Below are 61,505 nucleotides of genomic sequence, written 5' to 3' on the forward strand. Positions count from 1 at the left end.
TGCCTTCATGGCAATACAGGGGAAAAAAACCAACGACAACAACAACAACAACAACAACAACAACACACTTTTATTATCTTCTAAAGCAGGACGAGGCAGGTTTTACACACCGACACCCTGAAGCCGGTCAAATCCTCATATCAGTGCTGATTTTTATTGAAAAGAAACCACAATATATTGTTATATATTGTTCTCACTCGTTCTGTCCTCGGTTGTAGCTGTAGGACCTGCGTGACCACCCACTATCTTGCACATATGAGCAGAATGAAATGGCAGAGACAAGATTGTATGCGTAAGTGATGGAACGAGATGCGCGTTGATGCTCTCCAGGCAGGCATTAGCTACACGGTTGATGGGATCTCAGCAGTTGTACAGGTCTCTGACCTGTTCCCACCCCTCCAGCTATGGCCTTGACCTGTCTTTGCATTTAGCCAGCTGTGCCCACATACACACACGCGCGCGCGCACACACACACACACACACACACACACACACTCAAAATTATGTCCATAGTACTTCTAGAACTACTTCAGACAGCTGGTAAATACATCATCACATTCTCGTTTTCTTTGCAAATAATGTCCTGCATCCCTTGGTTCACCTACAGCTCACAAACATGGATTCATCTCGTATGACACCTGCCACTTGAAGCCAAATAATCCATTCACAAAAATACATTCATCAGATTTGTGAGGTTGACTATTACAAATTGATCAATGTTTGTGTGTTGGAGTAAAGGCCAGTGACATGTGCAGAGTTGTATTTGGATTACTGTGGCTTATTATTTATGCAGAAAGCAGAAAGTTGAGATCAAAATCTAATTTTATGGTTATGGAGGTCATATGACTGTAGATGTTGAGGAGAACTTTGTTATGAAATACATAAGGTAAATACAAGGTTAAAAATGATGGTGAGACAGAAAACAAAACCAACAAAAAACTGATGACTGAAAGATGCCTCAGTTTTGGTAACAGACAGAAGGCATCAGAAAGTTGGATTTAATCATGTTGTTGGAATGTTAGCACAAAGACCAGTCTTCCCTTCACATTCTGACACCTTATTTTTTACATGTGGTGTTTTTGTCAATCTGCCAAGTGCAATAGCAAACTAAACTTGAAAAATTAATAGGAAAAACTAGAGGCCGATTTTGAAGGTGCAACACAGTTTGTCAGGAACAGGTGGTGGTGATTGTCGCTTGACAAGAGCTTTGGCTATCATTGGTTATATAATACCCACTCTCAATAGTGCTAAGTCTTCAGGTTAGAGTAGAGGCTACAGTGAGTTGCTATTGGGAAGTGATGAGACAAGCTGGTTAGTGCTAGCATACTAACTTTATTAGAAGAAAAGACTTGATAGAGATAAGAGGTTAACATTGGTGGTACTTTCCACCATTGGAGTAATGTTTCTTCTAGACTGATAGGTAAACAGCTTTTAATGCTAAAGTTGGCTACGTAGCAATAGCAAAACTGATAAACAGCTCCTTTAAGGTCATTTTAAATCGATTTAGTTACGTTTTTCTTATCTTTTTATGACAATCGGGGCATTTGAGGACAAAGCAGTGAAAAAATAAAGTTCTGGTTGATTAATGATTCATCAGTCCAGATGCTTGAAGTGTGCATTACACCTGTCTGCAGATATCATCGAATTTATGATATCTGAAAGACAACCTGTGTTTTGCTGATGCATTTGTGACAAAGGCGAATGGAGATTGTGAGAGATGAAAGAGCAAAGTAATACTGTTATTTTTAAAAATGTCAACCTTCATGAGGACATTTTTACAAGACTTATGAAATACAAAGGCCACTCAAAAAGATATTGTTTCATTACACTGGACTGGTTATAGGCGATATCTATAAAAGCAAAATCACTTTTTTTCCTTCTTCCCCGCTGACTTTGGTCTGAGCTAAAGACAAAAAAAGGGCTTTTATTCCCTTTTCAGAGAAGCTATAGAGTTATTGTAATTGGAACATTGTTGGTGTTCATCATAATGTGTGACTACTGGCAGGTTAGCTCTTCAAGCTCATTGTGCTGTCATATAGTTTTAAAAGATTTCATGTCAGGAATCTTTTTCAGAATAGAATGTCTGGGTATTTCATTCATTTCAATATGAAAATAAAATATGTTCTTTTCAACTTGGAGAGGATCAGCAGCAATGTAATCACACTGGTGACTTATAAGTTGTGGTAGTTGCAGGAACAGTATTCATACACCCAAAACCTTGAGGCAAGAATTTGCATTAATATCTCACAGATCTGTCACTGGAGTGCATCTGCTGCCATTCATTTAAAGAGCTAACATGCAGCTTGACTGACACCACAGGTACCACACTTGCCCCATATTTTTGCTCTTTTTTACAGCATTGCTCTGATAAGGAGGTTATACTGCAATGAGACCCAGATCTAACACATGCAGATTTTGATGTCATTGTCCTGAGACTGTATGAATCCTATCAGCTCTGACAGCAGTGACACTGAATATTCTTGTTTGTTAAGAATAGGGCGGAAAAAAAGAGACTTGGGTATGCAGAGGTAGTACTGACAGGAATGACAGGAATAGTTCCCTCTTTGTTATGGGATTTAATGTAGATCTGCCAGGTTAATTCCTGAATAAAGAAACAAAATATATTATTTTTCATTATATTGGATTGGTTAACCTAATTGAGACTGGTGCAGGTTTGAGCACAGTTCACATCTGTTAGCGGATTATCTTGCTCTTCCTATCATACCTGTTAATTCTATGTTTTAAAATAATCTTTTTTTTTCTTTAGCTGTAGAAATAGATTTTTTTCTGGCCACTTGTGGGTATAAAATCAGATTATTCTTCTATTATGTCAAGAAAAAAGATTAACCAAAGTATGAACTATATGTTATATGATTATATGATATGTTTGTACTCTTGTATCATATCAATGATAAAGCAAACTTTTTAGGGTAAAGCATTGGACTGATTTGTTTCTTAATCGCAGCTTTGATCAGTTTCAGTAATGACTGATCATTTTTCATCCTCTTTCTCTTGTGGTATCCCACAAGGTTCTTCCTCTGATCAGATACTCCTCACCATTCCACACCCACAGTAAAAGTCCAAAGATAACTTTCACTGTCAAATCTGGTGTCATTTTAAATCCCTTCTTAAGACCAGTTGCAGACGGCCTGGGATATTTCCTTATGGCGTGACAGGTCATTTTGGCCAGCTGTGGACAGTCAACTTGACCAGACATAATGCAGCGAACAGGAATTTTACCTTGGCAGAGGGATGCATTCTACTGAGTGCCATTCTAGATTTCATATTCTGTGTTGTCCCAATTTCTTGTATTTTGTAATCTGCATAACTTCCCTCCCATTTAATCATAGCGGCCAAATTTATAAGTAGTCTGGTACCTGTTACATTGGTTAGCCTTCACAATTACCGGTCTGGTGGTTTGTTTGAACCTGTTGGCTGGGATGGAGTCAAATTCTCGGCCTAAATTATTGTTTCAGTCCACCCCTGCTTAAGATCCATATTTTTACAACTATATTGAGTATCCTTAATTATTACTATCAACTACATGATTACTTTAATTTGGTCTGTTAAAGTTAATAACCATTTTATGTAAGTTTTTTGATCAACACTTTTGCCCTATAAATATAATGAATTGGAGTGGCTTGAGTATTTACACATCAAGCAGACATGAGAAACATTGTCATAATTCATTTGGAGACATGTTTCTGGTCACCTGACAACTGTTACATCCAGTATTTACTGTCCTTTTAGCTTTGGTTTGGTCTCCACCAACTCCTGAGAAAAACTATCACTCTTAAATGCTCAGCTAATGCTCACCAGATAGTAAGCTAGTTGCTAACTTTGTTTGTCTGTTTGGTCTTTGGTGCTGAACAGAGAGTCATCAACTTAGCAAGGCCTTTTTAATACCAAGCTAAAAGCTAAAGCTGTGGGCCACATAATCAAAACAATTAGGTGAATGCTAGTAAATGCCCTGCACAGTGAGATGAACTGCAAAGTTTGAACTGATAATTCTCTGTGGGTTCGTCACTACATGTGACATCTTCAACATGACATGTAATCAGTTTATCCATTGTTAAAATATTGATTAGTGCAGCTTCAAAAAAAAAAAACTGTATTGGCTCATAGTCAGAACAAATGATTGGCAACTTGGATTCACATTTAAGCAGTTTATGGACAATTTGGCAATCTCGCAATCAGATGATACATTGACTATATACCGCAATTGTGACTACTGTATGTTGAACCTCCAGTAAGGTCAGAAAACATATAAAACAGGTCAACAATGCAGCCATCAGTGGAATCATACAGTATAAACTTAACTGTTTAGGATAAAAAAAGACAACCGAATTGCAAATACTGCAAACTTTAAAATGCCCAGAGAATTATGCATTAGGATGTTTGAAGATAATGTGCAACACATAAATATAAAATCCTCAAAACCATAAACAGACAATGTTGTTGTTATATGCAAAAATACGCCTTAACTAAATTCCAGTATCAGTTCTGTTTTAATGAGGATTTTAAACAAACTGATTCAAGCTTATTGACATCAATATTTATCACGTTCATCTATCTGGGATGAAAAGCGTTACATTAACTTTAGTTTTTGCAGGCATCTGAATCTCACCTGTCTGTGTTGTTTTGCAAACCCCTAAGAAGTGAAATCACATCCTGTGACATAGTCCGCATCCGACTGGTTCACCATCATCACAAGCACATAACTGAACGTGAGTACAACGAAAGCATTCCCACATACATCAATCTCAGCCTTTTTGTTTTGTCTTCAACACACTTCTTACTTATAGGTATGCACAGGAGTGAACTGGACAATAGCAGAACATCACATTATCAATCACTTGTGCTGCAAGTATATTCTCATCACTGGAAAATTTCTGCGCAAGGCAGACTGAAAAGTATCCCGTGAAAATGCATCCACCGACCACAGAACACAACAGTCACTCCTGCAAGTCTTGAGAACAGCGGCTGCCGTTTATCTCGGGGCAAACCAGGTTAAAAACCAACATTCATAACACCTGGAAAAAGCTTCATAGCAGCTGCACGGAACATTCATCCAAGTTGTCCTGTCATTCATTAGATTTTCCTGCTTGTCATCTGTGGCTTGGATGTGGACTGGAGCTGTGCATCATTTTCTTTCTTTTTTTTTTTCTTTTAGATGAAATTGTCAAAAACACCTCAGCCTCCACAGACGTATTTTAATTGAAGAAATGTGATTCTAAATCAAACCAGTTTATTCAGCTACTCCACCACTTCACATTCAAATTAAAACAATTTAATACCTCAGAGATAAACATGATAAAACACCTTTTTTTCTAGTTGACTGACAGAGCTTGTCTGAATATAAAACATGACCATTAATTTATATATTGAATATGTGTAGGAGCTAATTAAAGGAACATACCACTATTTTTGTACTGTCTTAATTCATTGCTATGCTAAACTCAATTTACAGACGAGAATCAACAAAGGTTTTATGTAATTTATCACACTGAATATAATGTCTGCTTTTATTATGCAAAATAAAGCAAAAATAAAAATAATTAATAAAAAAAAAACAAAAAAAAAAACATAGATATGAATGAAAACAAATGGACTAAATTTTAGTGAATAAGATTGCAAGTTCTCACTTATTGGTAGTAGATACTTTTTATGTGTATGTATATGTATGGACATTAAGAGATATTTTGGATTTTAATGCTATGACATATGTTAAACAAGACAACCATTTATCATAAAGTACTGGACCATTTATTTCTTACTTGCAGATCAACAGAAACAAACAATCAAATAAAAAACGATTAACCCCAACATGATTTGTGATAAGCTGTCACCTGTTTGGTTCCGCAAATCCAAACAAAAAGCCTCAATTGCATAAAAGTCCACTGCTCAACCGAGAAAACTTGAGGACCACTGTGGCTGCCTGAGAAACTCACTGTAAAGGCTGTATATTAAATATGAATGTACTTTTGCTGATTTTTGAGATAACTTGATAATTTACCATCAGGTTAAATTACACAAGTTGCAACTTTAAAGCAAGACTGTGAAAGCTAAAAATATCATCAGGTGTTTGAGGAATATGTAGTTACAAATTAAATTTAGTTTTCTAAATTAACAGCACTTAGGGGAAAATCAGTTCAGTGCCAAGTTGCTAATTAGACCACTCACTAACATGACCGTTATTGACACCATCAGTACTATTTGTTAAACAAGTTTTAATTTAATTGGTTACCGGAGAGAATGAAGTGGCACACTGACCGACACCTCTGTCCTAAATCATACTTAACATACATGTTTCGAGTCTGAAAATCTTATTTGAGATATGAGTATGAATATGCCATGAAGCTGCTATGACTAGGTGTTTCAGAAATGCCATTTTGATAAGTGTATGCATTTTGGAAAAAACAACTGCAGGAATTTTCTGTACACATTTGTACATTTTCTACACACACTACAGTAGAAATGAAAAAAAGAAAATTGGATGCACTATGATGTAGGACATTGCCTGAGAAATCATGGTGTACTATTTATTATTCTGAACTGTTTACCATGAATGATCTGTTATTCTGTTTTGCATACAACTGTAAAAATACAGTAAAATTCAACAATCACATTGCATTTTTTTTCCCTTTTTTTGTTGTTTACTTAAAAAAAGCTTAATGGTATTGTACAGATATTGAACAGGACGTGACACAATAATAATAATCTGAATGTACACTTCAATATTGGGCAATAAACAGTCAACTATCAACAGTTACATGTATTTTTTTCTTTTTCCCTTTCCACATACAAAAAGGTTTTGGGGAGACACAAACTCTGTAGTTCTACCATCATCAAATTAGTGCATGATTCAAATTTTCCCCTTCTTGGATTGATGCCTCTCACTGTTGGCGAGCCGACAGAGAACAGACTCTGCTGCAAAGCCAGAAAGAAAAACGAAAGATAACTAAAGGTGAACCACTGGCGCTCTTGGATTTCCATAGGACTAATAGTCTGTTCTTGCTGTTCAATGCTGAGAGAAGCTTGGAGGTTGTCACATTTCACATCAGAACTTCAGCAGGTGGAGTAAGGTTACAGTCAGCAGGAGACATACGGAGCAACGGGGTAACACCGCAGCCCCGTTCACATCATGCATCGCACCAGGACCTGGAGGAGAATAACAACACTTACTCCTATCATCAGGGTTAGCATGTCTCAACGTTTAAATCAGTGCTGGAGCCGCAGCCTTGTTTGAGAATGAACTGTGATTAACTGGAGCTCAGATGTTCACCTGGATTATTTCCTCAGTCAAAACAGGAGCTTTACATTGATGTTGCAATTGCCATGGAAACTAATGAATGGCAGAAATGAAAAGGTAAAGCACTGCATAACACAGAGTGGGTGACTTTTTTTTTTTTCTTTGCACTGCTGCTAGCATGCAAAGAGTAAATGCTTTCCATTTAAAAATTAAATTACAATAATTTCTAACACAATTGACCAACATTTTATTCTTACCATAAAGGATTATGCTGGCATTAGTCATTCCCATGGTGTTCATGGCAACACAAGTGTAGTTTCCATAGTCCTCTTCTGAGACGTTGAAAAAGACGAGCATTGACTGTTTACCTTGATTCTCTATCTTAACTCCGTTTAGTCCGTTGAAGAGCCTGGAAGAGAGAGGGGGGCAGGTTTCAAGGGTTCTGCTGGTGAGCAGGAAAGAAACTCTGCTTTTTTGTTAATCCTCTGGGAGGCCGTGTGTCTGTTTGCTTCGGCATTTTTGTCAAATCTCTAGCACGTGTACTTAAGACTTATATCTGCATGAAGTTAGAAACACATTAACACCTGCAGGCTGTGAAGAGCAAGCATTTTTCATAGTCGAGCCAAAAACTCTGAATTCAGCTCACTGCCTTATTGAAGTAACTGCACATGTGCGGACTTCATCCTTCAGTGCACGACAACCTTTGTTGTTTCGCTCATTGCTTTTCCTATTCCTCTGCTACTGTGTCGTTGCCTTATTTCATGTTTGTGGATGCCAGTCATTTATTTTATCAGCATCCTCCATCTTTTTGTTCTTGGGGACTGATTTTGTCTTTTGGGGACTGACAAGCGATGCTGCTGTCACCGTCAGGGACCATTTAACAGTGCAACATAGGCTGTGTTTATATCGGTTTACCAGCTCTGGGACTACTCATAAACATCTTTCCAGTTTCCAGGCTTCAGCTGGAAAAGCCTGCTTTATTCTATAATACTCTCTAAACCTTCAAGCCAAACACAACACTCACACAAACCGATTGCAGTGCTTTTGGTGACCATGTCTATTTTTCAACCCATTTCACTGATGTTTTTCCTCTTTATTTTTTTTTCTTTTGTTCATGATGTGATTAAATAGAGAGAATAAAATGCAATGCCAAGCATGAATTGGATTATCTCGTTACATCAAAAGCACAATCTAATCTGAAACAAGAATAATAATGTAAAAAGCCATCACTTATTAACAAAGATGATTCACTCTGGCTTACAGGATTTCAAATAAAGAAAGTCCACACCTTAAAGCAGCACAGATGTCTTTGTGTGTCTGTCATACTGACTACAAACAATTCCAAGCCTGTAGGAGTCACAGAGCTCAGAGGTGAGACTTGCCTGCGGTCTTCTTTGTACCACTCAAAATCTGCCCTCGGGACGGCAGAGGCTTCGCATTGCAGGACTCCTTTCTGTCCAACTGGAGTACCTGTACTCCGTGCCTTAGAAATGAAGGGAGGATCTGTGAGACAAAGTGAAATGTGGTGTTTAATAGCATCATATTGAAGACATATTCATGCTGCTTCACACTCCTATTCCTTTAATGTGAATTGACAAAATGATGAACAAGCAGTGGCCTAAATACAGACTGCGACTGAGTTTGTTACAGTATTTGGGATAGCATCCAGTTGAATCTTCACTAAACCATGACGAACTATTCATCCTTTGAAAGCGACAAAGCCTCATGGGTCTGTCTGTGTAAACCATTTTATCGTCCCAGTATAACTGCTACTCTAATGACTGAGAAAAAAAAAAGTACCCTCTGAAATTTTGATTCAGTTTCAGTATCATGTCGAGTAACTCTTTTTCATAATAAATCCAAAGAGTTCCCTTTCAGAAGTGGTTAGGATCAGGACTGTAATCAAAATGGTTTAAGAATAGTTCATTTTCAGTCAGGGTCTATCTGAGGATACTTTATATCCGAGAGACAGCAACTGGCTTTCTTTGCATACCCCATATGTCCTGATCGTTATGTCCCCCTGTGTAGTTAGACCATGAATGTGATAGTGTTGGGTCTTACAGTTGACGGTGACTTGCACTGTCCTGATGTCAGGGCTTGAGATGTCATTAGAAGCAATGCATTCGTATGATCCTGACTCCTCTTTGGTGACAGCTGTCAGTTCCAGATGTTCCCCCTCTGTCACAAATTTATGGGTGCCTGTGGAGAAGCAAAGAAAAAGAGGAAACATGCATGAGTAAATACTGTATGTCCTTGAATTGGTAAATAGGTGACCTGTACTGACCTTGATATGATTTATAGTTCCTATATGGGTGATACATATCACTGCTGCAGATATTGTACTGAATTACTGAAACTGACATGTGGAATCAAGATGCATCCTCACACACAATGTGTAGACCAGACCAGATGTCCCTGTCATGTGGTTTGTTTGGCTTAGTGACTTTGATGATCCTCTGGCCTGTCCTCTAGTGCCACCATGAAGTTTCACCACTTTGTTTTATGACCTGAGAAACTGATGGCATTCTCATTAGCCACAGCTGTACTTTATGTTTAGTGTTAATTAGAACATTCTTGCATGCTAACATGCTAAACTAAGATGATGAACACTGTAAACACTAATCATTAGCAAATTAACATTATCCCAATGAGCATGTTATTATTTAGCTAAAAGCACTGATGTGACCGTAGTATGTGCCATGGCTCTATTTTTGAGAACAGCACAGTACTGGTCACAGTCATGTGTGTCCCGCCCAGTGCACTCACGGTGTAGCCAAGCGCACCTTGGTATTTTTATGGCCAGGTGCACTTAGAAGCACGGTGGGATCAGGAATGAATACCATAATTGTATAGTATCATGGCCAATCACATTCCACTACTTTGGGAATCCTGTGGAAAGTTTTCCTCCGAGGAAACGTATTGCTTTCTGGGACATACAGACTTTGATAGTGAGCAACATCTCTCAAGTTACGGAAACCTGCTGCCTTCAGACAGCTGCGATGAGACTCGCTAGAGTAAAGGAAAGGCTTTCAGGATAGATGATGATGAATTCTTTGTTTGTGTTTGTGTGATTGTTAGTGTTTTAGTGAGGTCTGTGCAGATGGGATTTCCCCAAATAAAATGACCAAAATATTATGGAACAATTACACTGTGTTGATCTGATCTGATCCGAGCAGGCGGGCGGTGGACCACGCAAATGACACTCATTCTTAACTCCGAGATCGTAGTGCACCCCTGGATTGGCATCATCACACCCTCTGCCTCGTCTCCCACTTGGGAGTCACAAAAAAGACACCACAGGGAAAAACCAGTTCACCAGTGCAACAAAAGTCCATAGGCTTGTTATCCTATAAGCCTTCCTGCTGCCACTCTTACTGGTATTAAAGACAGAGCATACAGCCTCTTCACTTAACAAATGATTGTCTCTAAAGTCGTTGGTGTGGTTTGTCCCTAAAATGGGTCAAGCTCTAAAAACACTGGTTCCCACATTTCCCATAATGTAACCAGTCTTTGTTAGACCTTCCCTGCCTGGTTTGTATTTCAGGCTTTCTGTTAGCGATGTGTGATGTTTAAGCCCAATGTGAAATTAACGAAGTGGTGTCACTTGATTGATTGATTGATTGATTGATTGATTGGAAAGTAATATACTGACCATGTGCAGATATTGGTACTTTTGTTTAAGAAAAAAGAAAAGACTGAATAAGACATTATGAATACACTATTTGTTAAAGTACTGAGTTTGCGGAAACCAGTGCATGTACTTTATTTAGATAACATCATGGTAGAAACCCCTGGGCAGACCCAGAACATGCTAGAGGGATTATATATCTAATCTGGCCTGGGAATGCCTCAGGAGGAGCTGGAAAATGTTGCTGTGGGGAGGGATGTTTGGACTACCTTGTTTGGCCTGCTGACACCATGACCCAACACTGGATTAAGCGGTTGAAAATGATTGGATGGATGGATGGTAGGGTGGAGTGGAGTGTATGATGCTGTGTAAACTGAAGACGTTGTTGTGATTATCCTGGACAAAGATCTGAATTAGAAAAACAAAAAAAACAAAAAAAAACAAATTAAAATCAACAGACCAAAATAGTAGTCAATGAATTTGGGATTTGCTGTCCCCAGTTGTTTCTAGAAAGCAGACAGCTCAGGGCATAGACTCATTACACAAAGAAAATAAACTAATTGCATTGAAACAAGCCCACTTGAGAAACACCACAAATTACCCCTGACACCAGCAATGTTAAAAGCATGTTCTGGTGACAGAGAGACCTTAAGCTATTGCGGCGTGGGTGGGAAAATGGATAGAAGCACTCAGTAGAATCAGTAAAAATGTCAATCCAGCAATATCTCTACATTAGCATAATATCATTATGTTTTCCAAATCCTCTGTTGCAGCTGGCTGGGGAATCACTGTAAAGGTTGTGGGCTGGGGATAATCATATATAACCAGGGGACCTGCTAGCACAGGTAATTTGACATTTTCATCATGGCTAACTATATTAGGCAGAGTGTGGGTGATTTAATGCTGTTGAGTTACTAGCTGTTACTGTGTAACTGCTGTAATGATGGCCACGGGTGGAAGGAAGATTACTTTTAATTTAGAATCAAATTACTTCCTTGGCTACGCTGGATTATTGCATATCGCATATACACATTCATTTATTGTTTCATTTGGTATACTATGGTTTGGAATTTGACAGGAACATTTTACTTCTTATGTCAGTCTTAGTTAAAGGTATAGAAACAGTTTCTCATCTATTTCTGGGATCCGGCATATTACATTTGTTATGCAGAAGTGCAGCAGACAGACAGTTCACTTTATTCAAACTTTCTACAATTAGTGATATTTTGGAAATGATCCAGCCAAAAAAACAGCAGATGCTTAAAAAAAAGGTAATATGATACAGCTGTGTCATATTCTCAGATTTTCAGCCTGGGTGTCAAAGCAGCTGCCAAACAAAAACAAAAACAAAAACAAAAACAAAAACAAAAACAAAACAAAAAAATTTTTTTTTTAAATGTTTATCTCAGTTTTCCTGAGACAAATGCCTGTTTTTCTCATGAAACAGTTGTCTCTTATTTCCTATTCATAACTTTCAAAGCTGATTCAGAGTGAACTGACAGTCAAAAACTGTGTGTGGGTTTTATCAACTTTCTGTTGATTCCCACTTAATCCACTGTTTTGTGTGTGTGTGTGTGTGTGTGTGTGTGTGTGTGCGAGAGGGAGAGTGAGTGTGTGTGCTCGCATTGTTAACAGTAAAGTGTCAGCATTCGAGCTGTGAAGTGAACACAGTACAATAATATCCTCCATTGTTGATTCCCGTTGAGAAACTTTATCCCTCCACAGCCAGAACAGAACAAACAGCAGAGCTGACAAAATGTGAAGTTTACACAGAACATCAGATAATGACCGGACATGGCTCCAATCTAAGTATTATATTATAACACACATGTCAATCTAACTTGCCCAAATAAATGAATATAAGGAAGCCATGATCCTCACACATTGTTTTGGAAGAACGAATACAAACATCAGGACAACATCAGTGTCAGTATAGCATGACTGGATGACAGGTTTCAATTAAAAGTTTTTCTGAACACAAACAACAAACATCTCCTATTATGTTACTGTTACAGAGGAATCAGAAAACTGCTCAACACTGCTATTGTGTTCATAATAATTGTTCTATGTTATAGTTTCAATGGTTTTCTCAGGGTATATATATATATATATATATATATATATATATATATACATATATTTTAGCCACACTAGAAGCACATCTCTGGGAACGGCAGTGTTGATCTGTCGGTCTGTCAGTTATTCATTCAATTTGGTTCAAACTGATGTAGCGTTAACGCCATATTTTAGAATTTATTCTCGTTGAAATGGGGCACCAGTCTTCTGGGAGGACAACAATGAATTACTTCATTACCAAATTTATCAATCTCATATCGGAAGCCATGACTTCCCGATTCAATGGATCTCCAGTCTATACGTCAAAAGAATACAACAGGACAACAACTGGGTGTAAACCATACCATAGTGCAGCCACAACCCTGCAACCAAGCGTTGTCCTTATGTCTTAGTCCACCAACCAGGCTACGCTGCTGGAGCTGACAGTCCCACGGGTGGATCACTTGGAAGAGGCCTTTCCAAGTACTCTCCAAGTTCACAGGACCTGTCAGCAACTGTCGGCAGGCTGGATGGAGAGCGAGGTGCCTCCCACTGGATGGAGTTGGATGCAGGGGATTCGTAACCCGTTCTTCAGCCAGGCCCTTCAGTAATTTGGGCATCGAGGGAGAAAGTGAGGGGAGCTTTGAGAGCCACTGAGTCAGATATCATCATAGTATCATTATTATTAAAGCTTCCATGCAGTTTGCTTCTTAATGGCTAAGGAGTTAAATCTTTGAAAAGCTGTAGCTGGTTAGGAAAAAAAAAAAACATTACACCACTGCAGTGGTTCGGTAAAAATGTGATTATTCCAATATTTAATTAAAAACCAGCTAAAACATTGGCTGGCCCAAATGTTTATGCTGCTTACAGTAGCAACATGATGTTCTTTCCTGCACATTCAGTTTAAATTCACCACAAGTTACTGTGCCTCAGCCAGTGTATTGGGTAGTCTCTTAATTGCTTTATTATTCAGTGCTTTGCGTTACACATTTTTCTGTATTGAAGTAAAATTTGCCCAGTGATGCATTTGCAACACAGCAAGCAGAAACTCTGCTGCTGTTCAAGAGATATAATGGATCAGGAGAACTACAAGTCTGTGACTGTTTTCTTTGGCAAACACTGTGCGGTCCTGCTTTGGTTTCAAGATGAAAGTGAGGAATTAGATGGTTTTCACTACACTGATCAAGTAGCTTACACATCTTTTGTTCTTCAGCCTCTGAGATTCAGCTAAATCAATGTGAAATAAAATAATGGATATTACATTAAAGAGCCAAGTCTCAAAAGTCAAACAAAATTATCATATTGAATATTTTTGAGAGAATTCTGTTGCAGTCTTCGACCCAGGTTATTGACTCGTGTGATTGACTCGGCCGGTCAAAGATAGTCCATGTCTTCATCCTGCAATGTTCTTCAGTTGTTTTGGCTGCATCTTTGGGATTGTTGTCCTGCTGAGTGACAAAATGTCGTTTGATGCATTTGGCTGAATCAGAGCACAGGACTCCTCTGTATGCCTCTGCATTCACCCTGTTGCTTCCATTTGCAGTGAAATTATCAATAAATGTCAGTGGGTTCTATTGGCAGCCGTGCATGCCCGAGCCGTAACGGAACCAGCACCGTGTTTGTGGCAAATGAGGTGGTGGTTTGTTCTTCACACATTCGTCTTTTATTACCAGCTGTGACAGCAGGGCTGTTATTGAGTTTTTGTTTCATGCAAAGATAATATTCTGGTTTCATACAGTAGCATCTGCATGATGGGTTTGATGATGTTTGTGGTCCGATCCAGGAACGTCTGGTGTGGTAGCGTTCCACTGCAAGAAAGTCTCTAGTTCTGATAGGGGTTGAGTTTTGTTTCATCAGCTTGTTCCACAGCTCTGCTGGTCTCATTCTGTGTGTTTTTGTGAACTGCAGCCTGCTCTTTCTGTTTTTGAATCTCACCAGGGGGTTTGCATCTTGTGGTGAATCCTCTGAGGTTATGCTCATGAAGTCTTCTCTTGATCATGGACAGGGAAACATTTACGCCTACATCCTGGAGAGCAATCTTGAGTTGCTGTGCAGTCATGAAGGAGGGTTTTTTCTTCACCATGCAAATGATTTTCCGCTCATCCACAAGACTTGTGCTCCTCGGTGTACCAGCTCATTTGCCATTTTCTGCTCTTTTAGAATGTATCAAACTGTTGATTTCGGCAAACCAACTACCTTGGATATCTCTCTGAGAGGCTTGTTTTTCTCTCTTTGAGTCTCATTTTGAGTCTCATTATTTTCCTCCCTTGCACAATCTACTTTTTACTCCTCATATTGACAAAGAAAAAGGCTGTATCTCCCACACAGCTGTTTCTATATTGATGTAAACCCATCCAAATTAAAGCTGAGGCATGCCACTTTAATGTAGCGTCTGTTATTTAATTTCCTAATTTCTTTTTAAATTTTAACTGTCCAAATACTTACAGTCTGAACTATAAATCTGACGTGTCATTCCTGCACACGAAATTGTCCACACAGTTCAGTAGAAGGAAACAGAACCAGTGTGTATTTGTGTGAGGTGGTGCTTTTCACAGACCAGAGATGTGGGGCAGGAAGTCACTTGCCTCTAAAAGACACTTGAGGACACTTAATGTGAAGCAGTGTGTCTGCTCTGACAGCAGCCAGCAGGTAATTGTAGAGTTTCATGGTTTCTAACCATTGCAGAGCCCTGTGGTCATTCTCTAAACTGAATTCTGTATCCAGCAGAAGGTACTTGAAATCGTCTATGGTCCATTTGATGGCTAGACACTCCAGCTGCCCCGCTGAGCACGGTGTCTCCCCCAGGACTGGTTTCCTGCTGACACCAGCCACTGGCCTTTTTCTCTTCTCTCTCACCTTGCTGTCACATTCCACCAGTACCTCTGCCTGGGGCATCAGTCTGGGTGTTGAAGGGCACACTAAAGTTTAGCTGCATCTGCCATCGTCTTTATCTCTTTTGATGACCTTCTTGGACCACCTGGGAGTCCCTGGGAGTGATAACACTGCTACAATATGGAGGCTAGGGTGGCCATATTTGCTGGATCTGTTTGGACTCGAAGGAGGTGGCTGGGAACAAGCAATCATCACAGCCCCTTCCTCCTGCACCTGTACTGTAAGCACTTTCCCCAGATTACACAGTAGTTACACTTTTTTTTTTTTCTTTCCTAAAATGTCAGTGATCACAGCTTTTTTCACACCAAATGTAGAGATAAGCACAAGAATATTAATCACAGTTGCTGATGTGACAGTGTCAGGGGAAAAGACTTTTAGCTTTCAGCTTTATCGTACTTACAAAGATATACGTCTCAGGCGCTAAAGACCTTTGGTCAGCAACAAGAAAGCATTCAAAAATAGACTTTAAAAACGATTCAAAAATAACTTAAATGCAAAACACCCCTTTCCTCGTCCACTGACAGAGTCACGTAATTGGCATTATTGATCACATTGGATCTGAAGCTTGTGAGACAGTGGGTGTGATCAGTCCAGGAGGTGGCCCCTTATTTAAAAGGCAAGGTGGCTTAACTGGTACAGATGCTTTATGAAGCCTGTGCATCAGCTGAAAGTCATGTTTGTTTGTTATTGACAACTCCCACCTCTCCCTTATTCCCCTCCTTTTCATGTTGCACTGCAACGTGACTAATATAGGCTAGTGCATGGGCTACAGGACTAGGCACTACATCCCCGCCCATGTCCCATGAGGCACTGACAATTACCACACTGCCGCAGAGCTGCTGTGATAGCACTGGTCCCATGGGGCTGTGAACATTACTGCTGTAGTCACACTTTTCTGCTGTTTAATTGTTTCATACAGTCGCCGCAGGTGAATGTTCCTGCAAGGCTGCATTCTTGTGTAAATCAGGCTCTAAATCAAACTCACAAAAGTAAAACTACTTTTTCCTTTTGTCGCCAGTCGTGCTTTATTGGGACTTAAACACCTGCACACTTGAAAAGCTTTACGTAAATTCTGGAAGGAACGCTGGATGAGACCTTTGGTAAATGGGAGGATTTGTAAAGATCAGTGTTAACTGGCTGTTCAGTGGGGAACACCGCATTGTTCTAGTCTTGTCCTTCAGTGACGAGTAAAATACCAAGAACACAAAAAAAACTGAGCCTAGTTTAACAAAACAAGCGAACAGTATTAATCCCACAATTGACAGTTGCATCACAGTCAGGTTCAAGCTGACTGTGATGCAATCCCCACTGTTGTATATTTCAACTCTTGTTACTATGGTCTCCTCTGTCATTGTTTGCACCACAACATTGTTACAAACCACAAATTATGAACAATTTTTTGCTCCTTTTTTTTTGGTCCTTTGCTGCCACTGGCCTGATTGTTACCATGGAAACATGGTTCTACCCTGCAGAGAGCGTAACTTTTTTAAGATGAAAATGTCTTTCTACATGTGAAACTGTCTGACTTGTATTAGAATAATCTGAGAGCAAAGTGAGGACGGGCCCAACACTACAGACCAGTCGGAAATATCTGAACATGTAATTCCAAAGCATTTAACAATATTTATTAATAGAATCTAAATTAATATTCATAGTAGTATTTTTACTAACAAGATGTTAAATACTGTTTTATTTATGTTGACAAAACAATTTTATTTGTATTTGTATTCCATTTATTATTTTACTTTTTCTTTTTTTTTCTTTGTTTTAGGTTGGCATGCTAAACAGACTAGCAGTATGTAACAGTAAGGGTCTTTATGGAGTTGAGCAAATATTACATACTGCACCTAATTTATATTATGTGACAGTTGAATATTACAAACATTGCTTCTAAAATCATTGGTCTCTCAACCTCTCAACCTCTCGAGCCATTTTTCATTCTAATTTCTGTAAAAACTTTCTGAATGTTTAAATCACAAGTTATCAGACATACAATTGAAACAAAGATTAGGAGCAATCTCAGCTCCCAACCCTTCCCTGACATCTCGGGTACACTGTATCGTCAGTGAAAAACACTGATTTTAAATGTAAACTACTTTATTCAGTGTTTTTGCTGGTTATAATCACTTGGTCTGCTTGGTTTGGAGAGGAAGAGACCTCTGTGGATAATTCAGCTCCCGACTGAATTATCTGACACTGAAGGAATCCAAACTAGAAAAAGCTTACGGCAATGTTGGTGAAAACAACAACTCCCATGATCCGACGCTATTTCACAATGTCACCCAATGTGGTCTTTTGTTATTGTTTTGATTGAGAGACCCCTAAGGGCAGAGGTTATGTACTGTGGGTCATATAAGAAATGCTATTGCAAAGAATTTTAATTACGCACAACACAAATAGTTCAATTTAAAAACATTAAAATCTGAAAAATGACATGTTTTGAGCACTGTGAGAAAAAAATGAGCACCACCACTAAGCAATTATAAAATGTGAATATACTATGTAATATATATATATATATATATATATATATATATAAATAACCCTAACCCTTATGTTCAGAAAAAGATCTGCCATCAGTTTGAGTTTCTCTCTTGTGTGCTGCCCTAATTTGTGCCAATCTGTTCTTATTACATCCAAGAGCCTCTCATTTGGAAAGAAAACAATAGGAAAATGGAAAACAGGACGACAGTAATTAAAAGAAACAATGGTTACAAAATCTCTCCAGTTGTCTTAGTAACTGGTGGCAACCAACAGCAAGCAAAGATTCCACCTTGGACGAGTTGAAGGGGGTTGGGGGGTATAATAACAGCTGTCAAACCATCGGTGCTAAATAATCACTCATATCACAACTACAGGGGATAAACGGCAGGTGGAAGTTATTCAAGTGGAGGAAAATGGGAGAAACAGATGTAAAAATAGTTTTTAATGTGAGCACTATAAAAACAAAATACATACATACCACTGGAATTACCAGTAAAGTTCCTACCAGGTAAATGTTTGCCCTGTGAATTCTTACTTTAGAAAAGTCTGACATGCTGCTTCATGTGATAATTAACCTTGTCTTATGTGTCGATGCTTTGTGATAAATTTGAAGCTTGCAACTGGTCCTTTATACAGTACAGTGGTCCATCAGATTATTTGTTTTTCACTGAGACTTTATGCTGTCTTTTAATAAACTAGTTTTTATAGATGAGTATATATTTCATTTGGTAACATGAGCTGCAGATAGGCACAGATTGAGAATGTTTATTTTATAAACCATTAAAAGGGCCATTGAGCACTAACTGACCTGATGCCATCAATGAAACCAAACTCACCTATGAGTCAGCATCAGCACCGCTTCAACAAGCTAATACTTGTTTGTTTGAGATCGGGCTGAATTCTGCAGAACAAAGCAATTCCCAGAATCTCTGAAACAAATTTAACAGGGCACAATACACTCTTATAGCACAGAAGCCCTTGTCCTGTTATGCAGCTGCCCTATAGGACACAATGGAGCAATAACTTCTGTTCCTATCTTTGCTGCTCGACAGATATCTTAAATGACAAACTCGTCCTTGTTTCAGAATAAAATAAATCCTTGTATGCATGCGAAATGATGCTCAGTGCTTCCAATGAATTTAAAATCAGTTAATTGTCACATGTATAGCATAGAAAAGGGTGAAATTTGTAAAAGACTGTGAAAGCAATTAACATGTACAGTGTGTATCACCTGTACTGTAGCTGTCAGGGTGAATTTAACTTGTGTTTTAATGTTTTATGTAAATAAAAGCCAATGTAGGTAACTAATGAGTTCATGGTTTTGTGAGGAAAAACCATGGCCTCTACAGAAGTCAGTAAATTCTGTTTTTATGAATGCTAGTGATGATTGAACTACTGCAGTTCGCAGGTGTATGTGTTCACACTGGCTGCGTTGCTGCTACTGCCAGCTCTATCTCTGTACATAGAGTTTGCAGGTTATTTTCAATATAAAAGCATCACTAAAATGCCACTGCAATCCAAAAATTATATTTGAATTTTTTTCAAGTGTTACATACTGTATTCAGATTCAACATAGTCATTGACAACTATAGTGGAAGGTATTAGTTTTACATAATGTAGCTGGTATGATTTTCTCTGTTCTAGTTTTGCTGAGAGCTGCACGCGCCACACATGAAAAATGTGATCTCTAGATCAGGTGCCGCAGCCACGAGACATGAAGCATGTCACACAGGGATATTGGTCTAAAATGAAAACCAAGATGTTCAGTAGTCACCACGCACATGCCATGCAGCCAGTGTGCCTTACAGTTGTGTGGAAAGTGTAAAGTTATTAACACCTGAAGTCAGAATGGCCACAATTATCCAAAAAAAAAAAGATTAAGAAAAAACAGAATTTAATTATTTTAAAACCAAACCAAACATGGTCGAAAAATTTAATATTGCTCAGGTTGTTCACATCAGCCTGAGGTTTGTTTTGTGGAGTGGTCCTGCTGTCTGAGCCACAGATTGCATCTCCAGCTCACTTTGGTCAGTCTTACCCTGAACTTTTTTATAATATTACATTACAAAGTTATCCTGTTTTCATATTGAGCAGCAGCTGGCATCAGAATATTCATATTAGGCTGCATATGTCACGTTGAGCAGGCGGGAGAACAATGTGAGTTTTTATATGTAAGCAAAACCTGAGCATGTCCTTTTAAAACTATTTTGACATCCATCATAATAACTGAATTGAAATGTGTAACTGCATGTATTAACTACACTCTGTACCAGCTTGAGGAACTCCCACTGGGCAAACTAATAGTTAGCAATGTTGTCACCTCTCCACCAGTGCAATGTGCATCATAATATATTATGTAAAGGCTGTTTTGTCAGCTTAAAAGGTGAAGAAGATATCGGCCTTCTGTTCCTGCCAGCCTTTTAATTCCTGTATGACTGGTGCCATATGCCCTTTAAAGCTTGAGTGGTCGTTTAACATGCACCCTAAATATTAACCACCATGGCTTCACTTTATTACCATCTGTCTGTGTGGAAAGAGACTGGCTCAGTTTCACCTGACTTTAGAAACAAAAGTTATGTGATACACAGATGAGGCTTATTATCTTATTCAGACGTTTAAAGCTCTTGAGATTTATAAATGTAAACAAAATTTAATCTAACATTGTGGTTTTTTTTTTTCTTTTAATTATGCAAATGGTTTTTATATGGATTGATAATAAAAGAAAATACATTCAGAGAAACGCTAATAACAATAAGTTATAGTACTGAATTCAATTAGTGAATCAAAATGAAAAGTAATAATGAATCACTAAAAGCATCTTTTTAATTGCAAGTTTAAGCCGTTTAATTTACTTCAAATTACCTTTTTTTTTTTTAGACTAAGAGAAATTAACTTTGTTCCATTTTAAAGCTCCTCACGACCACAGACGAAACAGTAACACATACTGCTCCAATGAATATAGGCTAACAGTTACAAAAATACTGAAGATATAAAGTAATTACTGGTTGGAAATAGATTTCCTGAGAGGCTAAAAACAAATATTAATTTAATGGAATGGATCTGACTCGGCTGGTTTAAAATAGCCCAGCAAAACCTGCAGGAAACAATGAAAGTAGATGCTAAGGATGTGTGTAAGACTGCTGTGCCAGCATCATATGACACCTGAACTCTTGTCTCTATGTATTTAGACAGGTTTCTGTAATGCTGACCCCAACTGGTGTTTTGTTTTAGTCTAAGAAGTCTTAGTCTGTGGCCTCACCTGGCCGCAAATCTGTGAACTGGTGGTAAATGCAGCTAAAAATCCATGACACTTGACCACAGGGTGCACTGTCGCACACCTTCTCAGTTTGTTTCAGTTTCTCCCCCTCCTGTGTCTCCATCCATTTTGTGCTCATATTGCAGTGTAAGCTCTGCAAAGTAAACAGACCACTGCTGCTCCCCACTGAAGGATTTTTTTTCCACTTGTTTTTCTCTCCTTTTTCCTTTGTATTTCCCTGGTTTTCCCACTTGTCCTCATGTGCATTCACTCAATTCACATTTCCTCCAGACTGGTCTGTAAGACATGATCAGTTTTGCTGAGGCTGTACAGTAAAAACATATATTTTCAATATCAATATCTGTAAAGTCTCTAAGTAAATAATCAGAGTATTCAATGTGTGTAATGTTCATGTTTCACATGTATTCACGCTGACTTGCTGCTTGTAATCAGCAGTTTGAAGTAAAGTGTTGGATGCTGGATATGAGGTAAACTATAGAACTCAACTGGTAGACCAGTGAGGGCCATTGTCACTGCACTACTACACCTCTGTTTGCAAGGGGCACCTGCACCTGGGTTCTGGAAGGAAAAGTGTGAACTTCTGTCCATGTTACACCCTTTCAGTTAAGTTAATCACTGGTGGTGACACCATGTGTACCTCAGATATGACCCATAGGAGAGTACCAGTGGCAGGCAAACTGGACATTTGTCGTCATGGTAACAATAATATACACACTTAAGGTTAAGAAAATTGTCACATTTTGGTTAGATTAAGAAAAAATATTGTTTTGTGGTAAAAGAAGTACTAAGTTCTAAGTACTTATTTAAGGTTAGAAGATCCTCTGTTTCGATGGTTTTCTAAGGTTACCCCTTGGTTAAGGTTGTGCAATTGTCATGGTTAAAAGAAACAATGACAACTACCGGTTTCACACAGGAAACACACCGCAGCTTCCTGTGTCAAACTCCTGTACATCCATCCATCCATCAACCCCGACCTCCTCCCAACACAGACATTGTGGCTCTATATACTGCATCACTTGACTGCAGATGACTTCCTCCTTTGATCCTGTCATAATTACTTTAGGTCACCTAACAATAAAATGTTACTATGGGTCATAATAAGCAGCCACCGTAATAATACAGACGACCGTATCTCCAAAATAAGCTGCAATGAGGACCACAGGGAATTACCCATTTCAAATTAAGAAGAGAAAAAACGACTAATCCTCATCTTATAAAACTTCCCTAAAAAACAATATAAAAATGACATGAATAACGGCTATAGTTATATTGTTGACAACATCAGAAAGCTTAGATCTATTTTGCTGCTCATACCTATCATGTTCTTACTAATCATTTGTGTTGTTTTCTGACAAATTATGAAGGTAGTGACTTAAATACGCTGCTCAAAAAAAATTAAGGGAACACTTAATCATCAAACTATAACACCAGGTCAGTTAAACTTCAGGGATATCAATCTGTCCATTGAGGAAGCACAGGTGATTGTGAATCAATTTAACCTGCTTTGGTGCAAATGAATGTGACAACAGGTGCAATGGAGAGGCAAAAGCAAGACAACCCCCAATAAGTTAATAGTTTTGCATGTGGTGGCCACAGACAATTGCTCTCTCCTTATCCTTCCTGACCTCTAGTTTTTTGTTTTGCTAGTGTCCTTGTCACTACTGGTAGCATGAAGCAGTACCTGCAGCCCAATCAGGTTGCACAGGTAGTCCAGCTCCTCCAGGATGGCACATCCATACGTGCGGTCACAGGAAGGTTTGCTGAGTCTCCCAGCACAGTCTCGAGAGCATGGAGGAGATACCGGGTGACAGGCGTGAAAGAGTCTGGAGACGCCGTGGTGAACGTTATGCTGCCTGTAACATCATTCAGTATGACCAGTTTGGCGGTGGGTCAGTGATGGTCTGCGGAAGCATATCCATGGAGCGTCGCACAGACCTCCACTTCATAGCCAACGGTACACCTGACTGCTATTAAGTACAGGATGAAATCCTCAGAGCCATTGTAAGACCTTATGCTAGTGCAGTGGGCCCTGGGTTCCTCCTGGTGAAGGACAATGCCCGGCCTCATGTAGCCAGAGTGTGTAGGCAGTTCCTGGATGACGAAGGCATTGGTGTCATTGACTGGCCCTAACGTTCCCTTGACCTAAATCCAATTGAGCAGCTATGGGACGTTATTTATCGGTGCATCCGATGTACCGCCACAGACTGTCCAGGAGCTCATCCCCCAGGACACCATCCGCTGACTCATCAGGAGCATGCCCAGACGTTGTCGGGAGTGCATGCAGGCACAAGGGGGTCATACACACTACTGAGTCACATTATGAATTGCCGTGATGAAATTCACGCAAGTTGGATCAGGCTGTGATTTAAATTTTTTTACTTATTTTCGGTGTGATTGTGAATCCAGCCCTCAATGGGTTGATGATTTTGGTTTCCATCGGACATTATTATAACAAATTAAGCAATGTACATCAGTAAAGATTTTCAACTTGAATAAATTGTTCATCAAGATCTGATGTGTTACTTGAGTGTTCCCCTAATTTTGTTTGAGCAGCGTACATTAAACTTTACATTAGTAGCCAGGACCTTTATTTACATCGACGACAGAGAGAATGAGGTCTTTATTTGTAGACTTACATTAGAGGGGGCTTAATTTCTGATTCACCCCCTTTTTCATATATTTATATTATTATATTTATATTATCTTATTTATATTCATATATCATCTTTTAATAAGAAGCTTCTGATATCTGATCTGCTCCTGCTTATATATATTCCATAACCAAACTCAACTCTATTGTCTTAATAAGAAAGTGTTGAGTATCATTAACAATAACTCCTTCCTGTTTGTGTTTTTTTTTTGTTTGGTTTTTTTTTTTGGCATTAAATTGTTTTGCCTGTTTCCACTACCTCACACATCCCCACAGGTTATTGTTAATTAATCCTGAAATGATATACAGTATCATTTGAGCAATTATTACATTCCCTGGTGCAAATGATTTTACAATAAAGCAATGACCATCATTGTTGGCAGCACCTCTAATTGCAATATGACATCATCCTTGGACGAGATGCGCAGAACGGGCTTTCCTTAGACAATTGTGTGTCTCTGTAAGCTAGAGACTAATTAAGAGACTGCTGACATTTGATAAGAAACATGCTATAGTGAAAATAATGGGGGGGGGGGGGGGGGGGTGCTGCTCTTATGTGCAGCAGAAGAACTTAACATCCTCATTGCTGGATAGAAGCTAAAGCCAAATTCATTAATAATCTTTACACATTTGCAAACCACCATACCAATCAAGATATGATCTGTTTGCATCAGAATGTTAAATATTAAATAAAAATTTAATATTTAATCAAAACACACACCAACCTTTCATTCATATTTAACCATCTTTTAATGTTGTAAGTCACCATAACACTTAATGATTATAAAATTAAATCCAAGTGCTTTAACTTTCCCATATATGTAATGGTATATGAATCTTCAACTAAACCCTGTGTGTAACAGCTTTGGCTGCTTTTAGGAGAGAACGACTCATTGTGGAAAATTCTGTTTAATCATATTTTATAGTAATTATATTGCTATAATAAACCACATTTTCTACATTAAGTTAAAGATTTTCTGCAGTATCTAATGAGCTCATCTTCTTGTATGGGGGCCATAGGGTAAACAGGAAGTTCCTATCATTTATTGTACTGAGTTACCATGTACAGACCATTATAAAACTTAAAGCTACAGCATGCAACTTTTTATAGAGGACTGAAACTGCCAAAATCTAAATAAATAAATTAATAAATAAATAACCTAATAAATAAAATGTATATGCCATTAAATGCACCAAGACTAACATTACATTAAATACAAGCATTAATTATGTATTGAAAGAAAAGTCAGATTCATGGAACAGCCTGGCAGCAGGACAGACCTAAAGTTTTTGACTCACGCCTCTAACCAATCAGAGAAGGCCAAAATCAGAGGTGGGAGCTAATAGCTGTCAGTCAACACATGAACGTCCTTCTGGTCAACTACTCCTCCCATATTACGGTTTCAAGGTATTATTTGCTGCTGGGAGATGTCGCTATGGTTGACTCGCAGGCTAGCAGGCACTTGATGCATTAGCTGAGACAGCAAAGACGATGAGGATGTCGGTGGAGGGCTGGGCGGAGCAGGAAAAAGGAGCGGTGGAGGGAACGGAGAAGTTGGCTTTTAAATTTTTATAACTTGTAGCTTTACATATTCAACTGCCATATATGATGTTGCTGAGTGAGTCAATCAATGGAAAGTGATATGCTGAATGACTGCAGTCATGACTCTGTGTGTGTGCATGTGTGTGTGTGTGTGTGTGTGTTTGTGTCAACGGACCTTCCCTGCAAAAAGAGCAGTTTGCACATTGTTGTTTTGAAGCATTAGAGCATTAGCAACCTAGCACCAGGAGCAGTACACATATAATGCAACATAAAAGAACAGTTTTGTAATTGATTTTCCCAACAACCAGGGGGCACCATTCAATATGAGTGCCATCAGTAACACTTCTAAGCCAACACTGTAGCCTCAACAGCCTGTGTGCAGGGGAAATGTTAGTACAGATTTTGCATAATCCCACAGCACATTTATGGCAGTCTCATATATCCCTCTCTGATCAGTTTGTATGTGTGTGTCTGTGTGTGTGCGTGTGTGTGTGTGTGTGTGTGTGTGTGTGTGTGTGTGTGTGTGTGTGTGTCTGTTTGTGTGTGAAAGAGAAATTAGCTCTGTGACTCACCATCAGCTGCCTAAGGAAAACAATACCAGTGGGCTACTTAACTTGCTAGTTAGCATTAGCAACAGAGCCATTAGAGAGCATAGCTTACAGCAAATGGCATGAATTCATAGTGATACTGCTAACAATGTTTACCACACAGTGCCACAGTATGTGATTTTATAATTATCTCCATCTCAGAAGCATCAATACAAAAGAGAATAGCAGAATGTTAACACTGCACACAACAAACCAAACAGCACACACTAATCCATTTACACATTTATCCATGTGTTCTGAGCAAATAGATACTAATCGCACTATATCTTTATTTATCATACTGGGAACACTTCGCATTTTAATCTGTTTGCTAATTATTTACCAAATAGGCTACCAAAGCAGTTTCTGTGTCGGACGAACACACTGTGAAGTGTTTGATGTGTATTGTTAAGGAGACTCTGATATTCAGACATGCCAGTCATCCCACTCTGTAACACATTTAGTGATTCCAGATTAGTTGACCTTCTTTTATCAGCCCCTGCACTCTGTTATCATTGTGTATTCACTTGTTTAACTTTCAGCAAATATGGGAAAATGCTTGTCGACATCTGTAAAATCCACAAGAACATGAATCAAAAACCATCGTGTCACAGGCGTTAAATATCTTAACAGGTATGAAAAGTGGAGCATTAAAATACCATCCAGTGCAAACAACATCGCTACTTATTTATTTTTTAAATTATATCAAGCAATCCTGACTGTTCTCAGCTCTTCACTTGTTCTCACATATTTTCTCTTCACGCTCTTCTCATGCAGGTTTGTTATTCAACAATGTCTTCTAGAAATTATGTCCATACACACACTAATCGCTTTGGTCAATGTGTTTTGGGAGAAATGTTATACCAGGTAAATCACTTTGTTTATAAGCAAGGTAAACATTTATTGTTGAACATACTGTATGTGGCAAACCTTTACTGTCAATGTTTTCATTCGTTTTTTTCCCAGTAATGTTTGGTCCTTGAACAAGTGATGCTTTTATGATTAAGGTCAAGGAAAGTCTGTGAAATACTGAAAAGTCTAACATCGACTTGAACCATGAGACTGGATGTGGACCTATGCTTTTATGCAAAGCGCTTTACAAATTGCTTTTTATTCATCCATGCCTACACAGTCACACCCAGGGGGTTATTTGGGACATTGACACATGGAATGGAGAAGCTATATGAATTGAGCCACCAATTTTTTAATTAAGAGATGACTGGGTCTGCCACCTGCGGGGAGCACAATCTAGGCACCATGGCTAGGACTTTCCATTCAGACAACACATACAGTATGAGCCAAAGCAAATTAGTTGTCCCTCAATAATTTGAAGACATGAGCTTCTCTTTCTGTCAGCCTTTGATAATGGTTGACATGCGTTTTATCAGAGGTCTTGAAAGTGGAGACGGTCCTCATCAGGGGGGCTCCAAACAGTTTCAGGGGAGGCTCAGTGAATGGAATGGAATATGGAATACATATATATATATATATATATATATATATATATATATATATATATATATGACAAGTCAAAGTCTCAGATTTCTAGTTCATATTGTTTTATGCCTTATTGTTCTTACAGATTCTATTGCCTCTCTACAATATTACCAGACACTTTTACATAATGTTTGATAATAGGTTTTATTTATAGTTTTCTACTCTTAATTAATTTTGTTGTCTTCACTTCTACTATGCTCAGGCTCTTCTGGCATTTCTCTTTTAACTGGTTTTATTTTATGTGAAACACTTTATAACTTCGTTAAGAAAAGTGCCACAGTATATAAATAAAGTTATCATTATTATTATTTATTTATTCTATCTATTTATTTTTTATGTTATAGATCTTCTAGATTGATCTGAGAAGGGAAACGTGTTTTCTAGTTTCTAAAAATGTTCTAAAAATATTTCCCGGACCACTTGTTGTGAAGGTAAATGAGGTTCTGAAGGAAATTCACTTAAACATAATTCTGCATATTTAACTGTAAGTTATGCTATATATTATAAATACAAACCTGACAAATCCGACATGTTGTAAACTGCATAAAAAAGGTGTTTTACACTAATTGAGGCTTCGCTCTTAAACTCACATTAAAGCTAAAATAAAGCATTGACATAATTTCTACTTTAGACTTGCTGAGACACCTGTTAATACACAATCATTTCTTAATGTACAAGGATCTTAACTGGTGATGCTGAAGAAGGTGTGGATGTATTTCAGCCAGTGAATCAGGAGAAACTCCAGAAAATGACAATCAAATCACAGAGATGGTTTGGAATATAGAGACACTATTGAGCTGATCTACTATATTTAAGGTGATGTCTTGGATCGTAATGCTGTCAAAAACCCTCCTACCCTTATCAAATGCTAGCACAGAGTGCTAAAATCTCCAGAAATCCAGTGTGAAATTCCCAAGCCTGTGTTACATCAGCCTGATAATTCCACCTGATGATAATTAATAACGATCCACCAGTGAGGCATTCATGCACACCATCTCAGCTGCACCCCTGTGGCATTTGACAAAGCCGGTGTGGAGACAGCGGTTACACATGTGAGATGAAAAGAAACATGACGTGAACTGGGAATTCGCATTGCATTCAAGCTTCATCAGGTGTGCGACTGGCTTTATAATATGTAAAAAAGAGACTGACTATGCGCAAAATGCGGCTACGGGTGGGTCGGTAATGATCTGATATGAAGGCTTTAGTTGAGATGGTTTTAGGGAGCTCTCTCGGGAGATCACAAGTCATTAGCCGTTGCTTTAGGGACCAAAGAGCCTAAGTCTATTGAACAATTCATTAATGTTTTTTTGCTCCTTTGAAACCTACAAGAAGAGTAGCGGAAATATGCCCTGGGGCATTTCTGTGCAGGTGGGTTGGATTAGAAAGGAGATTGGGGCTAAAATTGAGCAAGACAAGTGAGAGGGCTGCAGGATGGAAAGAAAGCTCCCATTACTTTAGATATTTATTTATTATGCAAGCTGCAGAAGATTGGATGATGAATTGCTCTCAGGACACTGCACCAGTGTTCACTCTGAACCAAAGATTAACCTCTTTGTCAAGGCATTGATGTCACACAGCTTTAATGATGATAGGCAACTCTAGGCTTCACTTGTCACAATTTCAATTATATTTCCCTGGACATAGACTGTTTGCTTTGTGATAACCATTATAGGTTAGTTAAACATGGCTTAATCAAAGAGAAATCATTGGGATGGAGTGGAATCCTGCTGCCTCACGATAACCAAGAGGCAGCAGGAGTCAACTCCTAAGGCCCGTGGAGGAGCAACTTCGCTTAATCACTTAGCCTCTGAACTGAGCTTCTGACAACCATGTCCACCTACGTGGATAAGTGACTGTCATCTGCTCTCTCGCAACCCAACGTGCGACAGCCACTTAGCATGTAGCATTTCTCACCTCTCTACCAGATGCCCTGTCAACCCCGTTAGGTTGGAACAGCCATACCTGTCTGAGGGTCTGTCACTCAGCTTCAGCTCAGCAGTGACAGGTCTGTGGCGTTAAAACACAGGGGTGCAGGCATATAACTGAGTTGAAAAAAATCGCAAATGGTCCTTAAAAATGCTAGTATATAAACATAATTTCCAGCAGGTAAGACTGTATTTGTAAATGATGTAATCATAGGAGGCTTATTTCAGTGGATCCCATCCTTAAGTGTGGCTTCACACTTGCTGTGCTCCTCATACTGCATCATTTCATTAGTATGTAATCAAGGTAAAATGTAAGTAAATATCTGCCTAATGTAGATGTAGGAGGAGGAAAACTGTGATTTATAAAGTTGTCATTTATCCACTGGTGTAATTTAAGCATCAATTAAAGTAACTGGTGTGATGCGTTTCTGTCTATTTCTGCTTTGATTACCTGTAAACTGGAGATAAAACCACCAGACACTGCTTTTGTCTTTATCCACCAGCTTTTCATCATGTTAGAGGAGAAAAATTAGCATCACCAACCGCAACAGCGTGACATTGATCTCTATCACCAGTCTGACATGGCTCTTTCCTCTGCTCCTCAGGCATTGTATGGTGTGTTAGGTGTACAGTATATTCCACCTTGAGAGACTTTCAGATCAACATGCAACAGATAAGCCAAACAAAGTTATCTACTCATTATAATTCCTATATAGTTTCAAGTATCCCAACATTAAATTGCTTCTATAAAATAATCATTTGCTGGTAAGAATTTCTAACACATGACCTTACACTACTGCAGATGCCCTCAACGGAAGGCAGGGCAGTCTTTTTCCCAGGAAATTCAAACTTGCACAATGAGTATGCCCAAATTACCACTTAGTTCGATTCAGTTGAAATGTATCAAAAATGCCCAACTCTAGAACAAATGAGAGAGATTAATCATATCACTTAATTTCAATGCCTCTAATTTAAAGTCATGTAGATGGGCTCTCACTTTCCTCCCCAAGCAAAAGAAAAGAAAAGAAAAGAAAAAAAAAATCCATTCACAGCCAAGAAACTACTTCCACTTCCTTGGCTTGGTTTCTCACATCTTGACAGAATGGGGACAGTGTAATTTGATATATGGTGATAAATTTTTTTTTTGCTTTCTCAGCAGAGCATAACAAATTATATATTGAAAAATGGTTACACTTTATTTCACAATGCCCTAATTATGGCGAGATAACGGCTTAATTATGAAAAAAATGACTGCACTTTGCCAGTATGTAGGTCGTCCAAACGTTTGACAAATAATGAAGGGAGGGAAAATAAAAGTTTTGAGGAAGGTGAAGGTACCCGGAGCTCCCCATAAATACACTTCCACACATCCAAAGGAATGTGAATACGCTTTGCGTTTTTATGCCATCCAGCAGTGTGGAGTGTGACATGCTTCCATATTATTGGACATATGCGGGAAAAAAAAGTATTGCATAATTGCATATGACTCAGCAACCCACTGAACTGCAGGATTTTATGACTAAAATACACCTCTAGTGGAAGGAACATGAAAATAAAGTTTCTCCAGATTATGTATATCATAAATGTGACTGCCGATTTACAAAGCAGGCAGCTCATACCTGTAAATCAATACCTGACTGACGTGAGGCAGCCTAATGAGTGCTATCATTATCATATTTATGAGTGACCGTGGGTCGGCTGTATACGATAGAGAATGCCATATTTCAAAAGTGTATCCTTGCAATAATTGCGGGTGTCTCACCGCCTCCTCCATTTCTTATTTTAACAAAAGGTTTGCTCTCGCCACCGCTGGTCTGCAGCAACATAATATCCTTTCATACTCTTCCCATGTTTGACTTTTTCTGACACCTCCAATAAGTTGCTTGAAAAATTACAAGTCTTCCATGTGTTGGCGTGAGCACCAGCGTGATCTGTGCAAATTGTAAAAAGCAGCTAGGCCCTCGCTGCACCCCTCTGTGTACCTTTGTGCGCAAGCTTTTGTTTGTTCTATGTACTCTGTGTGTGTCTGAGTGTGTGTGTGTGTGTGTGAGAGTTTGTTTGTCTGTTTTCTCGATCTGCGCTATTAAGCGAGGTACAACAGCAGCCTGGAGTCATGATGCCCTCCCTTTCTCCCTCCATGCCGCACCGGCTCCTCTGACAGCAGAATCATTTTCCCTCTTCCCTCCCTGTGCTCACGTTAACTCCCCTGAATGCACCGTTTAGGCCACTTGAATCCCCCCCACCCCCATCCAACACCGCCTCCCGCTGCATCATAATTTAATTGCTGAGCACCCACACACCCGTTTGTCTCATTCATTTTAAATGCATGACCTTTCTTGAGAACAATGATCAATCAATAGGTGTTTTCCCCAAATTAAAACCACAGAGTGAATTAAAAGCCTTTCAGCGCTGAAGTTATGAAGTGCAAGTGCTGTAACTCAGGTTGGGAAAAGGCCAATCATCAGAGGCCTTTATAGTTTTGTAGTTTTGTTAACCTGATGATTCAGATAAGCTTCAAATAATTCATTTGCATTGATTAAACATTGTAGGTGGGTGAGCTATTATATGCACCGTAGACAACCACTGGCCTTGTGTTGTAGAGGCTTTCTACAGAAAGAAGTGCAAAGAGTTTATGTTGAGGTATAGTATCCATAATTTTTCCCAAACTTACATTCACTAGCAAACACTGGGAGACATCTTCCAGCTGGGCTCAGAGAAGGATCCTCCAAGGAACTGCTGCATTATTGATTAGATCTGTTGGAAACAGCTGCCTCTGCATCTGCACCGGCTAAAGTTCCCACAAGGTGTGGTTAAAGTCTACTGAGTGTTCAACCTTGCCTTCTGCAACCAGGCATCTGTAGTCCATTACCAGAACAATATGTGCAAACAAGTGTCCTGCCAAATTACCCAGTTTCACAACTTTGAAACTCTACTTTCTGACTGTGAACCATGTTTCCCTACATTTGATCAACAGCTCTTTTTTGAGCTGTGTAGACTGAGACTCTGTTGGATTTAATAGAGTTATGTTTCTCTATGTGTCATATTCCTTTTTTGTTAGACAAATAATATTAATACAAATACTAATGTCCCTACTTTGTTTGTCTACTACTACTAAAGCTACTACTACAGTTAATTCACCTGCCAGAGACAGTATACTGTATACAGGGGCGTCGCACCTGTGGGTGTTGTGGGTTTTGTGATGAAATAAAAACCTATTGGTCAAATTAGATTGATTGAATGACCATCCAGCCAATCACAGCCATTTGACCAACCCACCGGGCCAGGGAAGAGTAAACAGATGAAGTATGGTAAAGTAACATGCGTGTATGCAGAAATGGGGCTCCTGTTGTCGCTCACTGCTGTCATACTGCAGGAGTATGAAACGGCTTGTAGACTAGTTAGTATTGTAGAATTTTCTTTAGCAACTTTGTCTTGTTATGAGATGTATCAGCAAATGTCAATGAACATAACTAATATTAAATCATTCCAGCTGCAAGCCAGGTAGCAAACAAACTTAATACAAGCTAATGGTAGCTGTTATTACTAGATAGAGAAGTAAGAAAAAACGTATTTTTCTCACATCATCTCATCCGTTTTATTGCTGTGTTCTGCACATTTAGGATAGGAAATCACATCAGGCCCCAGTGTTAATGAGGATGAAGGTAACGCTGCACAGGAGAGCAGGCAAAAAAAAAAAAAAGTGTTATAAGGTTTGCCCTCATCTTATCAGAGTCAGAAATACTTTGATTGAAGAGGGGGAATTGTGTTGGTTAAAGTTGTTCCAGCAAAAATAGAAACAGAGAATAAGAAAAATAATATATGTAAAATATGTAACTCTACCTTATATAACTCAGTGTGAATAACATTTGAATAAAATACAACAGTTTCATAATTGCAAAGAAAATTTTGAAGATTGAAATGTTGCACCAAATATTGTACTGTTAAGTTAGTATTACACCGTTTAATCATTGTGCTGTTAAGTCAGTCACCATTTTGTATTATATATGATGTTAATGAAGGAGTAGGGAGGGTCCAAAGAAGAGCAGGCAGGAGGAGAAGAGGGTTTGGGCCCAGGAGATGGACTGGGAGATGGTGAGGGTGAGGAAAGTATGCTGCAAAAATACTATAGGCAATAAGAAATAACAAAATTCAAATTGTCCTGACACTGGTTTTGAGTAATGTTTTTGTTATGTGAAACCTGCTGTATTCTTGCCCGTCACCCAGTGACACTGGTTTTTAGTAATGGGTTTAGTTGAGTTGGACAATGTACTGTAGCTCAGATTTCATTTTGTGTCTCATAGATGAAATAAGAAAAGAGTGCTCATGTCCCACCCTTAGAACCCCCACACTTTTTAAATCGCTGATCAACCCCCGACTGTATATACAGAGGTTAAATAGAGCTGAGCTCCGTCTCCTTCAATATTGTATCATTATATCAAGATTGTATCTTTTTAAATGTCCCAGTAAACGTAATGGATGAGTAATTCTCTAGACAGCAAAGAGAGATAATTGAGGTGATTTTATACCAAACCAATGTTAACAGTGAGCTTTATAGGTCATTAAATGCATCAGGTGTGTACAGTCTCTAAGGGCAACTATAGTTAAATGCTTTTGCTATGTGGTAAGTTTTCAGAAGTTAATTTCTGAGTTAGCCATCATCTTATGTGTATTTACTCAGCTGCGTTGCCTTGGTGAACTCGAAATTCTCTTGCCATTCCTTTGTGGTATCTGTCCAGTTCAGTTCAAAGAGATAAAAACTTTAGGATAAGCACAGAACATTGTGTAACTTTAGAATTGTTGATGCATTTCATGGAGAAATATCCACTTTGATTTGCGCACGCATCGCCAGAGACAGACAAAGCATTAGTGATGTGAAACAAGACGCTGTTTGAGGGGAGAGCAGGGCACAAAAGGCTGGATATCCTCTGAATTCTAAGCATTGGAGAATCCAACAACGACTGATTAAAATCACACCTCGGGCACTACAACAGGTTTACGTTTCATGAAGAATCTTCTGTCCTTCATGCCCAAATTACTTGTTATCTCCACCTGTGTACAGTTCAGTGAGCAGCAGAGGAAAACCTCCAGTGGTTCTTGGTGTATATCGATGGCGGAAGATTTCCCGGTGGAGGATTAAAATATTGGCAGGTCACTACTGTGGAGGCAGATATTGAAGGAGACATGTTCCCAGCAAAATGCCCAGTCGTTTTCTTTACATTCATGTTGAAACCAACTGCTTGTTTAAAATGTGTCATTGTCCTTGTTTCACATACCGAATAATTTGTGTGAGATTCTGTAGAATATCTCTCTCTGTTTTTTTCTTGAAACTCTGTTTTTTTCTCAAATTTTTTTTATGAGAGAATAAAAACGTGCCTTAAATTTAATTAATAATGCATGAGCTTTAACGAGCAAACTGCTAAGCTTCTCAATGAAAAGGTCTTCAAACAACTAAGCATCTCTTTCAAAAGAATTTAAGCAGATCCTGCTGAATAAAAGCCCTCTGCAACAGGTAGCTCAACGACTCATTATGCTGATATATAGCAATTAATTAGGAAACATTATTCCTCGTAACCCACGGTCAAAAGATAAGACGATGCGAACCAGCCCCTCCCGTCTACCACTCTGAAAAGGGAAACAGGTGTGAGTGCAATTGTCCACCTACTATGTGTTATTAATGATTTTGTTTGGAGGGGGAATTACTCGCATTGGTTTGGTGATTAATGATGGAGGACAGGAGAGCAGGAGTCATTGCCTTGGAACAGTAGGCACCTTTCGTAAGTTTTCTGATGGCTTTTACCTGCGAAATGCTCCGGATAAGACACAGCTAAGAGCAAATTGGGAGCTCCGTGGTGCACTAATCTTTCCTTTAGCCCCCTGTGCCCCTCTGTTCCTCCTCAACTTTCTTTTTTTTTTTTCTCTCCATCTCTGGCTCACTCATGGACTTGCTGCACTCAGACCCTGTCCCTTTTTTTTGCTAACACTCACCCATACTTTTTTTTCTGAATGCTTGGCTCTTTTTTCTCACAGCCTTTTGCGCCATGTGTGGGTGGTAGGGTGAAACTGAAAGTTTGAGTGAGCCCTCCAGGTCCCCTGCAAAGCACACACACACACACACACACACACACACACGCACACACTCACACCTACATCAGCACCACGTACTCTCACTACTTTGCCACCTCTAACAGCTAAACAACACCCCACACTCCCACACTGTGATTTTAGAAGTGCATTTGGCCAATAAATTTGAAAAGAAAGCTTACTTGGAGACTTCCCAAAAGTACACAGGCCACAGAACAGGTTATTGGGAAATGCTTCTTTTAATGTTATATGATTTATTTTCACTAGTCAGCGCTGTGTTTCGGCCTTACTGGCTGACAATCAGCATCTCCCACAGCTAGACCCTGTCTGATTTATAGAAATTGCCTTTCAGTACCAAAGCGACCCCTCTACAGACATGCTTTAAGTGTTGAGTCTGAAAATGATTAACAATCAGCTAATGTTACTGCCGACTGCTGTAGAAGAGGAGTTAAAGGGAAATTCATCTCCACAAGGCAGGGGCTTGGTTTTCACTCCTCTTGGCCTCTAAGACATGCTGTATACATATTAATGCTCAGGATGCTGTCTGCCACAGAGGCACTGCTGTCTAAACTAAAGGCTGGATTTGAGAAAAACATTCCCACAGCACTCAGAAGGGGTCACGAACCATATTGTTTTGGAACACTCAATCCCAGGTGCTGAGGGATAGTAACACACACTGTGATCCCTACATAGTGCAAATGTGCAAAGCTATATATAAAAGATAAAATAAGACTTTCTACACTGGTCACTGACCACTTTATTAGTTAACACCTGCACATCTGCTTATTAATGCCAATATCCAATCAGCAAATCAGTAATGTAATACATAAAATCCTGCAGAAACAGTTCAGGAGCTTCATTTAATGTTCATAACAAATATCAGAATGAGGAGAAAAAAATGTGATCTCAGTGACTTTGACCGTGGCATAATTGCTGGTGCCAGACAGACTGGGTTGGGTATTTCTGCAATGGCTCATCTCCAGGGATTTTCATTCATGACTCTAGAGTTTTTACTCAGAAGGGAGCCAGAAATAAAAACATGGACTGAGCAGCAGTTTTGTGGATGGAAAGATCCTGTTGATGGTTGGAACTGACAGAAAGGTTTACGGTAACTCAGATAACCACTCGTTGCAATGTGGTGAGCAGCTATTCAACATTTTAAATTCAATAGTAACAATAGTTAATGCTAATCTATCTTGCATTAGTCCACAGTTGCAGCTGCACAGGTAAGACAAACAAGAGAGGGATGCACTGCAAACTGGCACCTAATGTTAGTCTACTTCAAGAGAACAAGTTTACCTGATTGCTGTTCCTGCAATTCACTCTTATGCTTTTTTTTTCTCTTTTTGTGACCAGAAGGATAGTTCCACTTCATCCTCTCATCAGAGTTAAATAAATAAATACTGACACCCACTTTAATATGAGGGGGAAGCAGGAACTCAACTTTTATATATATATATTATATATATAGTGTGGGTTCTTCTATGGGGGAGTGGGTTCTTCGATGGGATGCAATGCAGACTAAAAGAGGTGACATCAGTTTTGGGCGATGTTTAAGGTTCTTCTCACAGTTTTCAGATCACTTCATGGCGTTTCTCCAGACATCATTGATCTCTGTGAGAAGGTAACAGTATTCTCACCAGAACTGTTCCATGACTGAAAAAGTGCATTGATGCTGTATTTCATTCATAAACCCCTAGACTCTGCAACGGCCTCCTTCCAAAACTGTGTCCTAAAAGAAATCCTACAACACATCTTTTTTTGTTAATTTCCTTTTATCTAGGTCGTACTATATAAAATCCTAATTATTGTTGTCTTCTTTTCTACTATAAAAGCGCATTGTAATGCATACATATATGAAACGTACCATAAGATTAAAGTTTATTGTTATTATTTATCATTTTAGTCAACATCACCTAGTCATTTGGGCTAAAACTTTTAAAATGCTACAGAGTCCAGCTTTTAAAATGAAACAAGAAAAAAAGGACTCATGAATATGCATGGCAGATAAATTTTTAAATCATTACAAGACTGATATAGCTCTGTTGTGTGAAGCACAGTTGAGTCTCTGCACCAGTGAATTCTTTATTGGTTGGCAATCAGGCACCAATTAGTTTGACCCAGTTTTAAGTGAGAGAAGCTCAAGTAGCTGCATTTTTCAACAGTTATTTTATTTTACTTCTATTTTTTTTTTATTAAAGCAGTGTATTGTGGTGCACAAGGTTCATACTTTTAAAGAAAGACATTTGCATCTGAATGTCATGTTGTCTTGGCCTTCGGTGTAAATGGACCAAACACTTTTTTCAGAACTGAGTAGAGTGGAAACTCATAGAAGTGTAACATTGTTTAAATGCAACAACTAATTCAAACTGGAATGAACAAACAGCAATGAGCCTGCAAGGCTGCTATATCTGTGACATGGGCACACTTTGTAAGGACAAAGATCACACTTTAGATTGGATGCAGGCAATCAATAATGCTGATATCATTATATTGATAAGCAAAGGGCTTGAACTGAAACAGAAACTGTTTCAACTTGGGATCTTGCTGGTAGAATTGTTCTGATACCAATACCAGTATCAGAAATGCCTTCGATACTGCCTAAAATACTGGATCAGGTACACAAGTCTATGTAACGATCTGATACCACGTAATTTATTAATGAGGTTTATAGTTTCCACCCGAAAGAAACAGCAGTTCTCAGGAAATCAGTTCTTCTTTGCTTCTCTAAAACAGTACACAGGAAGCTGTGCTGTGCAGCCACTGGCAACTACTGTTTTAGAGCTGTGGCATTCATTTACTTTTTCATGTTTTACATGGGGTTGGGTTTTACCTGATCCATTCCATACCAAAATGATGGCAATCATATCACATTCATACAGGGTAAGTAGTTTACAGAATAAAAAAAAAAAAAAAATTGAACACAATGGTATCAGACTAGTACTCGGTAACAGCCAATACACAAGTTCAGGTATCAGAATCCTTATTGAGAAGAAAGAAATGGTATCAGAATATCTTTACTTTCTGGCCTTCACAATACCTGCAGACATTTGGTGTAATGAATTCAAGAAAATTTGTGCCACGGTACAGAGGTCTTAATCCTTTGAGATTGCCTTCACAGCAGCAGGATGCATGATGATGGATGGAAGGAGCTTGGAAGTAGTGCTGAGGCTTGACAGAATGCCACGCCAGATTCTTCCAGGTGGCCCTGATTGAGATTTTCAATGGTCAATCAACAAGCATCAACTCAAGGCCATAGTTGACTCAGTGAAGAGGAACATTTCCATTCATCCATCCAGGACTTAAAATACCCAAATGAAACATTTTGTTCAAATCCAGTTTAAAAAAAGTATAATATATGACTCAGATTACTAAAAAAAACTAAACTGCAATTGTAAGGCTACAAAAAACACAAATAAATAATAATGATTAAATAACAAATGACACTGGAATGATTACATTTTCAGAGACACCAAACACAAGCCCAGAATGTATTTACAACCCAAACAATGTCATTCCCTTTACCAAGGACTGCACTAGTTCTATTGTAGCATCATGTACCTTTTATCAGGTTTCATTATTCTTTAGTCTGTCCTTACCTTTTCTCTTTCCAGCACTAAACAGGGGTTTATATGTATTTTTATCTTTTGTTCTTTCGACTTGGATCTATGTTTCTGAAAAACCCCACAGACGCTTTTGTTATGAAGTGACTCTTTGGCGAAGTCAACCATCATGAGATTTAAAGTGTTTGCTCCATGGGGAACAAACACATAAGGGTTTTTCCTCCAGCATCCTGCCTGGCATGGCTTTATTTTTGCCTTTCATCTTTGCTCTCTTATTTTATGATTGTCCCTAAAGGGTACGTCAAACTTCCCCAGCCTCTTATAGATAATGGTGGGCAACTCGGTAGCTGCTGACAGCTTGGTTGATGCACAAAAGCACAGAAAAAATACTTGGCTCTGTTTTGTTTGGAATTCCTTTATAAGATACTATGTTGTTCTGTAAAGATTTGTCATAATTTGAAAGCTGTAAATCAAGCCAAAACATCTGCTTGGATTTAGTATTCTCTTGATAACAGTGGCTTTCCTCTACACAGTGGCAGAGCCCAGTAATTCCACATGTTCCTTATATTCAAACAGCTGGTTGCTTACACCTCCAATACAGTCAACCTCCAACAAAGCATTGCATATATCACCAACGTTCACCAGGGTCAACACTGCTGAAATGCTGAAGCAGGGAACAACAGTACGAACTGATTGTTTGGTCATAATGTTGGACTCATTTACAGAGGGACATGCTTTTAAGCTGTTATTTGCACAATCTGAAGAAGTCACTTGTCAGGATTTTAATCAGGTTCTGGGCCATTATCAGGTAATTACCACTTCTGACCACAGATAATGATAAGTTGAATTTAGATAGTTTGTGTATGTGTAAGTATGTGTAGTTTCATGGTGACAAAACAGGGTTGTGGGTCCAATTCAATAGGTTCTCAAATAATGATGGTCATAAGCTGCCTGTTCATGGTTATATTATCTTCAGCTTTCTATAGTGATCGCCCAGTGGAGGTCTGCATATACAGTACATCTATAGAAAAAGTTTTAAGATTGAGATTTTCTCCGGTGCTGGAAGTTCATTTCATATTGTGATTAAATTGTCTAGTGGGGGATTCTCACAGTTGTCATAAATTGCTTAGTGTCCTTCCTATAAAGCAGCAACTGGTTCAATGTCAAAGTAAAGAGACTAACTAAATCCAGTTACGTATGTTTCGGATGGAGGAACTGGAAAATTAGACCATCTGCTTTATTGAAAAATATTGTTTTACTATCACAGCCCTAAATAAATTTGACTTTAACTAATTATGTTATAATTATAGACCATACGTCTGTAGTAAAGTGCCTGCAGAATACATTGTTTGCCCATACATGAATGAGATGTATAATTAATGGTTCTATTTCACACAGGCTTTTACCCTTTTATAGGGCTGTACAGAGTTGACAACTCACTGTAATTTGTATGAATATACTCCAACCAATTAGGATGAGACTGTTCATGTCTGTGTGTCTGCCACATTCTCACAAGTTGGCAAATTTATTGTTGGGATGGTTGCTAGTAAAAGTCATGCAATAGATGCTGTGTATAGCAAGGTCATGTGGATGCATGGGTACTATAGGTCACCCCATGTATGTCCTCATTTGGGTAAATAGCTGTGCATGGACAGTAAGCATAGGGAGCTAAGCATTAGTGCCATAACAACTAGGGACGTCCAAGTCAAGTCCTTTGGGTATCTGCTGATCCTCCAACCTGACCAAGCATCACATTGCTTGTCCCTACCCTCTGATATGGCCCATAGGAGTGTTTCCTAAATACGGCAACAGGACTACTGGACATTGGTTCTCATGTTTACAATAATAAAAATGTGAGTAAGCTTACGTCACAGTCACAGCTTGTTTATGTTTAGGAAAAGATCGTGGTTTGGGTTAAAATAAGTACTTCTTAAACATTAGAGGACCTTTGTTCTCATTGTTGCAGTATAAACATGCAGTTAAGGTTGTGGAACAGTTAAAGGTCCCATATTGCATAAATTGAAATTTCCCTGTCTTTTTTTTTATTATAAAGCAGGTCTAGACTCTATATTTATACTGTGAAAGTATCAAAGTGTTCAGTCTGCAGAGAAATGCACACAGCCTGTATTCAGAAATTGACCCGTAAAATGAGCCGTCAAGACTTCTGTAACCTTGTGATATTACAACAAAGCAGTCACCGATCTCAGCCATGCCCAAGGTCCGGCCCACCCAGACCAACCATCTAACCTTGCAGGATATGGTGCAGGAGTGATTACCTGAATTCTGCTATATTTTTATTCAATCGCTCAGAAAACAGTCAGCCAATCAAAGGAGAGGCTCTGAGCCGCTCATCCTCAAATACTGTACATCTTCTTATGGATCAACACTTAAAAGAAACAACAACTGCAGGTTTCAAATGGAAAATGAACAGCGGTGTCTTGTGTCAAGGTCCTGCGATTTGTTAACGCATCCATCCACCCTGACCTCCTAACATAGACTTTATTGCTCCTCATACTACGTCACCTGACTTCCTCCTCTTTTCCCGTCATAATTAATATGGCCACTAGATGTCGCCTAACAATAAAACGTAATAACGGTGGTAATAAACTGCTGCACAGACGACCTATGAGTTTGTCTTTTACAGGAGGACCGTCCCGCTGATCCTATAGTATTTGCCTGAATTTTAATGATACATTGAAATGCAGCTGTTGGTGCTAATTCTGACACATTATTTTTTCAAAACTATGACTTTGATGAGGATAAATTCATTGATGTGATATAAATGAAAGTTTGAATGGAGAATTGTGCCTTCTGAAGTTGATGTGATGTGATCAGACAGAGAGAAAATGTATCACACTGTTGAATTTGTTCAAACAGACACTATCAGTGCACTGTGATTGTGTAGTGGTGTTAGAGAGTGGGGCTCTTCCCTCACAAACAATCTCTGGTCATTACTGGCGTTCAGAGACCACTTCAACTGCAAGCGACACTCACAACTTTAATTTCGTTCAGTCATCACATTACTCAGGAAATGAAAATTAATTAGTGACAATTAGTGACCCATAGTTTGTGCCTCTCCTCTCTCTCTCTCTCTCTCTGTCTTCATTCTGCAGGTACCTCTGGCTGCAGAGATGCAGGATCCAGATCTGAAAGTACAGCACTTTATTAACACATTATTATTATTATTATTATTATTATTATTATTATTATTGATTTGATTGGAGCTTACACCTATGGGTATTGCTATTATTATTTTCATTATAACAATCTGTCTTTCTGTGCTTGAATATAATAGTACATACAGCTGTCCATGGTCTCTCCCTCTTCCTTCTCTCCCCCATGTCTCTCCTTTCTCTCCCAGTTGAGGCAGATGGTCGCCAACCCCGAGTCTGGTTCTGTTCGAGGTTCGTTCCTTGTAGAAGTTTTTCCTCTACACTCTCACCATGTGCTGCTCATGGTGGAACTGTTGGGTGTTTCTCGATAATGTTAGGTTTTGACCCGACTCTGTAAAGTGCCTTCAGATAGTGTCAGTTATGATTATGCACTATATAAAAGAATTTTACATTTGAATTGAATTAAAATGACAGCTGGTATGACACTGCTTGTCAATTTGACTGTTAAAAGTTGGGGTCAAAATGACTTTATTGTTCACTGGTGCTGATGAGAGAGAAGAGAGATAACAGATTTCTTAGTGTTGGAGTTCAGTGAATTCATGTACTTCGCCAACCTCGGAGTCAGAACTCAGTTGCATCAGTCGGCACAATTCATTTTTTCACATTCGACATTCAACAACTTTTACTTGGATATGCAGTGAGATGCTCACACCGTGGGTCTGGCTGTAGTAAAGCAGAGCAGCACTGCAACATAGGCAGGCTGAGGTATACACAGTACAGGAAAAAAAAAAAAGATCTAATTATAATCAGCTTTATTTTAGCCGATACCTATCTATTTAAATATGCCCGGACTGCCGTGATACCAATCCTTAGGATCCACTCTGGACATTTCTAATATAGAATATAAATCTGGATCCAGCACATTACTCAATACTCCAAGCAACATTACCCATCAAATGAAATGGAATGATGAATGGTCATCTTTTCATCTGGAAGCACACATGTGCATGTGTCAGAAATGGTCAGAGACATTCAATATTTCTTATGCACATTGTGCCCCATATAGACTGTGCCTATTGTTTTTTATCAAACTCTTTATTACTATGTTTTGGGTCTTGTCATTGTAATGAACTGTTTGGTAGGTAAACCATGCAGAGAAATTAGTCTATTTTCTTCTAAAAACTGTTTCTGTCTGCTCCAGTACTCTTATTAGAGGCCTGTATTTATGCATTGATATTTGGATATTAAAGCTGTGTCTTTGAAAAAGACTAAAAAAAATCACTACTCCTAATATTTTGATGAATATTGGAACTCACAATCAAAAGGGCTTTTTCTTCTATCCCTCAGCTAAAACGACAGACTTACACGTGAGGCTTACCTTGTGTGGGAGGCAATGTCATGCAATGTAATTTTTTCTAAGGATCCTTCATCTTCTATTTTTTTTATTTTTTGAGAGAAACACCTGCACACACACTTTATCTTACGCTGGCGATAACGGTTTCACCAGTGTCAGAAGGCAACGCTGGCGTACTGTTCTTTCTGGAGGGCAACATCACTGCAAATAGCATGTCATTCATTTCTGCTGTGTAACACCATGAATGGCACTCATCAGGAGACTAATCACAAGATGACAACATCTGTCTTTGCTGCCGTGGTTCTGTCAGTCAGCCCCGACACTGGCAATTTATCAAAACATGGGCCGTCAGATCTTTTTGCCTCAAAAAGTATTTGACACGACTCAAATTGTGAAACTCTGAAAAAATATTAATCAACAGAAAATACAATTAAAGCCAGCTCTGTGGTGATAAAACAAACAAACAAACAAAAAAACATATTTGTTTTAAACTTGAAAATCAAATGGAGGCTGTCGTGGTGGATGGTGGATGATGGGTGGTGGGCATACTAGGCTCAGGGCTTTGATAATAGAGGGTTCATATCGTGAGGCCGTTGTGTGGTTAGGTTTTGGCAAAAAGAGCAACATCGTGGTTTTGGTTAAATGTTCATAAACACATCCAATGTCCTGCTTCAAGTCGCTGTGGAGTTTTGCAAAATTGGACCAAGATGACATTTTGTGGTTACATTCAGTATGAAGATTTTGAAGTATGTCTGATAATTCGATTGACATGGTGTCACAGAGCTATACTTAAAGCAGCTCAATAGCAGATCAATATTTATACAAAAAATGTGACAAAATGAAAACAATGTGACAGTGTGAAAGGGGTCGCTCATAGTGATGAACCTAGAGAGAATTAGCAGCTCAGTCTGCAGCTCCCCTCTGCTGTATAGAGCCATATAGTGAGTTTCACAACCACAGCTTTACTGCTCTAGGTCACTCTCACGGATGTCAAAGTGTGGTTTTCGGGCCGCAGCAGCCAGCTGTTTTCCAACAGAAAAGCTCTAAAACACCGCTACCACTACCTGCTCAGCAACAAACAGCAGACACACGCAGCTAGAGAGCAGCTGGTGAACGTGGGGGAACATTTAACAGATAGAGACAGTTATTTCCCTCAGGAGTTGGTAGAGACCAAAAACAGAGCTAAAAGAAAGGAAATGTTTGACTTAACAATGAAAGCCACATTCACCCATTCACACATCTCTTACATATAGCCATTCTCTGTCATACACACACTCAAACACCGATGATACGTGGGGGCCAATATGGGATTCGGTATCCGATTAATGGCCCACTCTTCCTCCTAAGCCACAGCTGCCCCCACTGCTAGGCTAGACGTGTAAATAACTCTTTCCTAAGAAACAATTAAATATTAATTTATTTCAATAATTCAGTTTTCCATGTTTTATATGTGTGTGTCCTTATTTCCTCTAACATTATTTCAGTTGTTTGTACAGTTACACTGTGTCCTCCTTAGATGCTTTCTGCTGACTGCTGCACATTGTGTTTGTTTGAACCTGTTACATTAAATTTGTATGTGCAAATGAATAAATAATAGCATATCAAGTAGTTCACATACACATAAGCAGTATACTGTATATATATATATATATATATATATATAGATCCATATATATATTACCATCCTCGTCATCCATTTTAGTTTAGCTTGTTAGCACGTTCATAAACACTGATGGGATTCGCCATAAACTACAGTATTAGACAAGTTAAAATTTTGATCTGAGAAAAAGTTAAGGGACCACATTAGTAGAATTTATTTTAAGGGGGGACATGAATGTGTGCACTAAATTTCATTGCAATCCATCCAAGATATATTAATTGGGGGACTGACAGAAAGATCAAAATTGCCATCCCCAGAGCAACACCTACACCAGTGTGGCTTTAAAAAGACATATAATCCTGGTGGAATTCTGTAAATTAATTTGCTGTTGTAAATTTCTTATTATACAACAGTTAATTACGACCAAGTAATTTGATTGAATGAGAGGCATTCCATACAGAGCACAGCACCGGGACTTTTAACTACATGTATCACTCTGCCGTAATAGAACTCTCTGTTCTATTACTGTTACAGTTAATTAGCGCTTCATAAACTCATTATCTATCTTAGATTGTAACAAACTTTGCTAAAAATCATGATATTTCCAGAAATAAAAATTTGAATGAAATCATGTATGGTCATCAGAAGAGGATAAAGGGAAGGAAAGAAGCCTTGATGCTTTGGTGCGCTCATATCAGCTGACCTCGACAAATTTGAGAAGAACAAAAATGAAGCCACCACTGAAAGGCAGACAACGTGGGCTTCAAACTGCTTTCAGACTTGGCTAAGCATTAAGAATATAAACATCAATGGTCATTGAAGAAGCGAGCTGAATACAGTGTTGAGGGAGTTTTATGGATCCACCTGGGCAACTAAAGCGGATTTCTACAACAGCACAGCTACCTTGGACGTCAGGCTGGTTTAAACTGCTAAATCAATGAGCCTCCGGTTAGACATTCATTGAATTTAATGCAAGGCCCGGAATTCATATCAGTTAATAATGTTTTCAAAGGTAGTTGTAAAAGAGATTAGAAGAGCAGGGACAGACAAAACAACAAACCACCTCCTGATTTTGCTTGAAGACAAGCCCATCCTAATATATTCTGCAACACTAAATCCAGACAGTCCAAGACGTTTGGCACAATATTCAGTTGGACTTTGGACACACGGGCAAAGAAGGGAATCGAGATCTAAACCCCTAAAAAAATGTGACGAGAATGGAACCAAGTATTTCACCATGACATTCAATGAAGAAACAAAAAACCATAAAGACATTCTGGAGAGAGACAGAGAAAATTGGAGGGTCACTATGTTTTAGGATTGAGGAAATCCCCTCTGCCCGGTAGCATCTCTCGAAAAAATACCTGAGCAAAATTCCACCAGGTGCAAAAGCCCTCCATCTGCAGCCCAGGAGGGTAACAGTGGTGACAGACAGCTTCTGGTGTTCCGCCGTTCCTCTGAGAGTAAACCAGCTGTCACAAATGCTGCCCAGGGTGTGCAAAGAGGCAGGGACACACACATCTTTACACCAACCACAGTGTGAGAGCCACCACCATACAGAAACTGTCTGATGTGGGGCTCGAGGTGAGCGAGATCATGGCAGTGAGTGAGCATAGGTGAGATGCTTTATATAAACATACAGAGACTACAATGTGAATTGTGATTCATAATGAGTTGTGGAACATAGAAAATGTAAATAAAAAACATGTTTGTCTTGTAGGTACTGTCTGATCCAGTTGTTAACCCATTGTTTCACTGGTTGCACAATAAATGGAAACATACATAAAAAAAAGTAGCTGTCCCGACGTAACGTGTAGACAAAGTAGCAAGCTAGTGTGCAGGTCAGGGAAATGCTTATGTGTTGCTCAGCAACAGTCCAGGACCAGTCCAGTGTTGGACTTTGTGTTGGCATAGCAAAATAAACGATGAAATAAACACACAATTCATAACCTTCTACCTACGACCCAATCTCAGCTGTGCCGATATTCAGTACATCACTCCCTTTTGTGTGATATTTCTTAAATAAACGAACATAGTGTCTAGAGTATGGGGTTAAAAGAAGAGAGTGTATTGCTTTAACATGATATTATTAAACTCAGTAAACTGAAGGTGCATGGTTGTTACAATGCAACAGTATTTGTTGTTCCTGTTGTGACACTATGTATAAGAAGGATTCACTGTAACTTACAGCCAATACCAATAACAGCTCAGTCAGAACACTGCTAAAGGACAACACATATTACAGCCACCGTCCAGTCATAATTTGAAAAGGAAAGGCACAAAGTGACATCTAAGAGAGTGTACATTCACAACCTGTCCACTTTAATGAGTCTTAATGGGCTGAATGGATCCATATTGCATTGTCCCCTGAACAAACTGTTTTCCCCACCTATATATCCTCTAATCCTTTTAGTGGCCAGCATCCAGGGATTCAGTGGACACTGCTGAATAATTTATGTAGACCCCACTGAGTTGAAATGGGGACTGCAGTGTACAAAATAAAGGTGAGGCTTAAATTGACACAGTACATATATTAAGTAAACGACCTCAGAGGCAGCACATTTATGGGCTACTACTCTCTGCACAACTCTTACTTATGTCAGCATTTCTATTGGAGGATTGACTGGCATTGGGGCTTCAGCGTCTCCCTTCAGTCAATGATGAGATCATATTCACCAGTGAGAATAGGTTGAAATTAGCCAGTGCAACTTTAATATTGTTCTCATATTTACATATTTTGTCCGAGCCAATTTTCTCATGTCACTTTTCATAGTAAAAGGTGAGGCATGTTTCTGCATCATCAGCTACTACACAGTACATTTGCTCATGTCCCTGACACCTGTGCCAGTGTGGAAATTTTAAATGATATTGCCACAAAAAAAAAAAAAAAAAAAAAAGAACTATCAAATGGCAAAGGCAGACCACATTGCTGTTTTGAAATTTTTCTAGAAATGCGGTTTAACTCTGGGAGAAGGCTGCTCACTTCACTGCTGTACTAACAGACACAAACACTATCCTCTGAGGGAAAAGTCCATTATCGCTGGTGACAAACATGAAAAGCAAACGGTGAGGGGCCAGTCAGGAAAATGCCACTCTGCAGGAAAAACATTTAAGACTCTGACTCCCAGTGAGAATTTCTTTGCTGCCCAAACATCTCCCCCTTTTCATTAGTGCAACTCAGAGCAGTGTCAAGTAAGATAACCCATTATCTTTCCTGCTGACAATAACACACACACACACACACACACACACACAAATGCAGCATATCAGGCGCTTTGGCGATGGATGCCTGTATATAACTTTGCTGTAGTGTGATTCTATTGCTTTATTTGCCACTACGCTTTCTGACGACTACCGGGGCAGTTTTAAACCACATGGCATATTTACTGTGATTTTCTATGATTTTCTATGATTTTCTATGTTGACAGTGTCTATAATATAATCATTCATTGTGTTTGTTTCTCTTCTTTTATTGTCAGATCCTCTGTCCTCAAGTTTGCCTTCTCCTTTTATTTGTGATTTTGTGAATAGAGGGTGCGGACAAAAGGATCTCAGCATTAAAGATACATTTTTTAATGTGACTTTTATCAGCCTCTATTGTAAACCCAGTAATTGCAACGTCGACGGCTCTCTAGTACAGTTTGCAGTTGCTTGTATCGGACAGAAATATAACAATAGAGGTAATATTAGCTTTTAAGTGTCAAATTCTGTGTATATAAAAACCATGAAATTGGGTGCAGACCCAGGAGGGGTGTTACAGACAGTGTGAATGGCACCATCTGGCTGGTGGTGGTTGAAGTTATTTTTGAATGTAATTACAATGCACTTCAAAGAAATGGTTTGTGAGGAGATCATGATATTGGGAGTAAATATTGAAGAACCAGTAAATGAAGAGATGGCTGAGGTGGCAGAGGGCATCTGTGCTGTGAGAACCAGATTCTGCAGGCTCCAGATAATGTGGAGGGAGGAAGGACCAGCTGTGCTGTAAGCATTCATGTCATGTTGGAGGCTGAACATCTGATCCTATAGAGAAGCAAGTGCATGACTCACACCGCTGAACGTTCAGCAGGAAGCGCAGTGCCGACACAATTAGAACACAGAACACACATGCAAGCGCACACATGCAGGCGTGCAGAGCTTCTTGGCTCTCCTTCAGGCTGCGAGGTGCCAACACAACAGAACAAACCGAACCAGCTGTGGCCTCCAGCCAAATCACGGTTGATTGGAGTTGGGTCCTGTCAGGCCACAGGTTGTACAGCTTCAACCCCTCAAATCCACCGAGTTGAGAAGAAAACAAGGCCTTAGTCAATAGATTAAAGCCTGGCATTATTCAACATGCATCATCTGGTGCCGACGTGAGCACAAAAGCCACAGATTCACATCCTGCTGGAGGTAAACGGCTATTCTGCGCGTAGGCGAATATTCATGTGAAGCAAATGTTGGAGGTGTGTGTTGTGTGGGATTGTCAACATAAGGCAACATGTGTAGGAGGGGTGGTTCAGTTACCTTTACACTGAGGTAATGCTGTTGCAGCTTTGCCTGACACATTTATTTTATGAATTACCTTTGACAGTGGAGCGAAATGGTGAAAACTTTCTGAAATGTCCACAATACAGAGCTCAAGAAAGGATTTTAGACAGATGGCATGAAATCTGTTAGGAATCTCCATACAAATCATATCATTTAAAATGGTCTAACTGAACCTTACCCACAACAACTCATTCAATTGTTAATGTAGTCTATGTGTGGTTCCAAACAGTGAGTAAAGATTGTTCTTATATACCAAGAGGTCCTGTTTACTGTAATTAACTGCACATGGAAATCTCCGGTCTATAAATGTATTCAATTTTTGTCTTAATCGTTTATATACTTTATGTGAGGGGAATAAAATATTTTAAATTTTATTTTTTAGTTTACATTTATTTGTCATAAAGTTTTTGACATGTCCACTCTGGTGGACAGCATGCCGTTAACTTTAAATGTTAATAGATATGCAATAACAGTGTAATAAATAAAATAGTGTATTTTGTGAAAACTGTGAACATTAAATTTCAATTTGTGACAATTAAAAAAAAAATAAATAAATAAATATATATATATATATATATATATTATACAATTATTCAACTATCTGATAATCCATTAATCATTTAAGTCTATTTTTTGGCAGGTTGCAGCCTCTCAGGTTAGATGATTTGATACTTTCTTTGTTGTATCTGATAGTAAACTGAATATCTTTGAGTTTTGGATGCTGCAAGAAAAAAGCCATTTTTAACATGTTACATTTGCCTGGGGGAACTTCAGGAAATACAAAATGATGATCAATTGCCAGTAAAACAATAGACTTGATTAGAACAAAATACTGTCTTGTGTCATACACCCTGCAAATTATATAATTCTAATAGATATGGACTTTACTGAGGTAATTTTTCTATTGATAAAATTTAAACACATTTGTTTTATTACAACGTGAACATGTCCTCTTTAGTTGACACATTATTGATTGTAATTTTCTGCTTGTACAAAATCAATATTCCAGAGATCTAACAATAATACTGTTCCCTAGAAGTTACTTGTTATCACCATATTGATTTTTTTTACCTGTAAGAATCTTCTAAAGAGGAAATGGACAAATATTCCTGATGTGCTGAGCATACCTGATGTTTCGTCAGCCATCTTGGATGTTGGGGTTTGTAGCTGCACTAACATGTGGTTGCAACTAGGTGGAAGCCTATGGGGTTTTCAAGGACTGTTCACTGTTGTGACTGATATGCAACTTCACCATCCAAATCCAGGCATATACGAGACATTGGCTTTTGAACAGCTGTCCGCTGTAGTGACCTCTATACGGGAAAGGGTTTTAAATAAAATAAAACTTACCTCTTGGTGAATGATGCTTCCATATGATGTTGGCCTCAGGTCGACCGACCGCCAGGCACATTAGATCAACGTTGCTGCCCTCGTTCACTGTGATGTCCTTTGATATGTTAGTGATCCTGGCGGGCACTGAGGGGGGAGAAAGAAAATTATGATTGATCTTTTTAGCTTAATTAATGACACGTGAGCAAAGGGCTCACTATTCCACGTGATTGGAGCAGTGATGAGGTTAAAAATAACCCCCGGGTTGGGGACTCAATTAGCATGAAATTAGCTGACAAATTTGACAATTCTCTGGCTCGCTGTGGTGTTATACATGATTGATTTTCTTCTTCATCTTAGACTTTGCCAAACTGCTCATTAGACGAGCATCAGGCTGATATGCAGTAAGACAGGATTTCTTCCTCCTGACCGGACCAGCTTGATCTGTGTGTCTATGTGTGTGCGTGTGTGTGTGTGTGTGTATGTTTGTTTGTGTATGTGTGTGTGTCTGGGTTCTTGATTAAGTGTATCCTGTGGGTCTGAAGCTTCAAATCAAGGGTCAGAAGTTATTCTCTTTCACTGTAACTTAACTCACTCAATGTGACTTGACCTTTAAGATCAATAGTACAACAGACCAGACCAGCTTTACTTTACCCTTTTTTAATGTGGTTTAAGTTTTACTATTTATAATCAAAGTTCAGCTTTATATGCAATGAAAAAATAAAAAATAAATGAAAAATGATATTGAAAGTTGGGTCTGAGGAATATTAAGTGTGTTACATAAGACCCAACCAGCAATAAGAGCTATAGCTGAATTTAAATTAAGGCAACTAGAGTACAACACTGGCTACATACGTTATCTTTGTCTTTTTTTGTTGCATGAGGTAAGAAGTTGCATAAGCACAGAATCAATGAAGACTACTCTGGCAGGGGCTCAACAGAAAGAAGAAAAAAAAAACGTGTTGCTGAATGTTACCATTCTAATGTTGTTTAGTGTGTGTTATTACAGCCTGACAACGACAGTGGCAAGGGGCCAGTTCAGTGCATAAAGACCAACATTTCAGGAGAGTGTGTAAGTTTATTTCCACCTTTCCATAAAAAAAGAATAAACACATAAGATATTATTGAGTCATCAATAGGACTTGATTGATTTCTTAGTAAATGTCAGAGCAGTTGTCATGGTTTCCTGCAAGACTCCTGTCGACTCCCTGTCAGCTGGTCACATAACTCTGTGATCAGTAATCTCTGTAATATTTTAACATACATACATGATGGCAAAACACACAAAGAACATATTTTTTGTATATGAGTAATATATCTAATAACATTTAAAATGATTTAAAAAGGTACAGTGGAAATGATTCACATTTTCAATATGAATCAATGTAATGAATAATGTGGTCATAATGTGTGGTAATGTGCCAGGGGATCAGAGCTGGAGTGATATGCTACTCTGCACCCCATTGACCTTTGGATTCAATTAGCGTGCACCGCTAAAGCCTGGTCAATTCATTTAGGACACTTTGCAGCCTGCTTCTCTAAATACCACCCAAAAAAACTCACTGTTGACATGGAACCTAGTTTATAACACGTGTAATCACTTACTGACGTTATTCCACTAAAGCCATACTTTTAGATTATAGATTTACTCACCATTTTATTTGCAGCATCATATCTATATTCCTAATTCTTGGTCAAATTAAATGAAGTATGTCGTCCCCCCTTTAAGTAATTACTTGTAACTTTTGCTTCATTTCTCCTCAGACATTTACACATTATGGATGCGCCCATTCACAAAACTGGATTATAAACAGAACTGATGACAAAATGAATTGTATTATGAGAAGGACAATTACACGCAGCATTTATTCCATATAATTACCAAGATGAGTGCTGCGTTGAGCCAGTGAATATTATAGCTCTTTAATGCCAGATGACCATATTGCCTTCATCCCAACAAATAAATCTGTTCAACAGGCACAGCAACATGGTTTTTGAAATAACAAATGCATACTCATGCTGTAATGTATAGTGCACATACAAAGAGAACACTCTGTAAGCAAGTAAGCAGACCAATGTGTGAACTGGTATTTCATTATCTAGGTTTTTTACACTGACGACAGAAAATTACTTTTTTTTCCCCCTTTTTTTAAGTTGTTTTTTCTCAGAGTGGGTAAAGTTAAAGTAGAGATTACATATCTTAAAACACACCTGACACGCCTACTTGGGTAGAAATCTGTCGCCAAGAGAGGGCTTATATTTCAGTATTCAGAGACACAAAGGATCAGTTTCTTCTCCATTTTTGTTTTGTGACGTATTTCAATTGCTGTTTTTAAATTGGCTGTGCAAATTCAACCTAGTAGAACCTAGTTGAACTTTGACCGTGGCGCTCGTGCTAGCTCGCTGGACTGGATGGAACAAACCGCCGTGGCGCAGTGCAAGCCGTTAGAAATAATGGGCTTCAGAATGCAGCTGTGCCGTTGCTGCATTCTGTCTGAAAGCAGTATAATGCTACAAAGCCGACGTTAGCATTAGCAGCCATTTACTTACCAGTGTGGAAGAAACATTCATTCCTTTACTCGCCAAAAGAGCTGTCTCCAGAGGTGGAAAATAACCCTTTCATTTTGATTTTGTGTCTATCACTTTTTTTTCTTCAGCTAGCCCTGGCCCAGTCGGACTGTCTCATCACTTTCCAATACAAAGTCACTGTAGCCTCCAGTCTTCTCTGAAGAAGTAGCACTACTCAGAGGATGTATCATAACCTCTTGTTTTTTTTAAACACAACGATGGCTGAAGCTCTTGGCAAGTCTGGTAAGTAAACAACTGTTGATGCTAAAGTTGAATGAAGCAATAGCAAAACTTACAGATAGCTCCTTTAAGCAGGCGAGATATAGAATCGCTTTGGCCACCACCTGATGTCAACTTTGAGAAGACGATGAGAAGTGAAACTTGCACCATGCTGAAGTGCAGCCTGGGACAATTATACGCAACATTTATCACTGATCTCTCTGCAGCGCCCGTTTTAATCTCTGCCCAGAGCGAGCATTACTGATGGGTGGGGTCAACGTGCTCTGTTGCACCTGTAACCACACCCAACAAGGTTTTCAGGGGGTGTTAGGTTTCTCTTGAAGGAGCAGAATTCCACAACAGTCAGTTCATCACACAGCAAGCACTGATTTCAATGTTTAGGCTTTGTTGATGGCCTTTAGCAGCATCTTTCCCATTTATGGAAAGTTTCCAAGAAGTTGATACAAAGTGTTTGGGAAAGTGCAGCGTTCAAGGTGGCCGAGTGGTGATGGCAAAGTTGACAAAAGTTCAACAGCTTAGCAAATTGCTCATGATGGCACACAGTTTTTTGTTGTTTTTCTATAGAGAGAGACTGATGTTACACAGCCATCTGGCTGCCTCCTCTGCCCCAATCATTTTCTCTCTGCTGTGTGGAAACAAAATACAGCCAAACCCAAGTCACCGGTGCATTCACAAAGCTTCTTGATTTGTGTATGAAACCTAAACCTTGGTCTTATGTTGTAAGACATATTTTCTGACCTGTTTTTGTCATATTATCAAATGCAGATGGACCAGTATTAATGCTGATAAAACAGCTGTTCAGAGGATAGAAAAAAAACCTGGGTGAGCACCTACAGAAAACTGGAAAATGAGGCGATCCCTGGATACAAACATAGCATGCTGAGAGAAGTGTCCAAAAAGGAAATATGGTCCATGTCTGTATTAAATGTATCATTTTCTCTTTATTTCTTCTCTTTTATCTTTTCATATGATAAATGTGTAAAATATGGCTTTTCAACTCGTTCCTGAAAACTGCATCACAAAGACCAAAGAGATCATAATCTGCTTTCCTTAATTATTAGGCGATATTTCATAATGTTGTTCTTTGAACAAATTGTGTTCCGTGAGCAAGAACATCATTTGTTTTGTTTTGGACAGATTTTGTTGAGTCTTAGTACGTACAAAAAATAAAAATTGTTGCTAACAGTTGTTGTGTAGGCCTGAGCACATTACAAAAGTAATGTTATATTTTGTCCATATGTTGTATTTTGTCCATATGCTGTTGTATATTTGCCATTGTTGGCTTGCAGCTCGAGGATGGCAGAACAGCTCCTTTTTTTGGAGCTGACAGTAGAGAGGTGGCGATATATCAGGACACAGACATTGCAGTGGAAGTTTCCCATGTGCTCCCCATAGAATGGCAATGCTTAGGTAAAAATAAGCCAAGTGGTCCTGTTGCCAAAAAATTGCTTCTTGTTGGTGGTCATGTGTTTACAGTGTAATAAGGGTAACACTGTCTTAACATACAAAAGGTCACAAAATGTGATTTTCAAATTGCTTTGAATACTGAAACAGGACTAATGCTGCGTGTTAGGTGCCATACAGAGCCAGTTTCTAACATCCATGAACCAGGTCCTGTAGGAGAGCGTGAGTAAACCAGGCCAATAGATACACTGCCAAACCTACATGGTGGCAAAATACAGTGTAGAGGCTGCTGCGCAGTCGTCTTCTGGCTACAGCAATTAGACTAATGCCACATAACTAATGTGGTAATGATTCATTGAGGATAAAATGCAGTATGTGGTGCCTTTAAGAGGCTCTAAATATGGAGGCGTGAAACCGAGCGGTTTGAGGACACAGCGGGTGCCACTTGCTCAGGCACACCGACCTCCGGCAGAGATGAATGAACAAGCATCTGTCTGCAGACGCAGGTGATGGGTCCTCCAGCTTGATAATGCCAGTGGCCAGGTGATTAAAAACACAGCTCCCCTGCCGACGGGGCTGCTGGTGGATGTGACTGGGGGCCCGGGGACACGTCAGTCTTCATGTTGGCACAGCCAAGGTGTTACAGCCGGTAATTAATTAGAAAATGGAATCAAGAGGCTTTCCAAAGAGGAAATGGATGCTCTCTATGGGCTTTGATTTAACATCAGGGCTGACATGATTGTATTTCTTTGTAATATTTTTTTTTTTTTTTTTTCTAATGCCAATTGTCATTGTGTTGGTAAATGTGCTTCATTCACAGAAAGAAGAGCAGATACAGGGCACAAGTGCAACAATGTGTCGTTATCTGCAGGGCACAAAAACACAATGGCATAGGATGCATTGTTACAATACCGTACATTGTTGTTTGTCAGAATATGAATTATACATTTATGGCTATTCTCCAGTCAGACAATACATTCAAGAAATGTGTGGTGAATCCTTTAGTTCCAACTTTTCCCTCATGAGAATGAGAAAAGATTTTAAGAAACTGGATGTGAAGGTTCATGGCCAAGTTTGAAAAGTCCTGCTTTCAAAATTAGTAAGTGATGTACACATGTAGCCAACTTGGAATATTAATTATATGGCCCCTTTTAATAGGGTATGCCTTATATTATTATACACATTAACATGCAGCTTTACACATACAAGCTGATCATGTTGTAATTTAAAATGCATTAAATGCCATTATGTGTTATTTATGTACATAATAAATCATTCAGAGATGATGGATGTTATTTTGTATTACATTCTCCTGATTACAGGTGGAGATTCATTTGTTGTGTTGTTGTGTTTTTAGACATGTGAGTGATGAAAACCTCCTGTTTCCCACATAGACTGTACATAAAGATGGATGTAGCCTCTGTGACATCACCCATAGGTGTCTGAGGACCCCGTACAGTTGTCACGAAGGAGGAATTTAGCTATAGAGACCAAAAGCGCTTTTTGTACAAGGCCGTAAACATGTTTATTTCTGCTGTAAAATTGGACATTTTAACATCGGAGACCACGGGGATTGACTTGCTTTTGGGGCCAGCCTCAAGTGGTCATTCCAGGAACTGCAGTTTTGGCACTTTTCTGTTTTCAGCCCTGGAGGTTGCTACTTGGTTTTCCCATAAACGACATGCTGGTGCACACGGTGTGTTCGCAAAGTAACACATTCCCATGCACTCTTTAGTTCTACAGATCCAGCTGAAAAGACACAAGACACTCTGCTTTAGTATTATGTTGCACAGCATCATTGTGGTTAGTGTTTTTATTAAATGCTGAAAAGGTCACATTAAAAATAAATAAATAAATAAATCAGTGAAACCAAAAATGTGATTTATGTTAGATATGAATGGAGAGAATAAGAATAAAGAAGCCGTGTTCAAGACTGTTTTAGGGTGAGTCTGAACCTTTGACATCAAAGCATCTGCTCCTGTGCCAACATTCACCAAATCTATAATAGATGCTAACTCTTCTTTCATAACAAATTATAATGCAACTGAAACATCAAAGGAATCACTGTCAGTGAGTTTTCCAATCTGCCATCTCATCTCGGAACAATAGACACCCGTGACAGATATCTCGGTTACATTCAGTGTTCTTGTCAGTGGTTATTGTTAATTCAGAGGCACACCCTACTCCAGGAGAAGGAAACAAGAAAGAGCTCTGAAGCTTCCAGCCTGGGAAGTGTGATAAAACACTTGGGGGGCTGCTCATGCTTTGCTGAGGTAGAAATAAACTAGGTTAGATTTTCCCACTGGCTGGTAGAAGGCACAAGCGGTGACACATGCCTTCAAATTGCCAAGCTTTCTCGGTTCAAAGGCAGCTTTTCATATGGGACCCATTGCATCTTATGTTCCAGGATCCAGTCCAAAGTAATGACACTGGCACTGAAGTGAAACCAAATGGCAGCGTACGATGCACTGCGTAAATATATTACCTTGTGATCAGCAAGAGAAAAGCACCACAAACATGCTGGCTGAGATAGCTTGCTCTTTAATTCCTTGTAAGTCCAGACTCAGCCATGTGTTCACTTTATTGATGAGCTGACAGTGATTGGTTGTAGTGCTGGCCTGCTGTAGCCTACCGTCTTCAATATTTTTTGGCTTATGCATTTTCAACCTGCAAGTATATTTTCTGTAGATCTATCTTTATTTTTTACTTAGCTGATAATATATCAAACATAAAACAGCCACATATTTTATTTTTCAGACCCCGAGTATAAGAGCTGACAACATCTCAGCAGGAGAATCCTTCAGCTTATTCCTCCTTTCTGTATCTCCCTCCACACAGTGCACTCATGCTAACCCAGCTCACACGCTTCAGTATCTGAAAGCATTTGAGAATGTTTCTGTAGCCAGGCATTGTGTGTGCCAGCTGAATTAGTATGCGGAAAGCAGCCGAAAGAAGAGGAAATTGAACATGGAAATCTATCATTTAGTGGAGGGCAAAAATTATGACCGTCAAAATCCCATTTCAATTGAATGAAAAAAAAATATACAACTATTAAATTATTAGCATTTTACTAATTTAAAACTTAATGGTAGGAGCTCCACAGTGTCAGTGGCTCTAACCTAACAAATCTGTCCAGTCTCAGGCCTACACGGTTAAGGTATATTGCATTCATTGTGACTGTGTTAATGTCTGTATATTTAGTGTATCTTAAAGTGTGATTAAGGGTACAACCAATTCAGTGACCAATCCAGGAGCACAAGGGATCACATTTGAATTTAACATAAAGAATAAACAAGTTTTGCCTCCTATTTCTTCCTTTTACTTTTGTTGTTGCTAATTCTGTCTTACTCTCAGAAATTATTTCCCACAATGGGGACAGAGTTTAAAGTGCAAAACACAATAAGCAATACTTGTAAAATAATAAAAAATAAGTCCTTTGCCAAAGCCCTTCTGACCTTTGGGGAGTCCCACTAATCTTGGGCAATATTCAAAATGTAGTATCTTGATACAGATCAGCCCAAATATTGAGATCTACAGGATGATATTATTCCGGTGAAGAAAGAGCGCTGGAGCCCAGGACTGTTTTACGCTGAAGATGTTTACTGAAGCTTAATCAAAGAGAAAGGAGGAATCATCAATACAGACTTTGTGCATGATGTCACTTCGATTCTGAAGAAGGAACCCCTGCGGACAGTCTTTTTGCACTTTTTGCCATATTCGGTCAAACGTCTAAAAGAAGAGGGACAAGAGGGATGTGTGAACATTCTATTGGCCCATTAACCATAAACAAGGAGGCATGATTTACACACACCCAGGTGCTGATCTCAGAACACCAAGCTACTTGTTACTGACCATCCAAGGTCTTCTGTTATCAATCATGGCACAAGCAATATCAGCAGAAAAGCACAGCTGCGTCTGGAGGAGCCGCCTGAGTGTCTCCTCCTGTAAGATTTAATGCAGTAGCTGTGGCACTGTGACCTAGGGCCTCATACTGACTCGTCACCCTGAGTAAGTCACTCACGGTGGACTTACAGAAAATTCCCTCACAATTATATATCTTTAATGTTTCAAGTATAAGTGATGCTGCCACTAAACAGCAGTTAAAAGTTTTATTCATCACATGCCAAGTTACATTGTACAGTAAGCAAAGCAATCAAATGAGGGTCGGATTTGGCAATAGGGCAGACAAAACTGCAAAAGAAAAAAAAAAAAATCAATACTATAAAAAATATAGCAGTATTTGATATTATCAAATATCAGCACAAGCCTAAGTGGTCTCATATTTGTGGGATGAATGAATTATCAATAATTTAATGAAATTATCAAATGCAGACCGGGGCTATACGACAAGCTAATGTGTTATTTCCTCCCAAGCTTTTAGTGCCATATTCATGTGGAGTAAAACTGTTCTGTTTGGACATCAGTTCGCTTTTGGTGGTAGATTTTCACTACATTAGCTGTTGTCTGTATTCTTTAGCACAAGATTACCTGAACACTATGAGCCAGAGATCACACTGCTTCAGAAGAGAGGGGAGGGAGATTCCATTAGTCATACCGGACCACACCTATTGATTAAGTTACTGACAGTAATATGCCACACCACGGTGCAACAGCACCACGTGCCACTGACTGCACTGGTGCTATGCAACATTTATATACAAAAACAGAGCCCAGCTCTCAACAAAATGTTTTTAATGCCAGAATTACTGTTCAGGGCCGCCATCGTTCCATGAGTATTTTGCTGTTTTTTTGTTTTTTTTTTTTGAATCTGTCAAGCAAAAAAACCTTTGAGACTTGTGGGGCTATAAAAAACCAAAAATGGACCATTCTCTAGCATCCAAGGTCATAAACCAAGTAAATAAATAAACAACCTCCTTCCCAACCTTCATTTCACATGAATATCAAAGGGAACAAAGGTCAAAGGTCAAGTCAAAAGAAGTGAAAGTTCCAAAAAACAGATGTATCAAAATACATTTAGCAGCAGAAAAAGAACAGGCAACAAACAGACAATAGACAAACAGAAGGATTTTAGACGACAGAATAGTGAGTTTAGTGAAAACGGCAGTCAACATTTTACAGCTGTAGTCAAAGACAGAGGCCAAAAGGAATAAGCTGTAGGCGGCGTTTGCTAGTATGCTAATGTTATTTTGCTCTATGGTTTCATGCTAATCATCCCCAGGTAAGGAAAGTGACTGAAATTAATTATATTGTTGGTGTATGTATTGTCCAGTTTGAATCTTACACAAATACAGGCGGCTGGTTTAGAGAGAGTGGTACATTACATATTAACCTGTTTAGATATTTGTGTCTTTACTCAGTTAGATAGATGGAAATGTGGTGGTGTTGTAATGGACTGAATTACATGACAAGTTGTTTGTGATATATTAAATCCCCATAGAATGTGATCGGACGGTGTAGATGACATTACATGATTGTATCAATAAATATATCATCAAATACAGTAACAGTACAGGATTTCTGTGTGTTATTCAACAAAGTGAATTTAAGATATCAAATGTTTGTGATTTGAGACATATGGGCCAGGCAGATTATTTTACAGATGGCACACTTATCAACAGAAAATGTTTAAGTGAAATATGAAATTAATTTACCCCTCAGAAATCTATGGGTGGAATAAGAAAGAAATGAGAAGAAATCCTGTTTGTAGCTATTCATATTTAGAGACTGTTATACTTCTACTGCTACTACTTCTTAAAAAAAAATGGTGAAATTGTAAAACCTATGACTAATTGTGTGGTAACATCATCATGCCAAACATGAATTCATCAGCAATAATTTGGTTTCAAGTAGCAACATCACACACTTGCACTTTGACACTGCACTCTGTCATTTTTGCTTGTTTATTACAAAAAATATTCCATCAGGATATAAATATATGTTGTTTTGTTCTAAAAGTTTTTTTTTTTTTT

General features: G+C 38.8%; 1 protein-coding gene across 1 annotated transcript; it reads right to left on the minus strand.

The window, feature by feature from the left end:
* Window positions 1-4,151: 4,151 nt before the first annotated feature.
* On the minus strand, window positions 4,152-60,298 carry LOC111657950 (opioid-binding protein/cell adhesion molecule homolog). The gene is made up of 6 exons (XM_023410300.2): window positions 60,283-60,298; window positions 51,385-51,510; window positions 9,314-9,451; window positions 8,635-8,755; window positions 7,510-7,661; window positions 4,152-7,161 (listed from the first exon to the last, which is right to left on the minus strand). Exons 1-6 carry the CDS (start codon window positions 60,296-60,298, stop codon window positions 7,061-7,063), a joined length of 654 nt encoding a protein of 217 aa, XP_023266068.1. The 3' UTR covers window positions 4,152-7,060.
* Window positions 60,299-61,505: the final 1,207 nt, after the last annotated feature.

This window comes from Seriola lalandi, unplaced genomic scaffold, assembly GCF_002814215.2.
Source record: "Seriola lalandi dorsalis isolate HSWRI2012SDOR001 ecotype SW California unplaced genomic scaffold, Sedor1 jcf7180002054422, whole genome shotgun sequence".
NCBI lineage: Eukaryota > Metazoa > Chordata > Actinopteri > Carangiformes > Carangidae > Seriola > Seriola lalandi.

Bases quoted from the DNA above. Each gene is read 5' to 3' on its own strand.
- LOC111657950 (XM_023410300.2), bottom strand. The intron at 9,452-51,384 runs GTAAGTTTTATT...GCTTCTCCACAG, and splicing joins GAAGCATCATTCACCAAGAG to GCACCCATAAATTTGTGACA. The intron at 8,756-9,313 runs GTAAGACCCAAC...TTTGTCTCACAG, and splicing joins AGTGCAAGTCACCGTCAACT to ATCCTCCCTTCATTTCTAAG.